Source organism: Cervus elaphus, chromosome 1 (assembly GCF_910594005.1).
Source record: "Cervus elaphus chromosome 1, mCerEla1.1, whole genome shotgun sequence".
In the NCBI taxonomy this organism is placed as follows: domain Eukaryota; kingdom Metazoa; phylum Chordata; class Mammalia; order Artiodactyla; family Cervidae; genus Cervus; species Cervus elaphus.
Genome location: NC_057815.1, coordinates 44,178,926 through 44,250,599, shown reverse-complemented (window position 1 = coordinate 44,250,599; position 71,674 = coordinate 44,178,926). Strand labels below are relative to the sequence as shown.

General features: G+C 48.5%; 1 long non-coding RNA gene across 1 annotated transcript; it reads left to right on the top strand.

Annotated features, from left to right (window-relative positions):
* The first annotated feature begins 36,290 nt into the window (after window positions 1–36,290).
* Window positions 36,291–68,275, top strand: LOC122686945. The gene is made up of 4 exons (XR_006339088.1): window positions 36,291–36,693; window positions 57,536–57,665; window positions 63,146–63,272; window positions 68,098–68,275. It is a non-coding gene; the product is annotated as an uncharacterized LOC122686945 (long non-coding RNA).
* Window positions 68,276–71,674: the final 3,399 nt, after the last annotated feature.

Sequence of the window (71,674 nt, the reverse complement as noted above, 5' to 3'; positions counted from 1 at the left end):
AGCCCACCTAGGCTATGGGCTGCAGTTGGTCATGCCCAGGTACCTTCACACACTGACCCCGGGTCTGCCTGGTAGACTGCTGTGCATCCTCTGGGACCTCCTGGGATGTCACTTCTCCTGAAAAGCCTTGCTTAGCCTTGCTCCGAGATCCCACGAGACTTTGTACATGCCTGGAATACTGTTCATCACCCCGTTTAGTTCATGTGTCTGTCTCCTGTCCAGCCTGCAAGTGCTTGAAGGGCACACATAGCTTCATTGTCTTTCGCTCCCCAGAGAAGGAGCAGTGTTTGGTACAAAGTAGATGGTCAATAGGGCTTCCTTGGCAGCTCAGCTGGTAAAGAATCCTCCTGCAATGCAGGAGACCCCAGTTCCATTCCTGGGTTGGGAAGATCCCTGGGGAAAGGATAGGCTACCCACTCCAGTATTCATGGACTTCCCTGGTAGCCCAGATGGTGAAGAATCCGCCTGCAATGCAGGAGGCCTGGGTTTGATCCCTGGGTTGGGAGGATGCCCTGGAGGAGGGCATGGCAACCCACTCCAGCATTCTTGCCTGGAGAATCCCCATGGATGGAAGAGCCTGGCGGGCTATAGTCCATGGGGTTACAAAGAGTCAAAGCAACTAAGCGACTAAGCACAGTACAGCGCAGATGGTCAATAAACAGTTTTTGAGGGACTGGAAGAGAAATACAAAGAAAGTAAAGGATATCTGGGCTTAAATTCTGATTTGTCGCTGAAATCAGGACATCTATTATACCACCTTATAATATGCCTCTGTGGCATATGGATTATTTAAGAGTTAAGATCCATTGAGAATCAGCAGGCATAGGAAAAACTCTAAAAACAGGGAACAAGTTTTTCCTTTTGCAAAGGAAATTTCCATTTGTAAAAGCATCTTCCTCACCTGTAGTAAGAGCTCTTTTCCATGGAGAAGGCGTTGACTTAAATCTGCATCGCTAACCTCACTAAACAGCTCTGCTTACCATATTTTGCTCATCACATTCCCATAACCTCCCTTCTTCACCCCTCAGAAGACCCCTTTCCCTTTGTCTAGCCTAAGATGGTGTGTAAGGCCAAGTTCTAATCACCCCGAGGGTTACTCATCATTGGGTGCTCCCCTGTGTACATGCATGTTGTACATATTAATACACTTTCGTTTTTCTCTTGTCACTCTGCTTCTGGTCAGCGTACTCATAGGGACCCAGCAATTAGAGAACTAATTAATAGAGGAAAATGTTTTTCCTACATATTGCTTTTGTGATCTTGGGCAAGTTATTTCACTCTTTGAGAGTCTCCTCATCTGTAAAATGGGGACGATGATTTCTCATATGACTATCCTATGTATGGTGATTGTAAAACCTGGCCCTTGAGAGTTTGCTCAATAAAGTTAGTTACATGTTTCTTGCCATTAGCTGCTCCCCTTCTTATCCCGCCAGGGCATCAGATCACAGGTCAGATAGTTTCTTTTTACTCGGGGGAGTTTAGTCCCTGAGGAAAGTAATCAGGGAAGAAGAATCTAGCAATCAGGAAATCAAAGACTTGTGGATAATAGAGCAGGGAAGGAGAGGAGAATGGTCTGGGAAAGGGGTGGGAAATGAGCCACAACCTCTGAAAGTCCTTTTTATTGTAAGGGCATCCCTGAGAAGCTGTAGGAAGCCCAAAGAAGCAGTGCCATGAGCATGGAGTCAGGGGCGGTAACCCTGGTCTGCTCTCTGCGCCAGTCAGCAAGCAGGAACTAGTGCCTGCTCCATGCCAGGCAGCCCCCCTACACCCAGTGGGGGAGATGAAGGAGGCAGTGAAGAGAACGCAGGCTGCCCTCAATTCACTGACAACCCAGGGACCCATGGCCAGGCTCCTGATTAGCAACTCTTTGAATTGCTTCTTTGGGACTCCGGGAGATCTAGGAAGCTGAAGACTTTATCCTGCAAATAAGAACCAGGGGACACAGAAAGATTTTGTGTCCAGAGGACTCCATAGGGTCCTGCTCAGTCACATGCTCATAGCCGTTCGCTGCCCAGATCTCTGGGAAGACCTTCTCGTCCACTCAGTGATGATGTTGCAGGAAGGAGAGCCTCTTCCAGGGCCTTAGAGTGGGCTGTTGTCTAACACTCGGAAATGAATTGTCAAGGCAGACACATGAGCTGACAAACAAGAGACTTTATTGGGAACGGGCATCTGGGTAGAGGGCAGTAGTAGAGTAAAGAAACCCAGGAGGACTGCTCTGCCACGGGACTTGCAATCTTGTTGGTTTTATGGTGATGGTATTAGTTCCCGCGTTTTTTTCTGGCCAATCATTCTAACTCAGGGTCCTTCCAGGTGACGCATACCCTGCTCAGTCAAGGTGGATTTCGGTGGTGAAGACTCTAAGAGGACATATGGACTAGCATCTCTTGTCTCCTTTTGACCTTTCTCAAATTCTTCTGGTTGGTGGTGGCTTGTTAGTTCCATGTTCCTTACCAGTGTCTCCTGTCATAGAATAACTCATGTGAATGGTTACCATGGTGCCTGGCCAGGGTGGGTGGTTTCAGTCAGTGTTTCCCCTAACAACTAGACCCACCATCCATCTTCCTGTTAGTTGTGCTGGAATCCTGGGAGACAGTTGCGGCTCCATCCTCTCCTTACCCCCATAATCAAGGGCTAGAGACCTCGGCTTCTCTGGAAGCCCCCACCCCACATCCCATAACCTGAGTCTATTCCTTTCCATTCTTACCTCTCAGCACAACCTCAACATTTCCTGGCTGGACCAAAGCCTTCTAAAACAAAGAGGCAGACCAGCCTGGCAATCTCTTTCTCTCTTTTTTTTGCCATAAAACACACAAATATTGTCAGTTCCTGCTGTGGGTATAAAAAGCCCAGGCCTGCAAGGTACAATGGCTTGGCTCTCCTGCTGGGGTGGGAGTGAGGAGGAAGAGAAGTGGAAATACCTGTCATTTTTTACCAAGGAGCCACAGTGGAGAAAGCAAGACCCAGCTAGTCTCTCAATAGGCTCTTCTGCCACGTTACATTCTTCACAAACCACCACGGTACATTTCTAAAAACAAATCTGCTCCTGTCTCCTCTCTGCTTAAAATCTCGCAGTGGCTCCCCATTGCCCTCTGGATAAAACCCCAGACTTCCCCAACACATAAGAACATCAAGATCAGCTAGAACTTATTTCTCCATTTGGGACTATACCTCTCCTCCCCACTCAGCTGTGGCCAGATCTAGATTTTGATCTAGAGTTTGACTGTGTGTTTGAAATTGTCAGCCATTTAGGGTGATTTCTCTCACGTGACTCCTTGGACCTGCTGTCCCTTCAGGCTGGAATACCTTCCCCATCTTCCTTTATTCCTCCTTATTTTCCAAGATTCAGAGAGTGGGCCTGGTGCAGTGTGAATGCTCATTAAGTACTAAGTGAATCTCAGCCTCTGAGATGTCCCCCAAATTCAGGATTGGCCCCACACATTTATCCAAGGTATCATATGGCTATTTTATCCTTGACTTTTTTTAGTATATTTAGCCCAAATATCAGGACCTGCTCAACTCTTTTTTTTTTTTTTTTAAATTACAAGAGTCATGCTGCTGCTGCTGCTAAGTCGCTTCAGTCATGTCCAACTCTGTGCAACCCCATAGACGGCAGCCCGTAGTTTGATATTTAATCCTTAGAGTGACTTGATGGAGGATGTGTCAATTTAGAGGCAGCACGGTCCATAGCCTTTGTTCCTAGTGAAGGAGTGGGTGGATGCCCCCATCATTGTCTCTAGTGAGAACCACTATCCAAGCCCAGGGCCTGTCTTAACCCCGGAGGGAGGCCTCCCCAGCATCCACAGTCACACTGAAGGCCTCAGCTCTGGAGGGCACTGGGTCTAGCTTGAGGCCAGGCCCCGGACAGCTACTGGAGTGAGTGTTCTTGCCTCCTGAGGCCCAGCTTCATCCAGGTCCAAGGGAACAAATTCCCAAATTCCTTTCACCATCCTTGTCTTGCAATCCAATCCCATCCAGCCCACGAGGGGCCTGAGAGAGAAGCAGCCATGGAGCATCCCCAGGGAGGGCTCTGAGGGGTCATCCTGCTTCACTTAAGACAAGTGGACCAGAATCCCACAGGGAGACTCTTGGGGGTCGAGCCCATTGGAGGGTAATTCCTTAGTACCAGACACTTGCTGTTGAGATCAGCCTCCTCCTTCCTCAAGAGCTTATGGAAATCCATTACATCCCTTTCCTTTGACTAATTTCTTGATGCTGGGATGCGGGCCAGAGATGAAGGCCATGTCCATGGCTGAGGATGGTTCCAGCAAATGCTGACTGTCAGCTGTGTGTGTGGTTGCCTTGGAGATGAGCTACACTGTGGCCCTGCTGTGTCCTGCTTCAATGGCAGCTGACAGGGCCTTTGCTGCTGGCCACATCACGGAGCCTGACCCTGAATGGGAAGGAGCAGCTCACTGTGCTCTCAGTGACAACCTCATAGCCCCTGGGTACCACATTAAAGACAGCTTGGCGACCCTCCGACCAGGAGGGTCTCTAGGACACCATCCATCCAGTCATGAACACATCCTTGGTACTGCAGGGAACAGGAATGAGGCACTCTGGACTTGAGAGTCTGTATGCTTAGCTGTGTGGGAGGAGCCTAGGATAGAAGACCAGGCACTTTGAGACTGCCGTTCTCACAGCACCTTCTCCAGGACGAATTTCCGGATGACCCCACCAGACACACTTAACCCATCAGAATCTCTTCAACCAAGCAGTGGTCTCAATGGCAATTCTCTTCTCCCAGCTTACATGGCCTAAAATCTCAGTCAATTTTTTCTTCTTTTCCATGTCTCCATATTGAATTGGTCACTGGGTCATTTCTATTTCTCCTAAACAGTGTGTTCAAGGCCGCTGTTACTCTGGTCAACCTGCTCTGGGTTTCCATCCTAGCGAGTCTTCAGACTTTAGGCTTTAGCGCCTCTAATCCACCCTACATACAAATGTCCAAACCAATCTTCTTTGCATTCGGCTGTTATCCTATGACTCCCCTACTCATTAATCTTCCATGGCTCCCTCTTTTCTAGTACATAGACACCAGTAAGTTATCTAATTTTCTTCTCTCTTCAACCGATTACCCATGACCTTCCCTTATGCAAATCAATGGTCCTTTTTTAGTCCTCACTTTCTCTGAAACTCTCTTCACCCCAGACTTCCCTAGGATCACACCTACCTCCTCACAATTCCTGCCCAGGTTCTCAAATCATTCCTGCTTCTCCTCTTTCTGCCCAACTCTTAAATATTGATGTTTCCCAATCTTCTATCCTTGGTGCTTTCCTCTCCCTCCACATTCATAGGCTCCTCCTTGGGTGATTTTATTCAACTGCATAGCTTCAGCCACTACCTATTTGATGTCAATTTGTAAATCTACGTCTTTAGTCTAGACTGGTGGCCTCCCAGAAGCTATGTGCTACATGATCTCTTGAGGTATAAGAAGGAAACATTGTTTTTATTTTTATCTTAAAAGTAAGAAAGAAAATAAGATTTATAAATATGTAATAAACACACTGACATACATATTAATTATTCATGTAAATACATATTTTTTCAAGTGTTAGTAGCTCAGTCATGTCCGACTCTGCGATCACATGGACTGCAGCCTGTCGGGCTCTTCTGTCCATGGAATTCTCCAGGCAAGAATATCGGAGTGGGTAGCCATTCCCTTCTCCAGGGGATCCTCCCGACCATTATATACAAATGCACATATATTGAGGGAGTACCTACTCAAAAATTTACTGATGGGATGTAGAGCAGAGATTCCTAGACATCCCAGAATATCCACTCTCCATTATTCCATAGTAATGGAAATAAACTGCATACAACTGCATGGGATAATAATGATGTCACTCAGTCTCCCTTTCAACCTAATGGAGGCTTGTTACCAGCCTCTGGGATGTGAGCAGAAGTCATATGTGTGTCTCTCAGGGTTCTGACCCTAAAAGGAAGGGAGTTGCCCTCCCATCGCCCCATCTCGCTGGCTGGAATGCAGATGGGAGTGAGTCATCTTGGACAGCACGTGTGCCACAGGACGGGGGAGCCAGCCCTGACACCTTCGAGCGCCACATCGGCCCTGGGTTGCTCACCCTTATGAAAGACACTGAGACCTCATCATATTTAAGCCACTCTTATTTTGGGTTTTATAACAGTAGTTGACTCTGTATCCTATCAAATGTGAGATGTATGGAGTGCCCAGGTCTAGATTTCTCTTTTGAACTCCAAACCATACATGTGTCTGGTATCTATGGCACAGAGCAGTCAGATTTCTGAACTAGAATCTGGTAGATTACCTTCCGTCACCATCTGCTCCGCCCCATCCCTTTTTGGGTCCCTCACACCGCTGTCTCCTTGAGCAGGGCTCCTGGCAGCCACTGCTGGGTGAGGCCCAGAGCTCAGCTGCTGGCATGCTTGGAGGGCTGGGACCCCTGGGGGTATTAATTCTCAGGAAGTGGTATCCCCAATATTTTTATTTTTATGCTAATAGAGGAGGAGAGAAGTTCTTTTTTTTTTTTTTTAAATGAGTCTTCAGGGAAGTTGAGAGAACAAGTGGAAGGAGGTGACTGGAGGCAGTTGTGAGGGGATGGGACAGTGGGAGTTGGGGCTTGGATGGGGAGAAGGTTGAGGTCTGAGGCTGAGGGAGCCAGTTCTGTGGGCACAAGGTGAGAATTTGGGTTCAAGCTGAGCTGCTGCAGGCCTGGGTAACAGAATGCAGAACAGAGGTGCTGAGGGGCCCTCCTCCCTGCTCTTTAAAGGAGCCAATCCTGCTCGGGTACCTCAAAGATGGATGGTGGGGAGTGTCAGGTAGATCTTTGTGTGAGTGTCAGTGCTCTCATGATGGGGAACACTGGTAGGCTCAGCTAGGAAGGGACCTACGGCAGAAGCAATGTTATAGAGGCCCCTGGTGGGACTGCCTGTCCCAGCTTCCAGGCAGGTGGTACCATATTTATCAAAACGTGAACAGAAGTGGTGTACTCCACTCCTAGCCTCACCTCCCTCTCATTCCATTCAGTTTCTACACTCTCTCCTCTGCTGACTGGATGATGCTGGGGTGACCATGAGGCCACAGGATGGTGGCAGCATAGGCCCCCAGCACCACTAAGCGGAGAATCTCCCAGGAGAGCTGCCCACTTGGGAACATCCCAAATACATGTGGTAAGCACAAAGTAATTTTCATTATGTAAAGACACTGGGATTTGGAGGTTGTTTGTTCTAGCAGCAACCATTAATCATCCTAACTAACAGAGTTCTCTAGTGGCTTTGTGAGTGAAGGACAGTGACAAAGGGGAAGTGAAGCCCAAGAGAGGAAACAGCAACATTGTGTATGACTGGAGGTGGCAGACAGATGTTCAGTTGTGTGCGCGATGCCCTTTCTAGGGACGTCAGGGAGGTGAGATCTTATTAACTTCTCAAGTCTAGACAATCTTTCTCATAATCCTTTTCTACTTTCCTTTGATCTTCCAAAGAGCCTTGAACAAATGCTTACAAAAGCCAATGCATAATTCTCTCTCTGTGTATGCATGTGTGTGTGTATAATTATACATATAATATATATATACACACACACATATATATACATATATACATACATACATATAATTCACACTTTTTAAAAAGCTCATGTAATTTTTGGAGCTTGCACTAGGAAATTAAAAACAGCATGGGATTTTTAAAAATTAGCTTTTTTTATTTTGAGAATGGTACATTCATACACAGTAGTAAGAAACAACAGAGAGATTCTGGGTATCCTTGTCCTCTTTACCTGGGTTCCCCTGATGGTAACACTTTACGAAAATGTGGTACAATGTCACACTGGATGCTGACACTGATTCCATCCCCGCAAACTTCCCTTATGTTGTCACTCAGCATAATTATCCAGGTTGTCATGTGAACCCAGTTCGTTCTGCTTTAGTATTGAGTAGTAGTCCATGGTATGAATATGCCACCACTTTTAAAACTTTCACTTGTTGAAGGACATTTGTGGTGTTTAGTTTTGGACTATTATGAATTAAGTTGTTATAATATCTATGTACAAGTTTTTGTGAGGACTTAAATCTTTATTTCTCTGAGATAAATGCCCAGGAGTGCAACTGCTGGGTCAGGTAGTAATCATATGCTCACTTTTTTCTTTTTTAACAAAGCTGCCAAACTGTTTTCCAGAATGGCAATATTTTTTTCAATCCCACCAGCAATGTATAAGTGATCCAGTGTCTCTGTATTCTTGTAAACATCTGGTACTGTCACTATTTTTTATTTTAGCCATTCTAAAATAGCTGTGGTAAGTCGTATCTTATTGTTACTGGTTCTAATTTGCCTTTTCCTAAGGGCTAATGATGTTGATCATCTTTTCATGTGCTTATCTGCTATCTGTAGATCTTTTTTGGTGAAATATCTCTTAATATCTTTGTTGTTGTTTACTCAGTCGTGTCTGACTCTTTTGAGACCCCATGAACTGTAGCCCACCAGGCTTCATGGGAATTTCCAGGCAAGAATACTGAAGTGGGCTGCCATTTTCTTCTCCAGGGAAGCTTCCTGACCTAGGGATCTAACCCACATCTCCTGCACTGGCAGGCATATTCTTTACCACTGAACAATTGCCAGTGGAATTTGTTACAGAAATACAAGGTACATAGAATCAATGTATTTTGCCCAATTAACAGATTTAAAAAAAGAAGAAATCTTACTATGTTTCTTGAAAGATGAAGAAGAAAATAGTAATCTTTTAATGCTGAATAATATTCCATTGTATGAACATACCATAATTTATTGATCTATTCATCGGTTGCTAGACATTTGGGTTGTTTACACCTTTTGGTTGTTGTGATAATGCCACTAAACGTTTCTGTGTTTTGTTTGTTTGTTTTGGACCTATGCTTTCTCTTTTCTTGCATGTTTACCGGTGAGTGGTAAACAGGCTGGGTAAAAATTGCTGAATCATAAGTAACCGTGTTTAATCATTGAATGGTCAGACTGCTTTCCAAAGTGGATCACTATTTTCTATTCCTACCAGAAATGCATGATGGTTGCAATTTCTCCACATTCTTACTAATACTTCTTACCATCTGTCTTGTTGTTGTTGTTTTTTATTACTATAGCCATCCTAGTGCATGTGAACTTATATCACATAGTGGTTCTGAGTTGCATTTCCCTGATTACTAATCATGCTGAATATCTTTCTTGTGTTTATTGGCCATTTGTATAGCTTCTTTGGGAAACTATCTATTCACATTCTTTGCCAATTTTTCATTTGGATTGTCTTTTTTTTTTATTGAGTTATAATAGCTCTTTAGATATTCTAGATATGAGTCCCTTATTAGATACATAATAGGCAAAGATTTTCTTCTATTCTGTGGGCATCTTTGTATATTTTTGATGGTGCCCTTTGAAGCCCAAAAGTTTTAAATTTAGCTAATGTCCAATTTTTAGGCAAAGGAGAAAAGGAAAGATATACCCATTTGAATGCAGAGTTCCAGAGAATAACAAGGAGAGATAAGAAAGCCTTCCTAAGTGATCAATGCAAAGAAATAGAGGAAAACAATAGAATGGGAAAGACTAGAGATACCTTCTAGAAAATTAGAGATACCAAGGGAACATTTTATGCAAAGATGGGCACAATTAAGAACAGAAATTAGGTATGGACCTAACAGAAGCAGAAGATATTAAGAAGAGGTGGAAAGAATACACAGAAGAACTATACAAAAAAGGTCTTAATGACCCAGATAACCATGATGGTGTTATCACTCACCTAGAGCCAAATATCCTGGAATGTGAACTCAAGTGGACCTTAGGAAGCATCACTACAAACAAAGTTAGTAGAGGTGATGGAATTCCAGTTGAGCTATCTCAAATCCTAAAAGATGATGCTGTGAAAGTGTTGCACTCAATATGCCAGCAAATTTGGAAAACTCAGCAGTGGCCACAGCACTGGAAAATGTCAGTTTTCATTCTAATCCCAAAGAAAGGCAACGCTAAAGAACGTTCAAATTACCACACAATTGCACTCTTCTCACGCTCTAGCAAAGTAATGCTCAAAATTTCCAAGCAAGGCTTCAATAGTACATGAACTGAGAGCTTCCAGATGTTCAAGTTGGATGTAGAAAAAGGAGAGGAACCAGAGATCAAATTGCCAACATCCATTGGATCGTAGAAAAAGCAAGAGACTTCCAGAAAAACGTCTTCTTCTGCTTCATTGACTACTAAAGCCTTTGACTGTGTGGATCACAACAAACTGTGGAAAATTCTAGAGATGGGAATACTAGACCACCTTTCCTGCCTCCTGGGAAATTTGTATGCAGGTCAAGAAGCAACAGTTAGAACTGGACATGGAACAACAAACTGCTTCCAAATCAGGAAAGGAATATGTCAAGGCTGTATATTGTCACCCTGCTTATTTAACTTATATGCAGAGTAGTACATCATGCAAAATGCTGGGCTGGATGAAGCACAAGCTGGAATCAAGATTGCTGGGAGAAATGTCAATAACCTCAGATATGCAGATAACACCACCCTTATGGCAGAAAGTGAAGAGGAACTGAAGAGCCTCTTGATAAAAGTGAAGTGAAGATAAAAGGAGAGTGAAAAAGCTGGCTTAAAACTCAACATTCAAAAAACTAAGATCATGGCATCTGGTCCCATCACTTCATGCCAAATAGATGAGGAAATAATGGAAAGAGTGATAGACTTTCTCTTCTTGGGCTCCAAAATCACTGCAGATGGTGACTATAGCCATGAAATTTAAAGACGCTTGCTCCTTGGAGGAAAAGCTATGACCAGCCTAGACAGCATATTAAAAACCAGAGACATTACTTTGCTGACAAAGGTCCGTCTAGTCAAAGCTATGGTTTTTCCGGTAGTCATGTATGGACGTGAGAGTTGGACCATAAAGAAAGCTGAGAGTCAAAGAATCGATGCTTTTGAACTGTGCTGTTGCAGAAGACTGTTGAGAGTCCCTTGGACTGCAAGGAGATCAAATCAGTCAATCCTAAAGGAAATCAGTCTTGAATATTCATTGGAAGGACTGATGCTGAAGCTGAAGTTCCAATACTGTGAGGACCCGATGTGAAGAACTGACTCATTAGAAAAGACCCTGATGATGGGAAAGATTGAGGGCAGGAGGAGAAGGGGACAACAGAGGATGAGATGGTTGGATGGCATCACCAATTCAATGGACATGAGTTTGAGCAAACTCTGGGAGTTGGTGATGGACAGGGAAGCCTGGTGTGCTGCAGTCCATGGGGTCACAAAGAGTTGGACACGATTGAGCAACTGAACTAACTGAATGTCCAATTTATCTATTTTTTTCTTCCTGTACTATCTAAGAAGCCATTTTGTAAGCCAGGGTCTTGAAGATTTATGCCTATATTTTCTTCTAAGAGTTTTATAGTATTAGCTCTTTCATTTAGGTCTTTGATTCATTTTGAATTAATCTCCATAGATAGTACGAGGTAGTAATCTGACCTCATCCATTGTAGATATCCAGTTATTTCTGTACCATTTATTGAAATGACTTTTCTTTCTCATCAAACTGTCTTGTCACCCTTGTAGAAAATCAGTTGACTATAAATGTGAGGGTCTGTCTCCAGACTGTCAATTTTATTCCATTGATCTGTATGTTTTCTATTATATTTTGAGCTCTTTTAAGAGATGCCTTATTCATCTTCATATTCTTGGCATATGTTAGGGTCTGTTTGTAAATCTAAGTGCCGTCTGTTGAGCTGAATAGAAAGCAGGACTGCTTGCCTGGCATCTGGTGACAGATGAGAGGAGGGAAATGAGGCTGTCCCAGCTGAGCATCAGCTGCTCAAAATGCAATGGTACCGCGCCTGGCAAGCATGGACCAATCTGAGAAGTTAGCCGAACTTCCTCAGGTCAAGTGAGAGCCTGGAAAGGGGCAAGAGGACATGTGGGCTCTTTTCTTCCTGTGTAAGTGGTGTTTGTGAGAGGCAGAAATAGACATAAGAAGTTTCACCTGTGAGATGATGGAAAGTCGTGTGTTGGCTGTGCTTGAATGGAGAGTGGGTGCAGGGAATATTGCTCCCTATCACGAGAGAGAGAGCCAGGAGGAGTGATATCTGTTTTTCCAACAGTGATTTCTGCCTATTGTTGCTATATGGTTGCTAGGATTGTGGTTGTTTAGCTGCCAAGTCAGTCCGACTCTTTGTGATCCCACAGATTGTAGCCCGCCAGTCTCCTCTGTCCATGGAATTTCCCAGGCAAAAATACTGGAGTGGGTTGCCATTTCCTTCTCCAGGGGATCTTCCTGACTCAATGATCGAACCCACGTCTCCTTCATTGGCAGGCAGATTCTTTACCTCTGAGCCACCAGGGCAGCCCTAGTATAAGGATACTTGGCATTTTTCTCTGTTCTGGGTTTCTTTTAGGTGTTCAAACATTGTCTGTTCTCTGCTCTGCTGTGGGCATGGAGCAGTGGGGCGTTTGAGAAAGCCCCTCTCTGAGATACAGCTTCATTGTCTTTATAATAGAGATGTAATTACTTCCCCTCAACTGTTTAAGCCAAGGGCTTTTAGAAAACCAGTGTCAGTGGAACAGCAAAATGGATGGAGGAGGGGTATTGCTGGGGAGGAGGGTTAAGACCCAGCAGAAGGAGAAAAATGAGAGAGATCATGTTTAGGAGCCTCCAATGCCTTCCAAACTGGAACCAAGGTCTTGTTATTATTTCCGGTGGAGGCCCAGACAGTATTCTCACAATACAATAATATCAAAAGGCTCAGAAGTAAGCAGTTGTAATGGTTTTCATTGATCAGGTTTATAAGCTTGCTCATTGCCTTTCAAGAAGTTCAAGTCAGGGGTGGGAATAGATTCAGGCAGCAGGGGAGAAGGCTGGGAAGTGAACTCAAAACTCAGCACATTCTGAGTGGACAGAGGGCATGACCCAAGCACTGGGGGTTGTATGGACATCAAGCCAGTCTTTCTTCTGCACAATTCAGATGTGCTGGTTAATTTCATGCCCTCTGGGTATAGAGACTGGCTGCAGGCCAGGAATCTCAGAGTCCCAGAGGCTGGAATGGATCAGAGGAACCTGAATTTACCATCTCCTTGACTCCTTGGGGGAAGGCTGGGAGCCTTTTCAGCTCAATTTCTTCCTCCCTCCCAGGCTGCAACTGAGGCTTGTAGTGGGTTGGCCAAAAAGTTAGCTTGGGATTTTCAATCCTTGAACGAACTTTTTGGCCAACCCAATATAACTTTCTCCCAATGAACACCCCTCAGCTGTGAAGATATTTCAAATCCCAGGTTCCTTCTCCCATTCCCTGTTTTCCTGGGGGCCCGTGGTTTCTGGGGCACAGGACCTATTGACGCAGTCTTACATGTCTCTAGGGCTCTCTGCTTTCCACTGCCCCTGCCTATGCCTGGTGGCTAACTCGAGTGCCCAGGTGCAGAGAAGGAGGCCACTGGTGTTTATGAAACAGAGCAAACTGCAAGGCCAGTGGGACCAGGACTCAGGGATCTGGATGACTCATTTCCACTTCTTCTTCTCATTTCCCCGCCTATTTCATTTCACTGTTCTTTTCCTTCACTGCCCTCCTCATCCATGGTGTCTGGCAAGGATTTCTAAGGGTGGTGGGTAGACTGCTGAAAACAGCCCCCTCTGAAAACATTTCCTTAAGGACCTGGAATTCAGCTAGGAAGGGTTCTAGCTGGCAAATTCTGGGCCAAGCTGAGTCTTGAAAAGAATAATGAGTACAACTGATTGTAAAACACTGAACAAGTAGATATCCATCAGACCATGGTAGATAGATAGATAAGCAAATGAATAACTAAATAACTGTCAGAGTTGAGAAATAGAGAGAAACTCATTTACCACCATTGAAGGTGACTATTGAACCAATTCTTTATTCAGGAAATTCATAATTAAAAAGAAAGAATTAAGCATTTACCTGCCTTTTCGGGAGGAATTGTTCTTAATCTGTTGATGAGGGGAAAAAATGCTTCTTTGGGAAGAACATGAGCTGGTGAATATGAAAAGAATTATAGACTTGTAAAAAATCATCATTTTGCAATATTTAAAGAAATAATTAATTCAGGAAAGGATCATCAATAAAGGTTAAATGAAGAACAAGATATTCCAAGAGGTCAAGGTATTGTCCTGCAGATAACTTGCTGATTATAGAAAGGGAAAATAAGCCTTTTCAATGGTTAGATCTGGCAGGGGCCACCTTAACCAAGTGATGAAAATTAGTAGGACAGCTTGGCAGTACATGCCTTCTGATGTGATGTAATATGATGTTGATAGCATCCTCTACAAAGTAGTATTAAGTATCTATTGATTTATGTGTTAGTCTGCTCAGACTGCCATAACAAAATACCACAGACTGCGTGGCTTAAGCAATAGATATTTATTTCTCAGTTTTGGTGGTTGAAGTCCAAGATCAAGGTGTTTGTTGATTCAGTTTCTGGTGAGGGCTCTCTTCCCGGCCTGGAGACAGCCGCCGTCTTGCTGTGTCCTCACATGGTTGGGTTAGGAAGAGAGAGATCTCTCCTATTCTTATTATAAGGCCACAGTCCTATCAGATTAGAGTCCTACTTATGACCTCATTTAATCTTAAATTCTCCCTAAAGATCCTGTCTCTAGATACAGTCACATTAGGGGTTGGGGCTTCAACACATTAATTTGGAACAAGGGGACACCATCTAGTCCACAGCAGTGTATAGCAAAATACTGCCAAACTAAATAGCCTTAAACGGCAAATATTTATTATCTCATGGTTTCTGTGGGACAGGAATGCAGGCACAGCTTAGCTGGATGCCTCTGGTTCAAGGTTTCTCATGAGGTTGTAATCAAGCCGCCACCTGGGACTATGGTCTCATCTGAAGGCTTACTGGGGTGGGGTGAAGAGATCTACTTCCAAGCTCACTCATGCAGTGGTTGGCAGGCCTCATACCCTTACCATATGGACCCCTCCAAAGAGTGCCCCATGGCATGGTGACTGGCTTCCCCCAGCACGGGTGATCCAAGAGAGGGTGAGAAACAACAGTCATGACAGAAGCTACGGTTTTGTTTTGTTTTGTTTTTTTTAAATAATCTAATCTCCAAAGTGACATCTCATTGTTTCTGCCATATTCAATTTATTAGAATCAAGTTACAAAGTGAAGCCGATGCTCAAACAGAGGGGACCGCACATGCAGGGATCAGTGGGGGCCATCTCAGAAGCTTCCACCATGGATATTCTCTTACATGAAATCTTAAACTTGAATCCAATCTATTGACAGAAAATACGGGGAAATAAAGTGACAGGTTGAATAGCACCATAAGGAAATAACCAGACAAGCTCAAAAAGTGGGACATTTTGTAAGACTATCAGCTCAATCACTTCAAAATGTTGATGTCATGACAGAAAAAAAAAAAAAAAAAACAGCTAGTGCGGTGGGGAAGTGGGGTGGGCTATTTTAGATAGAAGACTGAACAGACATGATAACCAAATGCAATGTCTGACCTTTAGAGTCTGCTGTTAAAACACAGCTAATAAATGACATTTCTGGGACAACTGAAAATTTGAATATGGTCTGGATATTGAATGGTAAGAAACTGTTAATTTTTCTCAGGTGTGATAATGACATCTTGGTTTTGTAGGAGAAGGTCCTTTTTAAGAGATATAGGCTGAGCATTTAGGAGTGTGTTATCTTGATGTCGGCAACTTATACTCAAACAGCCCAGAGAAACACACAGATAAAGCAAATTTGACAAAATTTTAATTGGAGAATGTAAATATAGTGGGTATATGGCTGTTATTGTCTTATTCCTTGAGATTTGTGGTATGTATGAAATCTTTTTGTAATAAAAAATTGAGAGGAAAAATATCCAGTCTTCTGACAAAAACTATTCAACCCACAGAGACGAGCCCTGTGACATCCCTCAGGCCTCATGAAAAATGCCTCAGTTTTTTCTCCCTGAGACACTTAGAGCTTGCTTGGTTCATGCCCCGTCTTGCTCTGGACGAGAGTCATAGTGACTTCTGGCCCTCCTCCAGCCCTTGCCTGGTTTCCTGGAGAAGGAAGCCTAAGATGCTGGTCCAGAGTTGGTTGTGTCCGGGTCTCTAGGCACACGGAGGCAGGTGGCTGGGCAGTCTTGGAGCAGATTCCTAGGCAAGTTTCTTTTTTTAAAAAGCTAACTTGCACTGGAGTATAGGTATTTACAGTATAAATGGATAACTCATACTGTACAGAACAGGGAACTCTACTCTGTACCCTGTGGTGACGTAAATGGGAAGGAAATCCAAAAAAGAGGGGATGTATGTGTGTGTGTACCTGATTCACTTTGCTATATGGCAAAAACTAACACAGCACTGTAACGCAACTGTGTGTGTGTTAGTGGCTCAGTCATATCCAACTCTGCGACCCCAGGGACTGTAGCCCACCAGGCTCCTCTGTCCATGGAATTCTCCAGGCAAGTATACTGGAGTGGGTAACTATTCCCTTTTCCAGAGGATCTTCCCGATCCGGGGATCGAACCCGGGTCTCCTGCACTGCAGGCAGATTCTTTACCGTCCAGCTCAGGTAAGGCTCGTTGACGAAGGAGAAGATGAAGGAGATGGAGGGTCCTGTTTTTAGGTCCTGGCATCCCGAATGCTGTCAATGGGATGTCAGGTGGGGCAGGGAGACCCTCAAGCCCCTGAGCAGCAGAGAAGGGAGGGGACCAGAGAGCCCGTCTCAGGTACACTGCGAGTGTGGGGATGATCGGTGTTTGACAAGCAGGAGCTCTGGGCCCTGTGCCATTATGTATGTGTGACCCACAAGGCAGACCCTGGGCTAGGAGATGGCTCTTCTTTCCCCTCGCTCACCAGCAGCTTTCCTTGGGATCATCTTGGGAAATCTGGAAAACATTTCCATGGCCCTTTCCACTCGGGGTGGCTGGGGATCACAGCAAACCTCTCCCATTCATCGCTCATCTGCCCCTCTCTTTCTCACAAGTCCAGCTCCTGCTGGGAGGGGACTTGGCTGGGTTACCAACATCAGCTGCCCGCCCACCCGTGTTTCTGGAACAAAGCCTCCCTCTTATCACAGGAGGCTCAATGGCCTGAGAGATTATCTATAGAAAGAAAGAGCGGATGAGATGCACCAGTACGCACATCAGTTCAAAACCCCAGAAGTGAACTTGCTTCCCTCCACCCCGGAAGTCTCTTGGAAACCCCAGCCAGAGGGGTCCACTGGCCTGGCAAGGACCCCGGAGAGGCTGCTGAATGAGGCTGTTGGGTTCCCTAGTCTTACCCGTTATCTAGAAATCCATAAGCTGCAGTCACTGAGTGGAGCCTGGGCTTGTGGGCAGCTGACAGGTGGGGGTAAGGCGCTGAGGGAGGCGAGCAGATCCTCTGTCGAGGAGAAGCACTTGAACCACAAGGAAGCAGATGGGAGGCTGGTGGACCCTCAGAGGGGGTGAGGTCTCAGGGTCCATCCTGATGATGTGGTCAGGAAGGGAGGACCAGGAACCCCTGCTGGAACAGGTGGAGCCCTGAGCACTTGAGAAGAGTCAAAGTGTCCCCCTTTACGTCATATGATTTTGGGTTAAATCTTGCCCTTAAAAATGGAGAATAGTCTTAAAAGAGTATGGAATGGGGACTTTCCTGGCGGTCCAGTGGTTAAGACTTTGCCGTCCAGTGCAGGGGGTGAGGGTTCGATCCCTGGCAGGGAGTTAAGATCCCACATGCTTCGGGGCCAAAAAACTAAAACATAAAACAGAAGCAATCTTGTAACAGGTTCAATAAAGACTTTAAAAATGGTCCACATCAAAAAACATAAAAAAAAAAAAAAAGAGTAAGGAATGAAGTCACCGACCCCGCCCCTCAATAGACTACATCAACAGACTGCCAGCTCTTGGCACCCACAGGTTTTCCGTCAGGCTGCAGCTGGGAGCCAGTATTTAGTCTGTCCTGTGGTCATCTGAGCCTGAGGCCCTGCGGGGAGAAGGTGCCCAACGGGGAGGGGGAAGGGGGCAGGCAGGGGTGCCCAGGGACCACCTGTGTCATGGGACCTCTGTGCTGGGGGCCGACAGGACCAAGCTGGTGTGGAGAAGACGAGCTTCACCGTGGAAGGCTAAGGAAGTGCTGGGCAAGAAGCCAGAGGGCTGGTCTCTAGGCCAGCCTCCTCACCAGGGGGCCTGGGGCCATCCCTCTCCTCTGATTCTTGGGGCCTCATCTGTGCCTTGGTGGTTTTCTAGGACCCACCATAACAGAGATGCCTGGCCAACCCCAGACTCACCCAACCCCATCAATAGGGGCAGGAACTGAGCCTCTCATCACCCAAACGTCTCCCCAGATGACTGCCTCCAGCCGTGCTAGCCGAGGCCCAGGAAGGCAGCAGGGGATGGGCAGTGAGGAGGGGATGCCGGGGGAGACAGAAGGTTTCTCCAAACCTCTGAAATCCCAGGACTTCCTTTGTGACAACCTCCAGGGTCAGAGGGGTGACCTGAGGGCATTCAGACCTCCTAGTGATGGGTTAGATGATGGGCTAGATGACGCTGTTAGGCCTGCGGCATTAGTCTGAGCTCAGTCAATGCGTGCATTCCCTGCCCTCACTTCATTGTGTGCCTACTTGCGTGGCTGGGGCAGAAGAGTTCATCTGAGAGCTGAGAAATATGGCAAAACATGGTGAAGGAAGTGGGAGGTTGTGGAAGGGTTCCACATGAAATCCCCATGAAGTTCTAGGTTTCTCTTCTTTGAGGCCAGTGTTGAGAATTGCTTTGCCTGATCTGGAGTAAAGAGGCCTTCAATGCAGTAAACTCCCTCACCCCCTACTGGCATCAAAGGAGACTCCAGAATGACCCTGGAGGTCTCAGGAGGATCAGGGGCCAGGACAGGACTTCCAGCCTCCCCTGAACTTGGAAAGACAAGGTAAGGAGGCAGATTCCCAGTGGGATTCCTGGCCAGGGCCATCCCATTGCTATCTAGAGAAGGACAGGCTATCAACCCATGAGCTTGCTCCAGCAAGTAGAGCTCAGGCTGCCTCGAAAAACCTCCCAGAATCAGTTCTGACCTGCACCAACTTGATCAACTCCCCTTCAGGAACCTTCAGGCAGGGATCAAGACAGCAGCCCCAGGAAAGATGTGGGGTGGGAGAGGCAGGAGCCAAGTGGCAGATGGAAGAGGGGGCAGACGGAGGAAGAGGGGGTGTGCAGGTCAGGGAACGGAAGGTGGGGTGTTAGGGGGGCATGACTCTCCTCTGTTCTCCCTGGACCCTGGCCCTCTCATCGGGTCAGGGGTCTCATTGTTCACAGAACTGCCTTGTCCCTGCTCACACCCCCTCCCATCCCCCTGTCTTTGCCCTTATGTCCCCTTTGAGCACCTTCCCTTTCCTAGTTTAACGTGCTCAAGTCTTTCCCCTATTTAAGCTCCATATTTTCAGTGAAGCTCTCCCAGACAACTTCAGCCTTTATTTAGTCAGTCATTCATTTTACAAAGTTTTTTCTTTTTTTTCCCCAAGCCACAAGGGGCCAGAATATAGAGATGAATGAGCCAAGATCTTTGCTTCAAGGAACTCTGTTAGACTGATATGTAAATAAGCCAACTAAACTAAGACACAAAGGTGGGCCCCCAAGGGGCCCAACGGATTGAGCAGCTGTTAGGGGGGCCAGGAAAAGCTTCTTCCCAGAGCAAAGTGACTCTCAAGGCATCCTGGGATGTGAGGGATGCTCAGAAGGTAGTCCTGGCAGAACACCTGGCTCGTGGCGGAAGGTCATCTGCTGGAGGGATGATGAAGGGCACTGAGCAAGGATCTGAGGTCCATGCAGGGACCTGGACTCGGGGAAGTGTGAGCTGCTGCGTGTGGGACGGAGGGGGCCACTCTGGGTCCCCACCGTGACTCAGGCAGCTCCTGGGATGTCCACCACACAGGGTCTGACCTGATCTACCTCCTCATCAGAGGACAGGGACTAGGTTTTACCTCCTTCCTCTTTTCCCTGCTTCCCTGGAGGCTCAGACAGTAAAATCATCTGATTGCAATGCTGGAGACCCGGGTTCAATCCCTGGGTCAGGGAACATCCCCTGGAAAAGAAAATGGCAACCCACTCCAGTACTCTTGCCTGGACAATTCCATGGATGGAAGAGCCTCGTAGGCTACAGTCCATGGGGTCACAAAGAATCGGACACGACTGAGCGACTTCACTTTTTTTTTTTCCTTTCCCCACACTGCCCCACACAGTCACACAGCATTGGCCTGAGCACGTAGATGGGATTTGACAGATTATTATTGATAGATTATCCCTAATCTCCTTTCTAGACCTTTGTCTATCAACTCTATGGCCTTGAGACAGAGCAAATGAATCTCCCTGTTTGTGTAAGATGTGCCAATCGTGGGACCTGCCTGGCTCCCCCCATCCACTTCTGTAGCCCCTGCTCAAGGGGCAGCCGTAGGTGGCCAGGTTGTATATCATGACTCCTCCTCCCTGGCCACAGCTATCTGAGTGGCTTATAGAGGGCAGACTTAAAAAGACTCTGCCCAAACTGGAAGGGCTGGGCCAATCAGATTCTTGTTCTCAAGAAGCTGAACTAGGAAATTCTGGAATCATCACAACCCGGAAGCAGAAACTGAAGCCTGCACAGAAAGCAAGAGGCCCTGATGTATGTTCTGGGCCAGCAGGGCTCAGAAGCCCCCACTACCAATGAGAAGAAGAGGCTGGCAGGTAGAAAAAAGGCCAGGCAGAGTGTGAGGATGTGAGCAAGTGATGGGGGTGAGGGTGGAAATCAGAGAGAGATCCAAGTGTTCTGAGGGCCACAAAGCCACAGAGATGGAGGGAATCCTCACAACTAGGTGCTACTCTCCCATTTGACAGATGAAGAAACTGAGGTGCAGAGAGGTTTAATGACTTTCCCACGCTCACACAGTCAGTTAGTGGTAGAGCCAAGATTTGAATCCCGAACACTAAGCTCTGCTGTGTCTGGGTATCTGGTTGGAACAGTCTTAGCTTCTGAATAGCCCCTTGGTTCTCCTACCTGGGGGGCTTGGCCCCACTGTTAGGATTTCCTGGGGATTCTGGGTTCTTTATTTACTATTTTGTATGTCTCCTCACATATACTCCCCCTCCCACACACATGCATTCTTCAGCTAAGGGAGTCTGTCCCTTGTGTACCTGGTTTGTTGAGCCTCAATTCAGTTCAACACAAACATGAAATATTTACTTAAAAAATTTTCTTGAGTCAATGTTTTCAACCATACTCTGTTGAATCTCCCTTTTCCGTCCCTTGACAATGTCTTAGGTAGATTCTATAACTTCTTTCTGATTATAAAATATATCAAATTAAAAAAAAATATATCAAATTTAAGACCCCCAAATCTCATGTCTGATTGAACCTCACAATTCCTCACTGCCTGTGACCCTGGGGTCTGGGGTGGCGTGAGAGGTGTCTACTCTTTACTCTTCCTCCCAGGAGTGAAGACCATGGGGGTGGGGGTGAAAGTAGGGTGGATGATGATGCCAACATGATGATGAGGTCCTGTCTTCAAACTGGATGGTCTGTTCCAGCTAACTTTTCCAAACCACTTTAAGCCCTTGGCCCCTCTTAGCAGGGGTCTCCTTGCCTGACAGATTGCCTGCCATCTTTGGGGGGTTACCAGCAAGGTAGCTTAAGCTGTATTACCTTCCATTACTTTCTGCAGTGTTCTTGACCGATTGAAAACTCATGCATCCTTGCCACGTCACACGTGGAAATGCAGACTCCACCCTGCAGTCTCCAATCTCCTTTTCCCTGCCCAGTAGCTGCGTGGGGCTCAGCGAGACTGCTACCTGAACTCTTGCCAGAGTGAGGCGCCAGAGTCCCCTTCTCGCAGGCTCTTGCAGGCTCTCCCAGTCTCTGATTGCTTTAGAATGTGGGGTCTGGATGCCTCTTTTTTTTCCCCCAAATTTGAGTCCTAGTTTCTCCTCTGGGGTCTCAGCCAGAGTCCCACTCCATGTTCTTTAAACTTGCAGCCAGATATTGGAGACCACAGGAATGGCCCGGCTCACTCCCTGCCTGGACTCAGCTCTCTCGCTGCCCATAGTGAACAACAAAGGGGTCCCTGATTTCCCACCCGCCTTGGATGAAGGCCTGGGGAGATCAGGGGTTTCTGGAAAGCCAGATGCTGCCAGCATCGTCGGTGTGTCTGTCACCCCTGCTGCCCTGGCCTGGGCTTCTCTTTCTCTTGCCCCAGCCCCTGTGATCCTCTTGGGGATCCTTCCCTGACTTTTCTACCACCCTCTGTTCTTGGCCTCCAAGACCTCCCTCCCACTCTTTAATCACACACCCCTTATGTTCCAGAACTCCTTGCTTCCACTCCCTCCCTCAGCTGCCCCTCTTTCCCCCCAAGACCTGAGTTCCCATCCCCTGGTGAACCCAGGCTTGGTCAATCCACTTCCAAGGGACCAAGGTGGGGGCGGGGAGAGGCTGCTTTGTGGGGCTGTGGCTCCTTCCCATGGAGCACACTCTCAGCCCCTCCGGGTGATGGCCCCCCCATCTGATGGACCAGAGGAGCTCGCCCAGCCTGGCTGCATGCTGCATGGAGCTCAACAGGCTGTTCTCTCCCTCTCTATGACACACACACACACACACACACACACACACACACACACAGAAGACAACGTGGGGATGGTGTAGACAGGGGAAAATTACAAGGTTCATTTAGAAAGCAGTAAAGAGGGGATTTCAATTTCCTTTGAAAGTCACAGCACAATTCTCCCGTGGTGGCTTTTGCAGAAGCAGCGGGATTCTGCTCTAGGAGCCAGAGGCCCAGGACACGCGGAGTCAGGGAGGGTGTTCAGGAGGGTCATGTGGAGCTTTGGGCATTAGTGCGGCTGCTTCCTGGGGGCGGGAGGGGTTGGAGGGAGGACTGGAAGGCTCCATGTGGGAGGGGCCAGGAGAGGGGGTCAGTAGGGGGAGGACTTGAGGGATGGCAAGATGATGGGGCCATGCTCACGCGTCATCCCACGGGCCTGGACAACGTGAAGCCAGTGAGGCGTCTCAGAGTCAGAAGGTAAGAGGCATCCCTCTCAGGTCTGTGCAAGTGGATCCTGATTTGCACAGGGTGCTGGCTGTGTTCTGCACCAAGGGGGCGCCGTACACCGAGGGCCTGCTTGCAGTCCCCCAACCGACAAGAGATGGAGGGATGATGTGCAAATAGGCAGCAGAGCAGAACAAGCGTGTTTAGTAACACGTGCCGTGCCGTGCCCAGCCACTTCAGTTCAAGTCCGACTTTTTGCAATCCCATGGACTGTATCCCACCAGGCTCCTCTGTTCATGGTATTCTCCAGGCAAGAGTACTGGAGTGGGTTGCCATGCCTTCCTCCAGGGGATGGCAGTGTCCTATTTGGGAAGGTAAGGTTCAGGAGGAGATGACTTTATTTCTCTGGGAGGGCTTCCTGGAGAAGGAGGTAGGGATGGTTGAGCAGTATTTGAGTTTTGGCAGAAGAGGAGGGTGTGGCCTGTGTGTGTGTGTGTGTGAGAGAGAGAGAGAGAGAGAGAACTCTTCTTGTGGACCACAGCACGCATCTACTGCCAGACCCCATGGATGCAGAAGACTGCAAGGTCAAGCTCAGCTGATGGGGGTCAGGGCTCCTGGGAGCTGGTTCTCAGGGAACTTGGGGCAACATTTGGGGAGCTTTCCCTACTCTCTTTTGCTTCAGGCTCCTACATCCACAAACAGCTCTGTGCAGGCTGGTGAAATAGAATGGTAAGTGTAGAGAGCACTGAAGGGTTAATTAAGCCTTCAAGGTGGGGCCTGGCTCTCCTGCCTGCTAAACATGTGGCCCTGAGAAATTTTAACCTTTTGGGCTGTCTTTCTCTGACAATAGCTTACATTTTTATAGCTCTTTAGGTGACACGTAGTCTTGTATTTACTTCTCACAAACTCCTGAGAGGAAGCCATCGATAAACCCATTTTACAGACATAGACACTGAGGTTAGAGGAATTGTCACTATTACAATTCACTCCTACATAAAATGAGAAAGTGGGGCTGGGTAAGCTCCAAGGATTCCTTTTAGAACCCAGATTTTATGATCCTGGGGAAATCTACCACCAGAGTGCAGTCCTAAATGTTTGGGCAATGTCCTTGTTTTATCTCATGCATTCGCTTCCTCTCGATACTCTAGTGAATGACCACAAGGTGAGTGACTTAAAATGATAGATTTATTCTCTTACGGTTTCTTAGGTCAGAAGGTCAAAACCAGTCTCCCTGGGCTCAAGTCAAGGTGTCAGCAGAGTGGATTGCTTCCTTTTTTTGTTGTTGGTCAACAAAAATTTGCTTTACAATGTTGTGTCTGTCTCTGTGGTATGATGGAGTGTATCAGCTGTATATATGTACATATTAATACAGCCCCTCCCTCTCGGACCTCCTTGCTACTCCCTGCTATCCCACCAGGTCACCACAGAGCCCTGAGCTAAGCTCCCTATGCGTTACAGCAGGTCCCCATTAGCCATCTGTTTTACATGTAGTGTTAGCGTTAGTCGCTCAGCTGTGTCTGACTCTTCGTGGCCCCATGGACTGGAACCCGCCAGGCTCCTCTGTCCATGGGATTTTCCAGGCAAGAATATCGGAACGGGTTGCCACTTCCTCCTCCAGCGTTTTACACATAGTAGTGTTTCTATGTCAATGCCACGCTCCTAATTCATCCTGCCCTTGCCAGCTCCACCCGTGCCCACATGCCCATTCTCTATGTCTGTGTCTGTATATCTGCCCTGAATCTAGGTTCACTTGTACTATTTTTCTAGATTCCACAAACATGCGTTAATATACGATATCTGTTTTTCTGCTTCTGACTTGCTTCACTGAGGTTGTGGAGAAAAGGGGACCCTTTTTGCGCTGTTGGTAAGAATGTAAATTGATACAATCACTATGGACAATAGTATGGAGGTTCCTTAAAAAATTACAGATAGAACTATCACATGACCCAGAAGGGATTTCCCAGGTGGCACAGTGGTAAAGAGTCTGCCTGCTAATGCTGAGACTCAGGAGATTTAAGTTTGATCCCTGGGTCAGGAAGATCCCCTGGAAAAGGAAATGGCAACCTACTCCAGTATTCTTGTCTGGAGAATCCCATGGATAGAGGAGCCTGGTGGGCTATAGTCCATGGGGTCACAAAGAGTCGGACACGACTGAGTGAGCACACACTCACAAACGTGACCTAGAAATCCCACTAGTAGGCGTATACCCTAAGAAAACCATAATTTAAAGACACCTGTACCCCAGTGTTCACTGCAGCACTATTTGCAGTAGCTAGGACTTGGAAACAACCCATGTGTGTCGACATGTCCATCGACAGATGGATGATGAAGATGTGGTACATGTAAACAATGGAGTACTACTACCCAGCAGTAAAGAGCTGCACTCCTACAGGCTAAGACCAGAAAATCCACTTTCTGGCTTTTTCCGACTTTCAGAGACTGCTGTCATTCCCAGCTTGTGGCCTTTTCCTCTGTCTTCAAAGCCAGCAATGGAGCATCTTCAGATCTCTCTCTGACCTCTTGTGTCTCCTCACACTCCTGCTTCCCTCTGCTAAGGACCCTTGTTAACCCTTATAATAACCCTTATTATTATTCAGTTCAGTTCAGTTCAGTTGCTCAGTCGTGTCTGACTCTTTGCGACCCCATGAATCGTAGCACGCCAGGCCTCCCTGTCCATCACCAACTCCCGAAGTTTACTCAAACTCATGTCCATCAAGTTGGTGATGCCATCCAGCCATCTCATCCTCTGTCGGCCCCTTCTCCTCCTGCCCCCAATCCCTCCCAGCATCAGGGGCTTTTCCAATGAGTCAGCTCTTTGCATGAGGTAGCCAAAGTACTGGAGTTTCAGCTTCAGCATCAGTCCTTCCAATGAACACCCAGGACTGATCTCCTTTAGGACTGACTGGTTGGATCTCCTTGCAGTCCAAGGGACTCTCAAGAGTCTTCTCCAACACCACAGTTCAAAAGCATCAATTCTTCGGTGCTAAGTTTTTTTCACAGTCCAACTCTCACATCCATACATGACCACTGAAAAAACCATAGCCTTGACCAGATGGACCTTTGTTGGCAAAGTAATGTCTCTGCTTTTTAATATGCTATCTAGGTTGGTCATAACTTTCCTTCCAAGGACTAAGCATCTTTTAATTTCATGGCTGCAGTCACCATCTGCAGTGATTTTGGAGTCCCAAAAAATAAAGTCTGACACTAATAATTCAAGATGATCAAGATCCTTAATTCAACCACTTTTGCCAAGTCCCCTTTACCTTGTAAGGTAATAATTCACAGGTTTTGAGACTAGGAGGGGAACATTTCTAAGAGGGGGTGTTATTCTGTCTACCACGTAATCCTCTTCCCATCCTTCTTCCCCCACATGTACTAAAACCAACATTAAAAGTGTGTCTGGAAAATTCTGTGGGCTGAGCAAACCTCTGTCCACTAGTGAATGAAGCTTATTGTAAAGGTGTACTCCATGAGGGAGAGAAGTGGGTTTCAGTTACAAATCAAGGGAATGAATATAGATGTCAGAAAGCACTTATTCAGAGGACTGTCTAACAGAATTACAGAGGGGGAGCCTCAGCTGAAAGGCAAAGAATGCAGCTTGATGGTTAATGTCATTGACCATTAAGCCAGGCAGAGAGGAATTTGAAACAAGCCCTGCTACTTTTTAACTGTGTGACCTTGCACTTCTGTACTGTAATGTAATGTGCATGCTCAGTCTTGTCCAACTCTTTGCGACCCCATGGACTGTAGCCTGCCAGGCTCCTCTGTCCATGGAATTCTCCAGGCAAGAATACTGGAGTGGGTTGCCATTTCCTTCTCCAGGGGATCTTCCTGACCCAGGGATCAAACCCGTGTCTCCTGCATTGGCTGGAGGATTCTTTACCACTGTGCCACTTGGGAAGCCCATAGGATACCATTAAAGATATGAAATGTGTGTGGACTTCCCTGGTGGTCCAGTGTTTGAGACTCTATGCTTCTACTGCAGGGAGCATGGTTCGATTCCTGGTTGGGGAATTAAGATCCCTCATGCTATGCAGCATGGCCAAAAAAAAAAGCAAACAAATTTTTTGTGGGAATTGTGAGGTAGCATCAGGAAGTTCTGAGACTCTCATGACATCAGAATGTGTGGTCCTGCCCAGAGGAAAGGTTTGGAAGAGATGACCTTGGAGGAAATTTGGGGTTCCTTGAAGGTAGGGCCCCATCTATGTGTGTTGAGGCCCTGAGTATATATTCAACCAACTCTTGGGTGAATTCAGAGCTGACTGCCCTTTGGCAGGCCCCCATACCTCCTGATGACCAGCAGAGCAAAGCTGCGACCTGTAGTAGGGCCCTACAGGGATGCAGATTAATCACCTGCTGACCCTGAGGACCTAAGGAGCAGGGTGGGACCCGGGCTCCTGGAGGGGCCAGGACTCCTGATGACTGAGAGCAGGGCAGCAGGCCCTTCTCTCTCAGCAGTGGAAAAACAGCCACCCCAGCACGCGCCGGCCGCACTCTGTGTCAATATGCTTAATGATTTGTGACGTGATTGATACAGAAAGCGAACTCGCTATAATCCATCTGTTGAAGAGGAAGTGGGCGTTCAGGGGAAATCAGGACGACGTGCGCCCTGCTCGTTGCTGGGGCTAGGCGTGCGGGAGGGGCCATTTCTGACACATCTCCCGGTCTCCAGCCCAGGGTTGCCTGGGAAGAAGGAGCCTAGGAAAGACCACACATCAGGTAGTGAGGGGACAGAGCTGGAGGGAAGCAGCTCAAAGTTATGGACCTGGGAGCTGGAAACCCTCGCTGCTCTGTGCCTGCGCCCGTGAGCTAACTGGACAGCTCCGTCCTCCTGTGCCTGCCCGGGTCCCCTCGTGTCCCTCTCAGGAGCCTATGTGTGTGCTTCCCTGCTCCCGGCTCACGAGGACAGCCTTCAGAGGATTGCTCAGGGGCTCCTGGAGCCACCTGACCTGGCCGTCCCCGGAGGGTGACAACCTATTCAACCCCACCCTCCACTTCTGGGACAAGGGATACAAAAGCCTTTGCTTCAAGATGAAAAAAAAAAAACCTCCTTCAGTGTCTTCGACATTCCAGAAGTTTCAATGTGATCAGACTGAGGCTGAGACGTCACGTGAAATCACACCCTTCCTTGGCTTCCTCCCCTTCCCTGTTCAAACGGGCTCACTACCTGATTCATTTCTCCAGGTGGCACTTCCCTAAGAAATAAGTAAGGACCCTGCTCAGACTTCTTTTTCTCAGGATCTATCTGCTTCTAGGGAACCCAAGCTCGGACAGCCCCTAAGCAAAGCTGAAAGAGGCTCATAGGTAGCTGCAGGCAATCCACAGGCTCTTTCATTTCTATCAAGTGCTATGGTGTGATGGCCCCGCCAGGACTGTCAGGTCCCGAGGACCCATGCCAGTGGCCAGAGGCTGCAAGCCAGATCATCGCAGAGCCTGTACGAGGCGTTGGACTCATGCGTGTGGGTGTGCACATCCAAGCACCCAGGTCTGGTGCTGGGCGGTTTGTCCGATCTCCCACCCCAGCCCCGCTCCCTGCCTACTCCTGCCAAAAGTGAATTTGCTTTCCTCTGTCTGCTGTGCTTGGACAGATGTTAAATTTGTCATTTAACTCACATGCCCTGAGTACATACACTGGGATGACTGTGTCAGCTCAGGCTACCCTAGCTAAATACCATGGATGGGGTGGCTTCAACAACTGACATACATTTCTCACAGTTCTGCAGGCTGGGCAAGTCCAAGATCAAGGTGGTTACAGGGTTTGCTTCATGGTGAGAATGCTATTCTGGCCTGTGGATGGCTGCCTTCCTGCTGTATGCTTGCGTGGTCTTCCCTCGGTGTGTGTGTGTGTGGAAACTGTGAACTCCAGTCTCTCTTCTTATAAGGACACAAATTCTATGGCATCAGGGCCCTAACCTTTTGATTCCACCTAACCTTAATTATATCCATAAAGGTCCTAGATCCACATACAGTCACAGTAGGGGCTGAAGCTCCATCATGTGAATTTTGGGAGGACACAATTCAGTGCGACAAAGCCTTTTTGAATGAAGGGAACTTGAAAGTAACTTAGTTTGGTCTCTGGGTTTTGCTTAGAATCCTGTAGTGCCAAGGGCTCTAGCCTAGGTATAAATCTGTGACCTGCATAACCCATAAAGAATTGCCACAAGTCAACAATTGGGAATTCACTGTTAATGTGGATAGTTTCTCAAGACACACTCTTTTACTGTTCAGATTTCCTTGAGTAAGGGAGAGGAAAAAATGTGTGTTCTTTCTTTCCAGAATACTTTCCCACACCTGTTCAGAGGGGTCAGTCCCTCATTTGTTCATTCACAAGGTGAATACCTACTGAGCATCAGTTGTATGGACCTCTGTTGTCTTGGTTGCCCAGGCATGCAATCAGGCCTGGCCAATCAGAGCACTGCATCACCATGGCTATATAATTAGCTCAGAGGTGGACAGGTGATCGATCTGGTCCAATGATAGTGAACCTCAGGGTTTCTGTTTGACTGTTGGAGAAGTAAAACTCTAACCTGCTGGAGACAAATTGGTGAAGCTATAGGTCTGGAACTGTGGGCAACCATGTTGCTAACCACAGGGAACCTGAGACAAAACTAATACATGGATGAAAGCAGATCTAAGAAACAGAGACCACATCCTAGTGATGTTGTTTAAGGCCCCAAGTCCATCTGTGCCTGGAGCCAGACCCTGGACTTTCAGACCTATGCGCCCACATGTTTCTTTTCACTGAGGATAGCTATGCTTCTTTTGTTACTTTTAAACAAAACTGATGTTCTAATAGTGGGGATGTGTGCATGACAGGCCACACTGAGCGGTGAGAAGGTGTAAGGGCAGTGAGGATGCATGTTCCCTGGGCTGAAAGGTCGGAGTCCTTGTTACACTGAAGAGACTGGCAGCAAACTCCTATTAGAAAGTAGCAAACTTGGGTTGAAACTGACTTGCTTGAAAGCAGAAGACTGAAAGTCCTATAGAGCCTCTCAGGCTTGACTAAGAGAGCTACTTTCTGCCCATGACCTGAACTCCAAACAGCTGAGAAGCCAAAAATACTGAGGCCTGCAGGATTGAAAAGCTAAATTATCATTTCCAACTTAAAATTAATGTGAGTAAAGACAGGAAGGTGGGAAATTGCAGAAATCAGATCGGGACCTGGGAATACACGTGTCCCCTAGGCTCTTCGCTGGTACCTCCAGTGACGAGATCCCACTCAATGAAAAGGATGCAACTGGGGCCAAATAAACCCCTCCCACCCCCAAGCAATTGTTTCACACGACCTTAAGGATGTGCACTCCAGGATGGAGGCCAGGAAACTGCTGGCCTGGAGGATGGGCAGAGAACTCATCAGACAATACAGTCACAGGCTATGCCTTAGCGAGATTTCTGGTTTCAGGTACTAACCACGGAGCAGACCAGAAGCAAACACCCACAGCCTACTAAGGACCCAAGAGAATGACTCTTCAAAAGAAACACCCAGTCTGTCCAAAGACCTGCATAAGATGCAATTGTCTACGGCAGTCCTCAGGTTCCCCAGTTCCTCACTGAGCAGAAGAGCTCCCTTTTGGAGGGTGCATCTTCCTCAGGGTCCATCTCAAACGTGGCTGTGGAAGGCAGTGGGCAAGGGGGACCTCTCAGAAAACACACGGAAGGACAAAGAACCTCGCTGTCTGTGGGCATAGAGAGGGCCGTGGGGTGAGGTCTGGTCTGGTACCCTCTGTGCATGCTACCTCCCAATCTCTTCTCCACTGTGCTCATTCTGTTCCCTCCCCACCATCATATACTGCTGATGCCGTAGGGGGCAGCAAGGGGATGCTATTGTGTCATTTAGGCCAAGACCATAAGAGGCCACATCTGAAATGACCAAGAGAAAAGCACGTCTTGAGGGGCAGAATTCTGTAACGTCCAATGCCTGGGCTCTGGTGACAGACTGCTTCCTTTGTTTCCTCACTTCTTCACTTCACAGCCACATGATCATGGTAAGTTAATTAACATCTTCGTCTCTCAGTTTCCTCATCCATACGGGGTGATGACAGTGATGGGTTACACATCTTGGGTCATCTCTCTGTGGCTGCCATCTTGCTACCACATGCGTGCTGAGACAGAGGCCACCGTGAAGAAGGCAGTGGGGCTGGGAGGTGGCATGAGATCAGCTGTGGTGATGTTGGGTTAACCCTTGCTCCACTCTTGTGCCTTCCTGGTTGCTTAAATGGAGAATATATTTCCTTTATACTGAGCTAAGCAAATGGATTATTGTCACTTGCAATCAAAAAAAGGCTAGCTGATAGACCTACTGTGTGTGTTAATTATTAGATGTACAACCCTCACCACTGTGCCCACTCTCAGGAACTTGAGATATGTAATGCTGCGTGGAAGGCATTGGGATAGGGAGGCCTACATGAAGCATAGCAGGTCTGAGGGATCAGGGGAAGTGTCCTTGGGTAGGTGACTCTTGGCCAAGTCCTGAAGGAATGGTCAGAGCCAAGATGCAGGGAGGAGAGGAAGAGAATGTACCATCCCGTAATAAAATTGTTCATCCCTCACTCACTGGAGGTTGGAAGGATGGGCTAGCAAACAGCTCGCTGGAAAAAGAGGATTTGTGCCTTGACTGGGAGATTGAAATCCGACCCTTGCGGTGGGGAATATGCCCTCAGACACCACCATCGTAGTCCCTAGAACAGTATCACCAACTGATGGCTCTTCAGTGCTTTGGTTTGAGCTTGGGTCTTGTCTGGCCTGAACCATGTTTAAAATTTTTAAAAATGTGTTGCCAATATTTAAAACCAAGACTGTTCATAGAAAAGTTTAAATTGGGGGCTTCTCTTGAAGGCTTGACAGCACTGGTCCTGCATTCCCACTTGTCAACTCTGGGCTGGCTCTGAAATATAGTGCTGAAATATAGTGCTCCGTTCATGTAGGACTCATGTGTTCCTGGGCCCACGGCATCCTGCCTATTTCTTTCCCTTACAGGTAGGTCCCTATAGGTATTTGAGTTTGCACACCCCATTATAGAGTAAGGGTGTACTGAACATGGATTAGGCTGCATGAGCCACTGGGTGATGCCCAGGACAGCGGTCCCCACCTTTTTGGCACCAGGACTGGTTTTGTGGAAGACAATTTTTCCACGAATGGAGAGGAGGGTTTCAGGATGATTCAAGTGCATTACATTTGTTGTGCACTTTATTTCTACTGTTATCACGTCAGCTGTACCTCAGACCATCAGGCACTAGATTCCAGAGGTTGAGTGCACCCATCCTAGGGAATGAAACAGACCTGAATGGGTGGAGGCCCCTTTCTGTGTCCTTTCTTCTGGGTGCTGGTTGGGGCTGTGTCCAGCTGAAGAGTAGATTTGGAGACTCTGGGTTTGAGCACATAGGGTTGAGTTGGACAGAGGGAGTTATTTGATTTTATACCATTCAAGGCCCCCTGGGCCAGCAAATGGAACCTACCACATGCTCCAGTTTAGCCTCCCAGGCTTCTGCAGTGGAGATTGGAGACAAAGCCATGGCTGATTAAAAAAAAAACAAAAAACAAGACCTTATTTATTTGTCTTGCTTTCCTCCTTTGTATTTGTTCTATCTACTAAGGGCAGCTTTCAGGTATTCCTGGGTCCCCAGGTCAGAGTCCATCATAACAGCATCATTGTGCATGCATGCACATGTGTGTGTGCATAGGCCTATTTGTACGTATGTGGGTGTATGTGTGTTGTTTGAATGTTTACTTGACATTTGTTCTTTTTATTTTAAATTTGGGTTAGATTTCAATGCTATTAACTTAAAAGTGTCATTTAAATCCAAAGTTAAGGTTGTTCATAATAGTCTTGTACACAGCCTTTCCCCTAATTTTATTGAGGTGTAATTTACAGCCCTATTTTGAGTGTGTAGAGCTCTGTGAGTTTTGACAAATGTTTAGCCTCATGTAACCAGCACCACAATCACAATATAAACATTTCCAAAATCCCAGAGTTCCCTGTGCTCCTTCCTAGTCAATCTCCCACCACTCCTGACCCCAGTCAATTATTGTTTTGCTTTCATATCATTTTAGATTAAATTTCTTTTCCCCCCCAGAGTTTTGTATAAATAGAATTAATACTACTTCCTCTTTTGTATCTATTTCACTCAGCATGATGTTTTTTTGAGATTCATCCATTTGGTTGTGGAATATTACTTTTCTTTTTCCTGAGTATTATTCCATTGACTGTATAGTGACACTGTCATTTACTGATCTAGTCACCTATTGATGGACATACTGTTTCCAGTTTTTTATATTACTGATACAAGTAAATCTACTATGAACATATGTATATGGATCTTTGTGTAGACACACATTTTAATTTCTTTTGAGCAATACCTAAGAGTGGAATGGGGTGGGGTCTGTGGTAATTGTATGTTTAGCTTCTTAAGAATTTGCCTATTTTTCTAGCATAGTTATTGTACATTTTTATTCTCCTACCAGGAGTGGATGAGTCCACCATGTGAAGCGATACATAGAGTTCCGCATCCTTCCAGCCTTTGGAGTTTCCTTCTTTTAGAGTTTAGCCATTCTAATGGGTGTGTAGTGGTATCTAATTGTGGTTATTAATTTGCATTTCCACAATGACTAATAATGTTGAACATCTTTTCACGTACTTATTGGCCATATGTAAATCTTTTTGCACATAATAACATCTTAATACTGCTCAACCTCTAATAGAGGCCATAGAAGATTATACAGAAAATTAGTTCACAGCATGGCATATCAGTTCATGATGTAATGAAGAGGACAGATAAAAAGATGTAGGTGTGAGAAGGAGGAGAGGTAACATCTGATCTCTGAGCTGAAACGGTGAGGTTGAGGTTTTTATCATTTTCTCAGAACTAAGCAGCTGGGGCAAGTGACTGGAAGGGATCTCAGACCTGTTTCTGTGACGGGAATGCTTCAGTGCTTGGCTAGTGGCTGCCTCTCTGTTGGGCTCCCCGGGGAGGGGGGGTGGGGGGCAGGTAACTGCAGAGTGGAGCGTTGACAGACACTGTGGCAGACTCATGGCATTGCTTCCTTTTGATGAGTTAGCTTGTTCCTGGACATATGTTCTGAGCCTGCCCCATCTCCAAGTCCATTGAGGCCACCTCTGCCCTTGGTGGGAGAGTCAACCTAAACAGGACCTGGCCCTCAGTCTCCCCCTTGTGGTGGAGGCAGGAGTGAGCTCGGTCTGCTGGTCATGCCCACAGGCCATTGAGTGGCAGGTGATTTGGTCTGTGCTCACAGGTGGCTGGACTCAGTCCTGTGAGATTTCCACTTCGAGGCGGGCAGATCTAATCCTGCCATCACTCAGAGCTTTAACTCAGCCTGGATGAACTGTTGGACCTCAACGCATCAGGCCCATCCACTGACCAGTCTGTTCAGTGTAAAAACAGCTTAGATTGATTTTTTTTTTTTTTTCAGTGACTAGGTCTGCTGTCTGCACCAATCAAAATGAGATTTGGCTCCAGGAAGACTGAGCTTAAGGAAGGAATGTCTTGTTCTTTGTCAGTTTGGCTTATCTTCTGTTCCAAGAGCTCATGGGTTTGTCATCTGCATCAAAGTGCTCGTGTCTTCTGCCACTAATTGGCTGTGTTATCAACATGGCACAGTGAAAAAGTCAGTGGTTTTGGAATGTACTGGGACTTGGGTGTAGTCACAGCTCTGTCACTTACAAGCAGTGTGACCTCGGGCAAGTCTCTCTAAGACCCCATTTCCTCTGTAACATGGGGATAGTAAAATTTACCTCATTGTATGGTTTCAATAATTAAATTTGCCAATGGACTTGGTGCTGAGCTATTTTGCTGTTTGTGCTGGCTCTGAGCTTCATGCTTCTGCCTCTGCAAAATATGTAAGTTGGATCAGGTGACCTTCCAGGGCCATCCTGTTCTGATATATGACTCTGAGAAAGAGATCGATGCTCTCATCCAGATCACCAAGTAATTTTTCCTGGCAGCATATTATGTCTTAAGAGGGATGGACACAGTAAGACATGTAAACAGAAAATTTTGGTTTCTATAAATAGGAGGAACTTTTAACCTTAATGACAGCCAGTTTAATACCTACAAAGTATTCAGTACTACTCCTGGGCTAAACTCCTTTCTTCTTCCTGCCCACTCTCCAGGCAGCAGCACCATCCCACAGGTCCATACATTTGAGTGAACAATCCACCAAGACAAAACCATGTCTCAGATTCAGTGGTCCCCTCTGTCTGATTCAGAAGAGTGACCTTGTTGTACCTCCTGTTTCTCTTTCATCCCAGGCATTCTACAGGCCTTACTCCTTTCCTCCTGGTGTCAAAACTGTGACTTATCCTCTCAAATGCCCTCCGGGGTCCTCCAATAGGAGTTGGCAGGATGAGTAGCAAGAATTATTATTAATTAGTGAAAATATGTATCATCACATAATTGGAGTGCATAATTGATGCTTCACTGCTGCAGGCAGAAATAGAGGGAGAGATAGATGAAAGCCAGGGAAGAAGGAGGCCACCATAGATCCCAGCCACTGTCTAGAATGAGAAATAGGGAGGATTTGGAGCTCCTGATACCTGCAAAATGTGGACTGACCAAAGGTCATGAGCTGGGGGGCCTAACAATCAAAAAAGCAGGGGACAAACAAGCCCTCAGTGTTAGCAGGCGATGTAAATAGAGCTGCTTCCCCAAGGAGGTCATTTTAAGCCCACATTCTGAGCCTGCTGGGGTGAGTGTGTGTGTGTGTGTGTGTGTGTGTGTGTGATAGCAGCATCAGATTTCTAATGAAAGAGCTCAGCTGATTTCTGCAGTAGCCCAGGAAGAGATGATAGCACATTCCTCGTGGCTGGCTTCCGGACTGTCCCCTGATCTCTTGTACTTTGGAGTCTTTGTCGCTCTGTCAGCATCCAGGCAGAGCTTGCATCCCCCTCCTGGTCCCAAGGGCTGGATTATTATAAATGAGTCGTGATGTCTAGGATCTATTTGTTTCAGGGCTCATTTGTTGGAAGAGGAGGAATAAGGTAGCCAAGAAGAGTGTCTTCTCAGTATATTGCACTCAAATTTTCCTCTGCTCCACTGAAGGTGTGGAAGGAGGTGTGTGTGTGCAGTGGGTGGCTAGGGGCTGGGGGACTGGGGCAGGATGGGACAGGAAGCAGGTGTGGGTCATTCTCGGAAGGGGGAAACAAAACAATAGAGTAGGCACCATGTGTTGAATGCTTCTAGTGTGTGAGGCACTGTTGTTTTTGTTTAGTCACTAAGTTGTGTCCAATTCTTTTGCAACCCCATGGACTGTAGCCCTCCAGGCTCCTTTTCTATGGGATTTCCCAGGCAAGAATACTGGAATGAGTTGCCATTTCCTTCTCCAGGGGTTCTTCCCAACCCAAGGATTGAACCCGTGTCTCCTGCTTGACGGGTGGCTTCTCTACTGCTAAGCCACCGGGGAAGCCGTGTCAGGCCTTGTGCTGGAGATGTGATACCTGCATGAGTTCATGTCATTGTCATGCCCTTCTGTGACGTGGGTGCTGTAATTATCCCCAGGCGTTGGAAGGGAAACAGAAGCCAAGGGAAGAGAAATCACCCGCCGAAGGACATCCAGCTGAGAAGTGATGGAGCCAGGACTCCAGTCCAGGTCCTGCTCCAAGCCCACACCTGCATCCGCCAGCTCATCCTCCGGGTGCACAACATCGTCAGCTCTGCAGCCGCTGCCTCCGCCACCCGTGTTTCACCCTGAGCGAGCCCCCACCAGCACCATAGGCTCGTCATCAGGATCAAATGAGCTCTTGCTTATTAAGTACTCAGATCAACGGTAGGTCCTTATTATTATTATTTTTCTAAATGCTGTTTTTCTTTCTCTGTGCCAGACACGCTGCTGAATGCTGCAGGGCTACAGAGGTAAAACATACTTCCTGCCCTCCGGGGAGCTCCCATTAGAGTTGGGAGGTAGGACAGAAACACGCAGATAATAAAAGGCGATGTGTGATGTGCCAAACACGGCTCATGGAGTCAAAGCAATTGAAGTCCAGGATGAGGAGGGATGCTGCTTGGGGAAAAAAGGGAGGGTTTCATGGAGGAGGACCTACAGCTGAAGGCAGGGCTGGGTTTTTAAAGTTTAAGTTGGAGTGGGTGAGGTCAAAGCCTTCTGGTAGAAATAATGATACCAAAATATCAGCTTCTCCCCCCCAAAAAATGAGAGTGGGATTTTTTTTTTTAATTTTAAAAAATGTAATGCAATTTTAAAGGTTACTCTTTATTTACAGCTATTACAAAATATCGGCTATATTCCCCATGTTGTACAATACATCCTTGAGTCTATCTTACACCTGATAGTTTGTACCTCCCGTTCTTCCACCCTTATGTTCCCCCTCCACCCCACTGGCAACCACTAGTTTGTCCATTATCTGTGAGTCTGCTTCTTTGTTGTTACATTCACTAGTTTGTTGTATTTTTTAGGTTCCACATAGAAGTGATATCATACAGTGTTTGTCTTTCTCCGACTTATTTCACTTGGTACAATAAGGCAGAGGTTTTTGTCTTTTTGTATACTGCTGTGTCCTCAGTGCCCACAAGAGTGCCTGGCACGGAGTAGATTCTCAAAAGATGTAGGTTAAAAGAGTGGATGAGAAAAGGGAACGTTCAGAGGAAGCTGCAAGGTCTGTTTGGGTAAGACCGGCAGACTGATTTGGCCAGAACGGAGAGTGGGCGGTGACGGTTAGAGGAGAGAGGCTGGAAGCAGCATTTAAATGGATCTTGAAGAATGAATCTGATTTTGATAGATGGAGAGAAAGGAAGTCTCTATAATAAAGCCTGGCGTGCCTTCACATGAAAGCCCAGGAGAATAAGTGAAAAGCTTCACCGCGTACAAACCAGAAATTTTTTTCCCACCTGGACACCTGGAACAGAGGCGGTAAAACCGAGAGTAGGGAACAGAAGAATGCAAACCCCAGGCTGGGCTGCGGCACAGAAATAGCAAATGCAGCCCACAGGCGCCGGTCCCATTATCCTGCCCCCCTTCATCACTCACGTCCCCATCACAATTTGCAGCCCACAGTATTCATCTGCTCTAGTTTATGGTAGTGACTTCACTGTGCCAAAGGCTGGTCTCAGATGACTCCTTAAACTGACTGCTTGGCATCTTTAATCTAAGCCATTGCTCAGGGGACTCGGTGTTCCTACTTTCCAACAGCCCGCCCAGGGGTGCTGCAAGAGTGGACTGAGCATTTCTTAGGAAGTGCCGGAACTGCTCACGTGTCTACCCAGCTGCCAGGTTAGACCTTCTGTTCTTAGAGAAGGATGTGTTTTCTATTTTCTTTGCTCCCAGGTGCCTGAAGTAAGCCTGAATTGAGTGATACTAAGAAATTAAACATTTTAGAAAAAGTTCTGTGGTCACAGTAGGCCGAAGTTAATGCTTTCAAATCGAGAATGGGTAAACTTAGAAAGTGTGGGGTGAGATTTGGAGAAGGGCAATCTATTAGTTGATCCCAGTGACACAGGTAAAGGAGTAAATGTTGGGGTGTGCGTGTGTGTGTGCTAAGTCGTGTCGGTAGTGTCTGACTCTTTGTGACCCTGTGGACCGTAGCCTGCCAGGCACTTCTGTCCATGGGATTCTCCAGGCAAGAATAGTGGAGTGGGTTGCCATGCCCTCTTCCAGGGGATCTTTCTGACCCTAGGATTGAACCTGTATCTCTTATGTCTCCTGCATTGGCAGGTGGGTTCTTTACCACCAGCGCCACCTGGGAAGCCCCAGATGTTTGGACAGGGAATGATAAAAACAGAAAAAATATATGGCATCTCTCATTATTTTCCCATAGGACTCTGTTTTAGGAAGTTGCATGGGGGCAAGAGAAATAATGTGTTTTGAAGCTGCCAGATCTGAGTTTAGTCTCTGCTATTTAGTAGTTGAGTGTCTCTGGGAAGTCCCCCAACCTAGTGGTGACACTGGTCAGGAGACATTTTTGGTTGTCACAGTTGGGAGAGTGGGTTTGCTACAGGTTGATGAGAGGGTAGAAGTCAGAGATTCTGCCAAACATCCTCCAGGCACACAGGTCAGTCACCACAGCAAAGAGTTATCTGGCCCCAAATGTTGATAGTGCCTAGATTGAGAAATCCTGTCAACCATAATATGAGCCTCTGTTTCCTCATCTATAAAATGGGGGTGAAGAACAGCTACCTCGTGGGTTGCTAGGAAGATCAAATGCAGTGTGGTGCATTTGTGGTGGGGGTGGAGAGTTAGTCCCTGGCACACAGTAGGTCCTCAATTTGGGTCCTGTCATCTGCTCTCAAGTGCCTTCTTCATTCTGGATGGGAAGAAATTAGAATTCAGAAGCGTTGCCAAGGTAATTACAGGGCAGGGCATAACATTTTGAAGGAACATGAAAAGAGGTGGGATTATTTAGGCTGAAGAAGAAAGGTGGCTCAAAGGTGACTTAATAACAGTCTTAAAGTGTAAGAAGAGTTATTATTTAGGGAAAGATAATCCACTGCTTTCCATCTCCACTGAGGAATGAAAATGAACCATAAGTAGGGTAGAAATAGGCTAGACAGAAGGCAGAACTTCCTGTCTACAAAGGTCAGCTGAAGAAAGAAACTTCTGCAGCGTCTTAAACCCAAGGACTGCTCCACATCAGAATCCATCAGCTAAGATTGAAGAACAGCTTCCTGTGTGTTGGGAGAGCTATGGGAATGGTTGGAGCCAGGTGGGCGTAGGGGAGGTGCGACAGTGGGGATGGAAGGGTCTCTGCCCTCCCATTTGGGGAGCGTGTGGTCGTGGATGCCCTGGGATGCCAGGCCAAGGGGAATGTCCTCAGTTCCACAGGGGCAGAGGTGTGGGCAGGGAGAGTCCCTGGCCCGAGCTATGCTTGGGAAGGTTGATAGTAAAGGTCTGTCGTTTGGGCTAGAGGCATCCCTGGGGGGCAGAGCGGTCAGTGAAGGACCCGAAGATGAGGACTAAGGTTGGGTGGGAGGTAATGAGGGTGGTGGCAGCTGGGAGGAGTCAGAAAATCCTCTCTTGAGCCCTGTTTCCTGGGTGAGCCTCTGATTTCTCCATCAGGGTAGACAGGTTGGCTCCAAGCTGGGCCACCTGCTGATCTCAGCACCCTGGAATCCACCCCGAGTGAGTGCTGGATCCTCTCCTTTCCACTCTGGAAACTTGGAGCATGGCCGGACGCTCTGCCAACCATGGGCTCAGCCGCTGCTGGGGCTCTGCTGGAGGGAATGCAGGTGGCCCACTGAGGCAGGCCGGGATCCCTGCCCCTCATCAGTGGTTTCCTGGGACTGGTCTTACTTCTGGATGGTGATGCTGTGTGGAAAGGGAGTGCAGAAGGAGGCAGGAGCTGGAGGGGTGGGGCCGGGGACTGAGCGCCATCCAGGCCCAGGAGGAGAGCTGCTGACGGAGGCCTCCATCCTGCCTGCTGCTTGGCAGCTCTAAGTTGGTGCAGAGTCCTGGTAGCGCCAGGCCGTTCCCCGGGGCCGCCCCTGCAGCCTGTGGCAATAGGTAAAACAGACGCTCCCCCGGGGGTTGGCTGGAGGAGAAGGAGACGACAGAGGACGACATGGATGGATGGCATCACTGACTCAAAGGACCTGAGTTTGAGCAAACCCCGGGAAACAGCGAAAGACAGGAAAGCCTGGCGTGCTGCAGTCCATGGGGTCACAAAGAGTCGGACGCAACCGAGCAACTGAACAGCAACCCTGGGGTCCCGCCTGAGTAGCACAACTTAGAAGCCTGGACAGCTCCAGGCAGGAAGATCGTGCAGAGGGTCTCTGCTGACGCCTGGGTGTGAAGGGAGGGGTTTGGGTTACAGGCCTGAGTCAGGGCCGACCTGAGGGGGGACTTCCTGACCCAGAGCACTGAGATGCTGCCAGGTGCTGAGACGGGGGCATCAAGAGGAGCGGGGGGGCCTCACCCCCAGGAGGGGCCTCGGAGTCACCTGGGGAAAGTGGGGAGCAGAGAGCTCCTCAGGCCCCAGGCAGACCTAGGGGGGCCTGGCGGAGCAGCACCGGCCCTCTTCAGAGTGGTGAGGTGGCTCTCCCCTCAGGTGAGCCGGGCCTCTACAGCGAGCTCCCCTCAGAGCTGGGACCGCAAAGAGCAAAGAGCTAGAACTTCAGCGTTAGGAGGACCTGCGCTGTGAGTTCTGCCTTGGTTAATAGTTCTGGAACCTTCCGAAAGGCAAGAAGCTCAGCTTCTTCCTGTTTCAAAGGAGGGTGTCAGTACCTCTTTTATAGAGTCGCTCTGAGGAATAGATGAAATAATGCACTGCCTCTGTATGGTTGGTTCTCGACAATTAACATTCTTTCCTTTTCCGTTGCCTCAGGGCCAGGAGTGGAGTGAGCCCAGCCAGGTGGCTTGAGGCGTCCTCTGGAGGCATTCATTCTCAGGTGAATGAATGGGCCCCAGAGTGGGCACCTCCTTCGATTTTGCACCCTGGGGGCATCACTTGCTCATCCTAGTCCCAGCCTGCCCTGCTTTTGAGCAATTTGTCATCTCAGGCACAGGCTCGTTCAGTTCAACAAATTCTGGAGAGGGACCCTCAAAGTCTGCAGAATCTCACAGGTGAGGTGAAGAAGTGAACATGGAATGTGCATGTGATAATCAGAGATAAACCCCGGGGAGACGAGGACCCAAAGGCTGCATCTGACCCAGACTAGAGGGGCAGGGGAAGGGGGCCAAGGAGTAGAGTTGGAAGGAGTAACCAGCGGGAGTTAACCAGCATCACCAACTCTCCTGCAGTGGGATCCCAGCCCAGTTAATCTTGTTCTACCACCAGGAGGACAATTTGGCCCAGGCCTACTCTGAGATCCTAAGGCTGTGCCCACAGGACACCGGCCACCTGTACGGAAAGTGTAAACAGCTCACCAGATGCTTCTAGAGCTCAGAGGGTTGGCATCGCTGAGGTCTGGCCCCCATCAGCCGGCACAAGGCAGCTGCAGAGGAGTGTGGGAATATCCCTGTGGGGAGGAGGATCTCACCCGCCACTCAGCAACAAGGCCACTAGCGGCTCACTCCTCCGGAGTGAAGGCGCTGCAGTCGTGAATCACGCCACTCCCCAACTATTTTGAAAGGAAGCTTCCGCGATGAAGGAGGAGAATTACAGAGAGCAGTGCCAGCGTTGGGAAAACATGCCCAGCTTCCATCGGCAGCCATCACTTCCTTTCTCTTTGCTCAAGGTGCATATGACAGGAGCTTCCGAACAGCGCATAAACGCAGGAAACTCTGTGAGTGTGTGTGTTTGTCTCTGAGCGACTTTCATCCCGCCAGAGGTTCAGTCTGTCTGTAAAATCTGCTTCCTTGTCAGCAGCTGGCGAGGCAGCTCAACAATGGAACAAACTCAGCTGTCTCACTGCCTCCACCTAAGCAAAGCTCACTCCCATCTCTCCCTGCAGCACCGGAGCTTACATTGGTACACCGTTATAGACACACGGCGGAGGGTGGGATCCTTACTAAAGTTTCCCCAGGTTGAGGGCCAGCCAAGAGAGCTCCTCTTCACTCCACCTGCCACCACAGAGCCATCCCCCACCTCCAGCTGCAGCCCTGTAGAAATCCCAGCAAGCTCCAGTGAAAATTCCTATGTGGGTGATGAGCTCTCTCCTGGACAGGGCCATCTAAGGACAGGGAAGTTGTAGAAAAAGACCCCTGGAATTTGCTGCAGACTTTATGATGCCATGATCAGGAGAAATGTTCCCAGAGGCCTTTGACGTCCCTCGCTGTTTGAAGCCATTGTCTGTCTGTGGTAATGACCAGATTCTCTGGGACTGGAAAGACTTTAGAAGTCAGCTGGTTCCCTCTCCTCGTCTCCCCTTCCCTGCCTCCTTTTCCCCTCTTTCCATTCTCAAATCTCCTTTGCAAGTTGGTCATCACCCCACTTGTATCCTTCTAGCAACAGGGAACTCTGTATGTATCAAGGCTCAGGGCCACCTGGATGGTTCTATGGCTTTTCTTCCAATGAACTGAAATTTGTCCACATTGAGTTGATTGCCACCCCTGAGGAGCACAAAAATGGAATCTAATCTATCAGCTACATCACCCTGGATGTCTCATGCAAACCTGAGCCTTCTCTCCTTAGGGAGGACAGCCCTGCTTCCTTAAACTGCTCCTCTTGTGCATTGTTTTATGTTCCTTTGATTGGAAATGAATATCTGAAGGCTATTCTGATTCAGAATTTTTTCTTTCAGGGAATTTAGTGAGCAACGTGGCCAACTTTGAGCCTCGTATGTTGGTTTTTTAAAGCGGCATCATAACTACTACTCCCAGAGTAATTGAGCCCTGCAAACCTTGTCTGCCTGATGACGTCCTGACCAGGGGGAGCCAGTCAGTCCACTGGCAAAACACTCATTCTGCCCAGAACCCGGGCTTAGGGAGTTAATTTTCAAATTGCTGAAGCCCCACGGGCTTCCGGGTGGCTCAGTCAGGAGAGAATCCACCTGCAATGTAGGAGACTTGGTTTTGATCCTTGGGTTGGAAGATACCCTGGAGAAAGGAATGGCAAATCACTCCAGTATTCTTGCTTGGAAAATGCCACGGACAGAGGAGCCTGGCGGGCTACATACAGTCCATGGGGTGGCAAAGAGCTGAAGATGATTGAGCAACTAACCCTTCAGGGGATTCTCAAAGGACAGTGGACATCCTTTAGATGTGAGACTCAGCAGAGCTGACACCTGCACACTGCCTTTGGACTTGTATACAGATCAGTCTGACTTCTTGCACTTTCGCTGAAGTTAAGAAATATTTTTGAGGGTACCCAGGAGGCCCTTCACCTTATTAGGAAATCATTGTTTACAAGAGAATAAACCAGTCTTTGAAGTTGGTGACTAGATCAGAATTCCAGGACAGGAGAGGCCTACCCTTGGCCACCTCTTTGCTGGAGCAAAAACAGTACAGGGGGTCCCCCTTCTCTCCAAGGAAATGCAGTTCAGATCTGCTGGATCTGAACCAGAAAGACTAGCCCTTTGAGGAGCTGTCTCCCTGCTTGAGAGCATCCAATCCCTTCCACCACCTCAGTGCTTGATTTCCAATTTGTTGGTGTTTTCCATTTCACTTCCCTCCCCCTCACCTTTCCTCCCTGCGGAATCATTTGGGGCTTTGATTTTCCTTTGTTGGAATGAGAATTTCCTTCCTATCACAAGTGCACCTCCCTCCTCCCACCCTCATGACATTGTTTAATTCAGCTGTTTCCTGCACCTGGCTTTGCCTCACACCAGCCAGGGGGTGGGCAGAATCACGGCCCGCAGCCCCTGCTTTACCTCCCTCCATGTGAGACCTGGGCCTCTCCAGTTATCCTCCCTTCTGCTGGTGTCAGGATGGAGTGAACTTTAATTACTGACGCTGCTGTGCCTGGAATAGCGGCTTGGCGAAGCCTCCGCTCCGTCCCTGGTGGTCTGCCCGGTATCCTGGCAATAGGAACCTAGAATATTCCCATAATCCTCTGGCTGGTGGAGATCCCAGTCTCTTTCCCTGGACTTCCAGGCAGGACTGTCCCACAATCACTGTGCCAAGTTTGAGGAGGGATGGTGGTGTGGGAGAAGAGGAAGCCTCTTTTAAGAACTGCAGAAAATGAAATTCTATTATCTATCTCCCATGCTCTCCCACTCATGGGGTCTTCCTGTGGCAATGGATTGCGTGCATGCATGCTAAGCTACTTCAGTCGTGTCCAACTCTTTGCAACAACTTGGACTGTAGCCCACCAGGCTCCTCTGTCCATGAGATTCTCCAAGCAAGGATATTGGAGAGGGTTGCTATTTCCTTTTCCAGGGGTGGGAATGGATTGCTCTAACCTAAATCCTAACCGCTGTCATTTTATTTACGGTTAGCAATTATTCTTTCAAAAAATTTTATTTCTTTGGCTGTGTCAGGCCTTAGTGGTGGCACACGGGATATTTCTTTGAGGCTCATGGGCTTCCCTCTAGTTGTGACACATGGACTTCGTTGCCCTGCGGCATGTGGGATCTTAGTTCCCTGACCAGGGATTGGACCCGTGTCCCCTGCATTGAAGGCAATTCTTAACCACTGGACCACCTGGAGGAAGACCTCCAGTAGATTTTTGCCTTTATTAAAGCCAATCTGGCTTTGTTCTCTCACTGTCCTGATCTCCAAGGTTAGTCAGGTGGGCAAGGTGTGGGGATCAGGGTGTTCCTGTCTCCTTCATGGCTTTAATTCATCTCTCTCCATCTTATTTCCATCTTTGGCTCAGGCTCCACAAATGGCTATTTTCCTATTAGCATCTCCTTTGCATCACAATTCCCAGTGGTGATGGAATTGAGATGGCTCCTCAAAGAAAGCACAGCTCTGTGGATCAACTGTTTATTGGGTGTTGAGATCATCATACCAATTTCACTATGCCGAGATTTTGATGTTCTCCAACCTGTAATCCATGGTCAAAAGGATTTCGAAGTGATGAAAGGCCCTGGTCTGCATAAGTAGCCCATCTGTCCATTCACTGAATTATTCATTTGACAAATATTTTCGACTCTCTAGCCCCAGCCAGTCACTGGGCAGAGCATGAGGAAAATGAGCTAAGAAAACATGATTCTTCTTCCCAAGTCACTGTTACAGGCTTGGAGAAGCCATATGTACCCATGTACATGTTATAGTGCCAGGTGGTGGGTACTTTACATGTACAGTGGGAACGGGGCAGCTGTGCCTGGGGCCTCAGGGAAGGCATCATGCAAGAGATGACTTTTGAACCATGCCTTTGAAGGAAACATAGGAGCTCTATGGACAGCTGAGAAGGTGGAGGGAAGACTTGATGTTACATTGTTCAGACCAGCAAGGCACTTTCAATTGCTTTCCCTGGTGTTTGCCTCAAACTTAGAAATTATGAACTATATCGTTGATTCTTTTAATCTAGTACAGTATCTATACAGGGGCTTCCCTGGTGGCTCAGAAGGTAAAGCATCTGCCTGCAATGCGAGAAACCTGGGTTCGGTCCCTGGATCGGGAAGATCCCCTGGCAAAGGGAATGATGACCCACTCCAGTACTCTTGCCTGGAAAATCCCATTGACGGAGGAGCCTGGTAGGCTACAATCCATGGGGTCGCAAAGAGTCAGACAGGACTGAGCGACTTCACTTTCTTGCAGTATCTTCGGTGTGTTCAGCTCTGTGCTCTGGGGCACCTTACAAGTGGCATCAGCTGCTATTCATAAAGATGAGGAACACCAGGCCACACAGAAGGTGCAGGCGGTAGGGCCTGAAATCAGGTCTAGCCTTCTACCCCTCACTGAGGCTAATGCAAGCATCTTCCAGCAAAAGTGTACAGGGCTCTGCTTATTGTCTGAGTTCTGAGTTCCTAAGGGTGCCAAGTGTGCACTAGTCAAAATTTAAACATAAGGAGAGCATAAATCTGTCCAGGGGAGTTCTGATTTTGGTGTCTGCTCTTTAATCAATAGCATTAGGCATTCCAATTGAAAGGTCTTAGTCTGATGGTCTCCCAGAAGTGTCGTTGGTTCTGACATGGACATATTACATGGCTTCCTGACTACCAGAAAGACAGGGCCGGCTTCCCAAAGGAACAGAGATGCTGCTCTCTTTGCATTGTCTTTGGATCAAGGGCCAAAAATGAGCTTGTTTTCATCACAACTTCAAAGCTTAGTGCTGGAACAGACCTTGGTTAGTTCAACGCTTCTGCCCCTAAAAAGACCACATGAAGTCCTTGGAGGGCCACCCTAGCCAGGTGAAAATAGATCCTACTGCCAAAGAGAATCCATGATTTCCTTTCCAGAGGACTCTGAAAGAGCGCCCTTAGTTACATTTAAATAATTCAAGCTGAAGTTTAAATGTTTTTCACTTTGTTCTGGTTTCCTCCACATTTCAGACTTGGCAGGCTCATCATCAAGGAGTTAGAGAGGGAGCTCTCAGTGGAAGGTGTTCTGGGTGGGTTGGTGGCTGTGGGCATCATTCCTGGGGAGCAAAGGAGGTCGGGAGGATCCCCCTGGAGAAGGGGATGGCTACTCACTCCAGTATTCTTGCCTGGAGAATTCCATGGTCATAGGAGCCTGGCAGGCTACAGTCCATGGGGTCGCAAAGAGTTGGACATGACTGAGCGACTAACAGGCAACAACAAAGGAGTTAATGTGCTCAGGCTGCAGCTGGAAGGGGAGTGGCCCGTGGAGTGGCTTCAGCTCAGTGCCCTTGACCTCTCCCCGGAGAGGCCTCCCCGGTCACTGCGCACAAAGCGCCTCTTCCCACTGGCCTGTTCATGTTCTTCTTAGTACTGCTAGCTGCACTTCCGCTTATTTATTACCCATTTCCCCTTGGAACGCAAGCACCACAAGTACAACGCTGTTACTGCTGTGTCTCCTGGTGTCTTATAGGGGCTCAATTAATATGTGATTAAGTAGTTGATTAAAGAATATGAAACGTTTTTGTCTGTACTCTGAAATACAAGCTAGGTACATATTTTTCTGGACTTACAGTGAAAAGGCCAAGTCTGTGAAGCCCTAGGTCACAGAGTCACTGTGAAGACTACCTGAGATAATGTATGTTCTAAACTTGAAAACATTTTATAGACAAGGGCTTCCCTGGTGGTCCAGTGGTTGAGACTTTGCACTCCCAATGCAGGGGGCATGGGTTCGATCCCTGGTCAGGGTGCTTTCGGAGAGGCAGCAGTGAACAGTGACATGAAGCGAGATCTTCACTCCCTCCCCAGGAATTGGACCTGGGTAACTTGGATGAGAACCAGAAATCCTAACCACCAGACCAGGACTCATGTCTGACTCTTTGTGATCCCATGGACTGTAGCATACCAGGCTCCTCCATCCATGGAATTTTCCAGGCAAGAGTACTGGAGTGGGCTGCCATTTCCTTCTCCAGGTGATCTTCCCAACCCAGGGATTGAACCCGGGTCTCCTGGATTGCAGGCAGACACTTTACCATCTGAGCCACCAGGGAAGCCACCTTGGATGGGAACCAGAAATCCTAACCACCAGACCAGCAAGGGCTAGAGGCTAGAAGCTGTTTTTTCCTGGATCTTTGCCCCCATTGAAAAACGCATTTTTCACGGAGGCAGAAACTGTGAATACAGGTTCAGAGTTTATTATTAGACGCAGCACAGCAACAAGTGGGAGAGCACGTGGAGAAATGGTCTGTCAGTTAGGGTAGAAGCAAGACAGAGGTGCGCACCTGGAGAGAAATGAGGTGGTGCTCCCCCGGAGGGGCGCCTTCTAATGGGCCTTCCTGATGAGGAGGAGCACAGCAAAGCAGAGGTTTAATCGTATATAGGGCAGTTCTTCTGGGTCTTTGTTTACCTTTAGCCAATAATCTGGTTTCTTTTTCCACACCTTACCTACCCTGGGGACCTCCCAAGCCTGTGTGTGCAACTTTTCCCGAGATGGATTCCAGTTCAGAGGCTTATGGGGCAACCTTGGCCCATCCCATAATAGGGGAACCAAGATCCTGCATGCTGTACACTGTGGCCAAAGAAATAAAAAAATAAATAAACAATTATATAGATATAAAATGTAGTAGATACACAATGTTTATCTCTACATCCTCTTGTCTTTTGTGGCCCCCATGGTTCTAACTGGCCTGTCAATCACAACAGGCCATAAGGCTAAGCATGTGACCCAGACAATCATCTCTTCCCTTAGGACAGTGATTGGCCCAAGAGTTGATCACATGATCCAAATAGAGCCAATTAGAGTTCTTTCCTGGAATTTATCTATTTGTGCTAAGGGGTGGGGGGCGGGGAAGCTATGAATCAGGGCATTTGAAAGCTATCTTCTCTGTCACAAGGGCATAAAAGCTGTTTTGCAGATGACACAGACAAACAGATGAGATATGGATGGTGAGAGGCTGGTGTCTGATGGCACTGATTCCCAGCTTTGGCTTCTGATTGTTGGATCCCTGGAGCTCTTCATTCTTTGAACTCTCTTAGTTATTTTCCACTTTACAAGCCAACATTTTGCTTAATTAGTTTGAGATGGTTTTCATTTGTATGTAACTGAAAAGATTTATTACTGGTCATTCATTTATTGGTGTTTTCATTTATAAATTTAGTCATTAATATATTTAACAAAGATTTATTGACTATAAAACACCATTGTTGTATAACAAAGAATTTGATTAATCTTTGTTCTTGGTTTCCAGGAGGGAGCTTCTAAACCCTTGGAAGTAGTAGTGTCTTTGCTATTCACAATGGGCCCCTGGGGACCACACCTGAGTTTGTACTAAGGACTTGATTCTGGATGGAGGTTGGTCCTTCCAGAGAAACAAACTCTGTGATTATAGAGTTGGGCTTTGAGTGAAGTGATGTTGGCCTGACCTCCTCTAGAGAGGGAGGGGATTGCATCACCTCGCCAGTGATGCAATCAATCATATCTACATAATGAAACCCCAAATAAAAACTCAGAGCACCAAAGCTCAGTGGAACCTTTTGGCTGGTGAACATACTGACGTCCCAGGAGAACCAAACGTTCTGATTCCAGGAAAAGAGGCTATGGACGCTCTGCATTTGGGCACCCCCCAGACCTTGACTGTGGGTCTTTTCATTTGGCTGGCCCTGATTTGTATCTTTTATCATAAACACATTGAAAGTATAGTACATTCCAGAGTTCTGTGGGTTGCTATGTTTAGTCGCTAAGTTGTGTCCAACCCTTTGTGACCCCATGGACTGTAGCCACCAGTCTCCTCTGTCCATGGGATTTCCCAGGCAAGAATACTGGAGTGGGTTGCCATTTCCTTCTTCTGGGGATCTTCCTGATCCAGGGATCAAGCCCGAATCTCCTGCACTGGCAGGCAGATTCTTTACTGCTGAGCTGCCAGGGAAGCTGTATTAAACTATAAAACCCAAGGAAGGTGTAGAAACTTCTGAATTTGCTGCCAATTTTTCCAAAGAATAGGTGGCCTGAGGATCCCCAAACTTGTGACTGGCTTCTGAAGTGAGAGCAGTCTTCTTGGGGACTACCTCCTTAATCTGCAGCGTCTGTATTAATTCAGAGGGTTTGTGCAGAATTTTACTGCAGTATTATAATCACACATATGACCCAATCACTCCATTGTAGGTATTTACTCAAGAAAAAAGGAAATAAGTAATTTTTCACCAGATGAAAGCTTCATATACAAATGTTTGTAACAACTTTCTTTGTAATAGTCCCAAACTGGAAACAACCCAAATATCCATCAATAAGTGAATAGATAAACAAGCTGTAGAACATCCGATCAATGGAATACCACTCAGTGATAAAAAGGAACAACTTAGCGAAACAAGCAATAACATGGAGAGTCTTAAAATCATGATGCTGAATGAAAGAAATCACACAAAAAAGAGTATACAGTGTGTGCTTTCATTTATATAAACCTCTAGAGAAGACCAACTAACCTACAGTGGCAAGGTGGCCTGAGAGGAGAGGTGGGGAGGGCTGGCAGGGAAAGGTTACGAAGGGCAGGAGGATACTTCTTGGGTGGTGGGTATGTTCACTATTTTGACTGTGGTGATGGATTCTGAGGTGTAGATCCCTGCCAAAACTCATCAAACTGGGGAAAAGAATCTTTAAAAAGAAAGAAAAAAAAGACTGGCTATATATATAACTGATTCACTTTGCTGTACATCTGAAACTAACTCAACATTGTAAATCAACTTTTTCTGTTGTTCAGGCACTAAGTCACGTTTGACTCTTTGCAATCTCATGGACTGCAGCACACCAGGCTTCCCTGTACTTCACTATCTTCCAGAGTTTGCTCTAATTCATGTCCACTGAGTCAGTGATGCTATCCAACCTTCTCATCCTCTGTCATCCCCTTCTCCTTTTGCCCTCAATCTTTCCCAGCATCAGGGTCTTTTCCAATGAGTTGGCTCTTGGCATCAGGTGGCCAAAGTATTGGAGTTTCAGCTTCAGCATCAGTCCTTCCAATGAATATTCAGGGTGGATTTCCTTTAGGATTGACTGGTTTGATCTCCTTGCAGTCCAATTAATACTTCACTAATTTTTTTAATTACAAAATATTAAAAAAGGAAAAAAACCTCATCCAATTGTACATTTGAAATGTAAGTAGTTTATTGTATGTCAATTAAACCTCAGTAAAGCTATTACAAATATCATCATGGTAGGTCCAGTAAAAGGCTGGATGTCCTTATAACATCTCCTGTACCTCTAACTCAGTAAATCCCAGGAGGACTCCTGACTTAACCTCCAATGTGCTGCTGCTCCTGACATGCCCTCTCCCAGTTAAGGACACTACCCTCCACCCAGAACCCAGAAACCCAAGAGCCTTTCTGGACTTTATCCTTTTCTGTCACCATCAGCCCACTGGAAATTAAATTCCAGTGATTCTTTTTCCACTTTAATGTCTCTTAAATTCAACTCCTCCTCGCCAACAGAGTTCAGATCATTATTACCTTACATGTGAGTAGTTATAACAGACTCCTAACTGGGTTTCCAGCTTCCAGTCTTGCTGTCATGCCCACAGTCCCACCTACCCCTGCTTTTGTAAGCCTCCTATGGTATCCATCTTCTACACTGCTTCCAATGAGACATTTCTAGAACCTACGTGTGACTCTGAAGGACCTTAATACATGTTGCTTCTTCCAGATAAAAGGTAGAAAATAAATGTCATTCTCCCTTCTTTGCCTAGATAACACTTGCCTTAAACCATGGCTTTATTATAGAGACCTTCCCATACCCCCAGTCTAGTGATGTATCTCTATGAGCACCTCCTCCTTAGTAGGAGTCTGTGTGCTCACAAATGCTACATTCATGTTAATTTACTGTCTGTCATCAGACTATACTGCTCATGAAAGAATTATGTCTGTTTCATTTACTGCTACTTCCCAGCGCCTTGCTCAGTGTCTGGTCCAGACAGGAGTTCCATAAATATCGTTTGCCAACTCAAGGAGGGTTCAGTCTACTGGGATCGTAGCATCACAGGGACCCAAATATATACATTAAGCAAATTCTATATACCTTAAAGCATGACCTAAACAAAACACTATAGTGGATCACAGAAGGGGAAGGGATCTGGTTGTGGAATAAGGAAGGGCTGGAAGAAGGAAGGGGCAAAGGGAGCCGGGTCAGGCCTTTCAAGGAGAATGAACTTGACAAAGGAGAAGAGGCAAGAATGTCTGCAATGAATGAGGAGACTAGACTAGTCCACTTTCTCTGGATTATACATTTACAGAGTGAAAATAGAAGGGAGAAGGAAGGCTGGAAATGCCTTGAGGCCAGTGCTTGGAGAGTGTTAAGTATCCAATTATTTGGTGGCCTAGGGGGACCATGGAGGGTTTCTGAACAGGTGAATGACTTAGTTAGCTGTGCTGCTGCCAGTTTTCTCTCCTCTCCTCCCCTTCTGCTTCACTTCACCTCCCTGCCCTCACCTTTTTGGTGGGAGGAATCGTGGTAACAATGGGCCATAACATCGATTAAGAGATAGACTGTTGCCCAAATACTCGGGTGTTCGCCTTGAAAATAAAGGACTCGGGCCAGATGTGAGAGGAGTGGTAGAAACAGACTTTGAAGGTCTTGGCACTTGATTACTCAAGAGGATGAAAGAAAGAGAAGGTTCAAAGAGGAATCAGTGGTTTCAACCCCTGTTACCTGGAGGATGATGGTATCTTTATTAACTATCACCAAAGAGTTGGTTTGGTGGGGAATCCGACTGCGGCAGGGAGTGGGAAAGAATTGGGAATGAATTTGGCCTGTACATCCAGATGAATGCAATTCCTGGCAGTCTTTGATCAAGAAATTCCACAGGCTTCCTTCCCACTGTGCTCAGTTCTTTGGGAACCTCTGCCAGTCAAGTGGATGGGAGATCCATCTTCATGGAGAGATTTTTTTTTCCCCTTAATAAATAACAATGCTAAATTGCGAGCGTGTGTGGGAGTATCAGGACAGGGCTCCTCAATCCTGCTATTGTGTTCGAGCTCTGGGTAATTAGTGTCTGATAGTTTTAAACAGATGGGTCTCTCTGGCAGCAGGGATTACAGCTTGAAATCAATCCTGAACAAATATTATATTAATTTCCCAACTCCCTCTCTCTGTGGACAAAACCCGTTCTTTTCCTCTGAACACTGTAATGACGAGAACATTAATATTAGATCATTTAGAGATGAAACGGAAGTGGTGGAGGAGGAAGAAGGGACTGAACTTAGGAGCTGAGGAGGAGGCAGATGCTAAAAGTTTCATGTGGCAGGATGCAGACAGGAGGCAGGAAAAGGAAATTCTGAGAGCACATTGGGCGGGGGTGGGGGGGTCTGTTCAGGGTTCCAGCGATCCCGAAATGTTCCGCATGAGCTTGACATTGGCACCTGCTCTGACAACAGCCTGGGTAGTCTCAGATGTTTATGCAGTCTCAGAGAGGAGATGGGTTCTACATAAATAGGTCTGCAGGGGGCCTGGCTAGACTTCTGACTTTCCAATCAAACTGGGCCATCTACAATTCAAAAACAAACGGGGCTACCTGGAGTGAGCCTGCAGCCTCTGCCCCCACCACCTGGGAAGCACAGCCTCTTCTCCTGGACTGTTAAAAAGGAAAAACCTACCACCACATCCTCCTGTAGTGGCAGGTGATGAGACCCACGCTCCTGTTCCCAGCCTTGGGTAAAAACTAGGCCTGGAAATGTTTAAATCTATAGGCTGTCAGCCCTCGATTATTAATGCTAATATAATTCCTGAACCATTTTTCTTTGGCTTTGTAAGCTTTGGGTTTTTTTTTTTTTTTGTACTTCCATCCGGCCTTACGCTACCTAATCATGCTCAGCTCAGGTTGACGTTAAAGCATGAGGCTCAGCAGCAACTGTAAAGTTGGGAAGAGAGCAGGGAGTTGGGGCTGGCCCTGTCTTGCTAATGAGGAGTCTCGAGGTCAGAGCCCCCTCACCATGCTCCCTTCCAGGAGCATGAACTCCCGGAGCTGACATAACGTGTCCAATGTCTGTCTTGTCACTCTTTTTATCCCTGGCCCAAAGTAAGTACTCACTTGGTACTTGTTGACTAGTTAATTATTTCACTTAATTCCAGGCCGTAAAGGATGCCAGCTTGGGACTAGAGGGACCAGCTGAGAACCATGACCCTTCTGCTCAGAGGCTTGACCTTGTGACAACGTTCCTATGAAACTTGAAGGAGCTTGCCCCACCTCTTCTACTATAACCCAGGGGCTTCTCTTGGGGACAGAGCAAGATCCTTCAGCTCCCATCCTATAGATGCTTGGGGACACACATCCTACACTGGTCCAAGTCTGCATGGCTTTCAGAGATGAACAGCAGTGATCCTGCCTGCTGGAGACATCATTTCAATTCTAGGAAAAGACTAGGAGGAGGAAAGGGAGGTGTGGAAAACACCTTTTGCTAAGCTCTTAGTGTGAGCTCGGGTACCTTAGACACATTAGCTCATTTATCATTTACCTAGCAGCCTCCTTTGACCATTACTAGCATCTCCATCTTTTTTATCTAATGCAAACAGTCACAGGTAGACTGCTTTTTTAAAGATCTATTTATTTATTTAGCTGTGCCGGGTCTTCATTTCTACACAGGCTTTCTCTAGGTGCGGTGAGCGGGGGCTTCTCTTCAGTTGCGGTATACAGTCTTCTCGTGGCGGTGGCTTTGGGAATCACAGGCTCGAGGGGACATGGGCTCAGTGCTGTGGATCAAGGCTTAGCTACCTTGTGGCCTGCGGGATCTTCCCGGACCAGGGATCAAATCCACGCCCCCTACATTGGCAGGCAGATTCTTAACCACTGGACCACCAGGGAAGTCCCTAGTTTCCCCATCTTAAAGATGAGTGGAAGCTCAGAGAGTCTGAGAGGGTCTTCAAGGTCACAGAGAATCTATATGGCAGGGCCAAGATTCAAGAATAGATCTGTTCACCTGGGGGCTACCACAGCTCCTCTCCTCTTTGTCCTGGTGAATGTATTCAGGAAGAGGTTGCCAGAAGCCAAAAGATTTTGCTGTCTTAGACCACTACTTTCAGTGGCAGAGCTGGAAGTCCCATAGAACCAGAAACCCCAAGAGAGGCATTATTGTATAACAGCACAGGGCCCAGGACTAAGACAAGTGTTCAGTGACCCTAGTTAGATTACACCCCAGTCTCCTCTGTGTCTTCATATGTAAAATTGGAGGTAGTCAACTATGTGACTTCCTACACCCCTCCCATATCTGACATGATCCCAGACGCCAGCAGGCTGTTTCTATAACCTGCAAATCCTAACTCAGACCATTCCAAGGTCGGGCTTACCACACCTGCGGGAAGGAAACAGTGATAGTCTTGACTTTGACCTTCATTGCTGGGCATCCCTCCAGCTCCCCACCCCCATCCCATTTCAGGTCTAAATTAGAGGGTAGAGGTGAAGGCAGCAGTGGAAGAATCTTGAGAAATACAAGTGCCCTCGAACCCTCAGCCTCCATGTGTTTGTTGTTTAGGTCTGGCCAATTAGGACAGGGGAGTGCCTCGAAATCTCTGATTTCATTGGTCTCAGATGTGGTCTGGACATTGGGATTTTAAAATGCTTCCTGGGTAATTCTAATGTGTAAACTGAGAACCACTGAATTAGAATAAGATTAGTACTTCCCTTACTAAGAAGTACTGTTACTAGGGACTTCCCTGGTGGTCCAGTGGTTAAGAAGTTAAGTACTCCCCTCATGGCAATATTTTGAGAAAGTGATGGCCTAGACTGTTGATCGGAACAGCTACACTTGCATTGATCACCTTAAAGGGGGGGCTGCAGAATGGCTGTGTGCTCCTGGTCACTCCAGGTTCCATGGTATCCTTGGTGTTGGGTCAAAGTCCTCCCCAAATGTCTATTTTGGCCTTTCCATCTTACTAGGTACCATGTTTGCTCTGCAAGGTCGCAGCCAAGGAAGATATAGGTATGTGAGGAGGTAGCGTCCAGGTAGGCAACACCCCTTCTTGGTTAACTTACCCCGTCTCCCACCTGGTCTGGGGAAACTGGGCCTTGGTCTGCAGGAGCAGCACAGGCAGACCTGGCTCAGCTGGCCCTAAAGAAATGCCGCCAACCTTGACCTGGGTAATCACTGGGGCAGCTGTTGGGCTGTGCCAGGGCTCAGTGTTGGAGTGCTGAGCCCTGCACTTGGCGCAGGGGGTAGTGGTGGAGAGGCAAGGGAGCGGCTGTCTTAGCTCAGGGGCTCCACTCCGGCTCATCGTCCACTCGAATCCATGCGACAGGAACACAAAAGATTTAAAATCTCAGTCCTCAGCCTCCCAAAGTGTGTTGGTAGGTGAGGACAAACTAAATCCCTGCTTTCATTCCTTCCCCCAAATGGAGCTCACATAAAGCCTTTAAACCATCGGCTTTTATCTGTTTTTAGTGTCCAATTTAGGGCTTTGTGAGGGGCTCCCTCCAGGGCTTTCTCAATGGATTTATATCCCAGTCAGATAGCGTCTCCGAAAGCTTGTCTGAGCTGGAAAGGAGAGAAACATCCTTCTCCAATGTCAAGTGACAAGTGATGGCACCCAGGCAGCCGGTTTGAGAGCTCAGGGGACCCACTCTGGATGCCGGAGCCAGGCTGGGCCCTGCCTGGAGAGGGCTCTGTATTGCCTTTCCTCTTCTGAGTGCAGAGACTCTGACTCTGAAAACCTTTCAACAAAGCACTGGTTGTCCTCTCGGCCTGTCACCTGCGGGCATGAGGATGTCAGCTCCCTGGCCAACCACCAGGTGCCATTTGCAGAGCTGTGTGTGCGGGGGTTGGAGGGGGAGAGCGCAGAAGCCTGCTCTGGCTTGCCTGGGAGGAAACAGCAGCCCTCTTCTTGATGGCTAAGCCGACTCTTCCAGCTTCGACCAGGAGCTGCATTAACCCCCTGCTCTCTGCCTACATTCCTGCTCTTAACTGGGAAGTCATTGTTCTTTCTTGTGATACACATTTCTTGTGCCTGTATGCACAGTCGTGTCTGGCTGTTTGTGACCCCATGGATTGTAGCCCACCAGACTCCTCTGTCCATGGGCTCTTCCAGGCAAGAATACTGGACTGGGTTGCCATTTCCTCCTCCAGGGTGTCTTCCCAACCCAGGGATGTAACCCATGACCCCTGCGTCTCCTGCATTGCAGGTGGATTCTTTACCAATGAGCCATCGGGAAAGTCTTGAGCATCTTCTATCTGCCAGGCAGAAATCAGCATGGGGGTTTCCGTGCCTAAGTGGCTCGTGGTGAATGTGAGGCAGAGAGGCAAGTAGGTGATCAAAGCAGAGTTAATTGTGAAGAGAAAAGAAAACACGAGGAACTGAGATGTTCAGAGAAGGAGCAGTGAGCCTGCCTGGGGGCTCAGGAGATGTCCTAGAGCAGAGACCCACAGAGCAGTGAGCATCCCCAGCAGGGGATGGTGGCAGGAGTCTTCTTTATCTTAGGAGATCATGGCCCCAGTGGGTATTCATAGGATTTCTGGGCATTCCTGGTTTATACCTGTTGTCCTGGCAACACTTTCATTCTAAAAATGTCACTGTTCAGATGACAAACAGTCATAAATCAGAACTGTTTCTGAAAAATCTATGAATACCATATTCACAGAGCATATGTAACTCAGGATTGAAATCCTATTTTGTGACAGAGTCAGCGTGCCCCGTGTGGCCTGTGTGTGTGTGTATGGCAAAGGGCCCTCATGCAGAGTGTGTGTGCTGGCTCCATCGAGCCACTAGAAATTTCAAAAAATGACCTGGGGGTTGGAAAAGGTGGTCGTAAGATGTAATAAAAACCATTTTAATTTACTTCTGCCTCTTACAGTTCTGGAGACTGAAGTCCAGAGAGGGAAGGGGAGGAGCAAAGAGGAAAGGTGAGGAGTGCTTGGGCATCTGCTGTGAGGTACACACCCAGCTGCACACCCATCTGTGGGCACCCTTTCAGCGAATCAGAGGTAGGTATATGCCCATTTTCCAGACGAGCATGGAGCTTTGAGAGATTCTACAACTTGCAGCTACAAGGTCGTGCAGCTTCAAGCAGCAGGTTGTTTCCTGACTTGCGGCCCAGAGCCCACCTCTGTGATATCACCACCAATGGGAGAGTGGCTTGGACAGCCCTGCTTGGGGCTGTGGTGACTCCAGCTGGCCTCTTTCCAGTCTTGTCACTATTGCCAGTCCCTAAGGGTCCTCTCACTCTCTGAGAGGCATGTCTCCTGGGATGCATTGGATGGAGGGTGTCTTAGCCCCTGATTGCTCAGCCCCTGCACTTGGCAAGGACCCTGGGGGACATGTAGGAAGAGGGGCCTCAGGCTGGAAGGAGCTGAAGACAGGCTGGGCTCCTGGTGGGATGGGCCCTGTGTCCACCAGCGGTGTGCTCCTGGGCATCTCTGCCCCTCTGGTCTACGAAGTGAGGGATGTGCAATGAAGGACTGGAAAGCTTTGATGTGGCTGTGATTCCAGGGTCTACAGCCTCGATTTTGCCACAGGCCCATCCTGATTCTGTGGTTAAACCCTGGGAGAACAGCGTCTTCGGAAACCTTTCTGCCTTCTCATAGCCAACTGGAAAAGCACATTTGCTGACTGTGGTGATGCTTGAGGGCCCCAGAAGCCCAGAGATGAGGCTGAAGAGGGCCCAAGGCCAGATGGAGGCCACTGAGGGGACAGCTGATGTGGGAGTGTGCAGTGTGGGGTGGGCCATTGTTTGGTCCTGGGTCCCTACAAGGGGCGTGGGGCTTGGGTGGGAACCCCAAGCAAGCTCTTTCCGGGGGCAGAGCTAGGGAGGCGGGGACTGCTTTTCCAGGAGGTTGAGCAAATAGCCCTGCCCAGACTTGCCCCCAGTAAGCCCCGTTGGCACGAACCCCCTCGTCTGACATCCTTTCCTACATCAGACCCCTGCCCTGCCCCCCCTGAGAACAGGTCGCTGGCTCCAGGCCTCAGACACCTGCCCCTCCCCTCCTCCATGTGGGCGCAGTGGTTCCCGCGGACGAGCAAGGGCCCCAGGGGCGGCTGTAAAGGGGAGGGCGCCGTTAAGGATGGAGATCATTTGCACACCCAGACTTGTTCTGCCAAGCTCTTGTCAGAGTGCCCAGAACACTGAGCTCCCGCCTTGCCGCTCCCAGGTGTGAGAGCCGGCGGCCGGCGAAGCCCAGGTGGGGCCCCGGCCCAGTGCTACAGGTGGGCATGCAGGGCACCCACAGATCATCGGGAAGTCCACCCCTACCCCACAAGGGATGGAGGGGCCCGGTCCTTTGACTGCAACCTCCCTACCTCCTACCAATGCGGCTAAGGACTCTGAGCTTACCTTCAGCACACCCTGGCTGGGTCACTGATCTCCCACCAAGGTCCAGGGTGTCAGCTGGGGCTGTGAAACTAACCACCCTCGCAAGATCTCAGGGAGCCACAGAGCTCTTTTTTCTAAGATTTTATTTCTTGGCTGTGGTGGGTCTTCGTAGTTGCGGCTAGAGCGGCTACACTATCATGGTGCTCAGGCTTCTCATTTGTGGTGACTTCTCTCTCGTTGGAAGCACAGGCTCTAGGCGCATGGGCTTCAGTAGCTACAGCACGTAGGCTTAGTCATAGGCTCTAGAGCACGGGCTCAGCAGTTGTGGCGCGTGGGCTTAATTGTTCCAAGGCATGTAGGATCTTCCCAGACGAGGGATTGAACCGCTGTCCCCTGCATTGCAAGGTGACTCCTTGTAGTCCATGGGGTCGCAGAGTTGGACTCGACTGAACGACTTTCACTTTCTTAACCATTGGACCACCAGGGAAGCCCCTCAGAGCTCTTCGGTGCATTTCTGTGTATGTCTGTGATGTTTCCTCCTATGACTCCACACTGACCCTGCCCTGCTCTTTACCCTGACCGTGAATGCCCTCAGGGATAAGGATGCCTCTCTCAGAGTGCCCAGGGTCATCCTGGCTCCTAGGAAGGAGCTCCTGTGTGGAGGAAGGGGCCGGGCCAAGTGTGTGCACATGCCTTTTATAGTTGCATCTATCTAGCACCTTAGGTGGTATTTTCACATCTGTTTTCTCACTTGAGGGTTCTGCTGAGCCCTATGAGGTGGCAAGGTGAGTGTTACCACCCTGCACCTTGTAAGTGGGGAGTCCCAGGATCTGCAAGGAGCTGGGACTTGTCTGAAATCAGGTCCAGAGCAGCTCAGGGTGCAGGCCATGCCTTCCTGCAGCCATAACTGGCTCACTCTCCTTGAGGGTTCTGCGTCTAACTGGGGAGCCAGCTGTGCCCTGAGGCCATGGGGAGCGCGGGGTGCTGAGCCGCCTGTGCTGTGCTGGCCTTGGCCTTCTAGGAGCCTGGAGCAGTGGGAGACCCTGGAACCCCGATGGTTTGCAGTCAGAGGGCCCGGTGGGGGGAGGCTGGCTCAGCAGATAGGCGGCCACCAAGTGAAAAGTGTGAACAAGGAGGCTTGATGAATGAGCACTAGGGTGGAGGGAACAGGGAGGTAGGAACACTGTGCTTGGCAAAACCAGCCAGTCGGTGCCCTTGCAACTGTTGACTGAGTCCTGCCCTGGTCCTGCCTTCAGGTGAGGGACTTGGATGTGACTGGATGCATCAGCTGAACAAGGAGTGGGAGAATGGGCACTGGCAGGGTGAGCGAGACAGGACCATACAGTGGGTCACTCTACATGGCTCCCTTCTCCCAGCTCTGCTCCCCCAGATCCCAAGGTGCCCTTGCTGGGATCCACCCCTCTAGACTTCCCACTGGCGTCATTGTTCGTCTGCTTGGAGTCTGCTGAAGCCAGGCCATCTGGCCCACGGATGTGTTCCCTCTCAGGCATCTTACCCATCCTGTCCCCTGGGCTTTTGCATGCCAGCGTTCTCCTCTAATTCTTGCTGCCCACCGGTCCCTTCCGCCCTCCTCTCTTCTGCCCCCTCCCCTCCCCAGCACACCTTCGCTGTGCTGCTCTTCCTGGGGTTCTCTCTTCTAGCTTTTCTGCACTTTCTTAGGGTGTCACCCTCATTCCGGACCTTCACCCAGTCCTGCCCTGCAAGGCCCCTGGGGCCTGACTGTCCTCTCAGCTCCCCTGCAGGGCTCATTCCTTGCTGTGTCCTTCCCTCTCCACCCCCAGCAGGTGGGCAAGCAGTCACATGGCCACCAAGTCCCTCCCAGATCTCCACATCACAGTCCAGATTTTCTCCATTAATGGTATTGATTTCCTCGGCCACACCGCGGGGACCAAAGGCAGCCTCGGCAACTCGGCAGTTCATTAAGTCCTGGTGGCCCCAGGGGCCTGGCCTCGGGTGAATATGTGAGCAGGAGGCCAGGCCAGGGTCAAGGGGCACGTGGGGCAGGGAGTGCAGGGCTGAGCAAGGCGTCCGGCCAGGTGTGACCTGGACAGGAAGAACGTGAGGCCCCAGACAGGCCATGTGGTGGCTGCAGTGGGAGCCCGGCTTCAGGCACCTCCCAGGGCCAGCAGGGACCCTGTTCCACCTGATGCAGCTCCTGGCTCCCACCTACCCTCCCTGCCCATCTTCCTGACTGTCCTTCCACCAAATCCCTGGCAGTCCTTGTGCTGGGCATCCAAGATGAGAGCTTCTCAAGTTTATCTCTGCCCTCAAGGAGATCCCATTCCACTAGAAAGGTAGGCGTGCGTGCTAAGTCACTTCAGTCGTGTCTGACTCTGTGTGACCCTGTGGACTGCAGCCCTCCAGGCTCCTCTGTTTATGGGATTCTCCAGGCTAGAATACTAGAGTGAGTTTTGTGCCCTCCTCCAGGGGATCTTCCCTGCCCAGGGATCAAACCTGTGTCTCTTAGGTCTACCTACATTGGCAGACAGGTTCTTTACCACTAGTGCCACTTGGGAAGCCCTCCACTAGGAATACAGACCTCCAAAAAGATGATTAAGACTCAGGAGACAGCCTCAGACAGGGCAGGCTGGCTGTGTTCATTTCTGAGTGACCCCCGAGCCCAGGTCTCAGACAGACTTGGAGCTGGGGCTGGGCTGGGTGGGTGCTGGAAAAGGGTGTTTTGAGAAGTTCCCACAATGCACCGTAAGAGTCACTTCCCTTGTTCCAAAACGTTGTCACTGGCTGCGGTCAGAGTCTGCGCTGATGCTGACACTCACCCTCCTCTTCTGGGATCACTCACTCAGTCATCCTGTCAGCAGGTGTTTATGGAGCGCCTACTGTGTGCCAGGCACCATGCTTGGCCCCAGGGCCACAGTGGTGGACATACAGACATGGCCTCTTCCTGCTCGTGGACTCTGAGTCTGGAAGTGAACTTTCACTTGTCAGCCTGGGCCCGCACCAGAGCTCTGGGAGGGGGCCAGCTGGCCCAGAGAAGAAAAGAAGTTTGTGGGAACCTAAACTGAACCTCTCTTCCTTCACTGGGCAAAGGTTGACCAGGCATCCCCAAGGGGGACTTCAGGGTCTCAGGATAGAGGACAAACATTTTTTCAGTTCCCGGGTGTCTCAGTCTTTTCCGGCTGCTGTATCAAAAATACCCATCAACTGGGTGACTTAAAAAACAATTTCTCACAGTTCTAGAAGCTTGGACGTCTAGGATCAATATGCTGGCAGATTTGGTGTCTGGTGAGAGCCTGCTTTCTGAATCATGGACAGCTGTTTTCTTGCTGTGTCCTCACATGACAGAGGCGTGAAGGAGCTCCCTGGGGCCTCTTTTATAAGAACACGTGTCCCAGTCCTGGAGGGTCTCACCCTCACGTCCTAATCACCTTCCCAAAGGCCCCACTTCCTAATACCATCATCTTGGGTGTTGGGTGTCAGAATTGCAACATAGGAATTGGGAGGGAGTCATAAACATTCCGTCTATACCCAGTGGTTCACTGTTCCTTTTCTTAAGCCTCATCAAAATCCGAAGAGATACATACCATAATCCCAATTTACAGACCAGGAAACTGAGGCTCGAGGGAGCAAATGCTCTCATTCAAAGTTCCCAGGGGAAACAGAAAACCAAACCTGACTCCAGAGCCCATGCTTTCCTCTCTGGGAAACAGGAAACACCTCCACCGTCTGCTCCCGTCTGAACACTGCAGACACACGTACACCCTGACCCCTGGGAAGATTGCTCCCACTCAAGGCTTTGAAGAAAATTATAGGGAAAGTGTGAGAGTGAACTCCCATTTCCCTTCCTTAACTTCTGCCTCCCCGCTCCCAGCATCTTCCTAGGCCTGGCAACTCCAGTCTCCCCTCTCTATCCCCCTCTCGCCCCAGAAAATCCCAAGAAGGCTTCACGTGACTCTATATAAATCCCTGCTTTCAGCACTCAGAACCGGCTCCGCTTTCCTGGTGAGCTCTGGGTCTCCATCTGGTTTGGAGGCTATTTTGATTCGCCGGATGTAGATTAGCTGCCGTGATCTGGGGCTGAGCCGCTGGAGAGATGCCTTTATCTACAGAAGGACAATTTAAAAACTAACTCAAAGCATAGAGAACAAATAAATAAATTCCTCTTTCTCTCCCCAGCACTCTCCATCTCGTTTTTACAGGTAATTGCTGAAGGATTTTTGCTTCAAACAGACTCTGGCTTGTTTGGGGTGTGCGGTACTGTAACATGGACCAAGGACAGGCAGCCTCAATCCAGAAATGCCAGGTGAGGGAGAGGGTGGCTCCAGCAGGGTAGGAGAGGACATGTCCCAGCTCCGAGTAACGGGGCAAGTGGTATGCTCTTTGAGGGTACCCCATCATCATCCACATGCTCTAATATAAGTGTTCCTGGGATAGGAATCTCCTTCCCCCTTCTCCTGTCATTGAGAAAGGGGCCTTCAGGTCTGCCTGGGTGGAGCCCAGAGAAGGGCTAGTTAATAACATGGCCAATGTCCTAATGTTTTGGGAGTTCACAATGCCTGAAATCTGCATCTGCCTCGGCATCACCCAAGGTCGTGGTGGTGAGTGTGTCTGTCTTGGGAGGCAAAGAGTGGCCTAGAGGTGGGGGTGGGGGGGATGGAGGCTTAGGAGGCCAAGAGGCACCCAGAGGTTGGGGTGGGGTGATGGGGTGATAATCTGGCAGCTCCTGAAAAGCTGTGGATTCAAAGAAGAGGAAGGGAAGAAAAAGAAGAAAAGTCTGTGCCTTTGCCAGTTTCTCATCTACTCCTCCCAGTGACCTTTGGAGAACTTCCCAAAGAACTTCCCAAAGTATTCCCCTTTATTGTTGTTCAGTTGCTCAGTCGTGTCCGACTCTGTGACCCCATGGACTGCAGCACGCCAAGCTTTCCTGTCCTTCACTATCTCTTGGAGTTTGCTCAAACTCATGTCCATTGAATCGGTGATGCCATCCAACCATCTCATCCTCTGTTGTCCCCTTCTCGTCCTGCCTTCAATCTTTTCCAGCATCAGGGTCTTTTCTAATGAGTCGACTCTTTGCATCAGGTGGCCAAAGCATTCGCCTTTATAGATAGAGGCAACTCTGAGCAGGGGCATCCAGCTTCACGTGGCAATGGCAGAAACAAAATTCAAACACATCTTCCGCTAGAATTTCTGAGTCTCTCCTCTGTACCACTGCTGCCACTTGAAGAGTTTCACGGAGCTGGTGAGGGTTTTGATGAGCAGGGAGGGGACGCAGAGAGAGAGAGGGAGAAGGGAGGGCATCTTTTCCTCTCTCTTCCTCCTTTTCTCTCCTCCACTCTGCCCTCCACCCTCACCTCACCTGGAGCAGCTGCCCCCTCCTCTCCGGACTGGACAGGCCCCTTGTCATGATCAGCAGCCACGTCGTCCAAACTGGTGGCCAGCCTTGATCCAGAGCTGTGGAGGTGGAGTCTGTCCTTTCAGTCTCAGGATGACAGTGAAAGTGACCACCCAAAAAAGAAAAAGCATCTCAGAGGGGTCACTCTGGGTTGAGTATAGGGCAGTGTAGATGGGGAGGGGTGCTGACAGGTGAGCCTTTAACTTGCCCTATCCACAACTGCCCTCTGCCATCCGGGCATGCAGCCTCCCCTTACCCATGGCAGTGGTTCAAGATGGGCAGCATTCAAGACCCTGCTTTGATATCCTTGCCTGAGAGGTCACTATCACCCATCTTTATGGATGAGAAGCGAGGCTCTGAGGTCGTACGCATAGCAAGGAGTAGATCACACATTTGAACCAGGCCTGCCCCATCCCCAAAACACAATATGAAAAAAACAATATGAACTACACCTAATGTTTCTGGAGGGCTGACTCTCTCATCCTCTCTGCTGAGTGCCACGCAGACACCATGTCACGTAATCCTTCGAAGGTCCCTATTTCGCAGATAAAGAAACCGGGGCTGAGAAAGGTTAATACTTGACTGTGAGTGACACAGATCTTAAGTTGGGGCCTCAGAGCCCATGCCCTTCACCTCTAGGCCAACTGCCAGTCACGAGTGGACCCCAAATAGACAAGGCGAAGGGCTCACATTTGCTCACATTTTATGCAGGGCCGGTAGAGGCACTGTTTGGGTTGAGGGGTGAGAGGAGGGAGTTTGCAGAGGGAAACTGCTGAGTGGCCCCCTCCCTGCCCTGGGACCACCCATCAGAGCTGGCACTGAGCACTGCGTAGTGTGCACCCTCGTCACGAGTCTGCCCCATGGCTGGAATGGAGTTCCAGGAGGGGAGGGCGGGGTCATAATCCTTTTAGCATCTAGCTGAGGTTTACCAAAAGCTTTCCTGGTGGCCCAGCAGTAAAAAAAAAAAAAAAAAAGGTCTACTTGCAATGCAGGAGCTGCAGGAGATACAGTTTTGATCCCTGGGTTGGAAAGATCCCCTGGAGGAGGGCATGGCCACCCACTCCAGTATTCTTGCCTGGAGAATCCCATGGGTAGAGGAGACCAGCAGGCTACAGTCCACGGGTCGAACACGACTGAAATGACTTAGCAGGAGGTTTTCCAAGTGTTTACAGGTGAGGAAATGGGGCCCAAGTGGTCTAAATGGGCTGGAAACCCAGAACTCTAATTACTAGTGTGGCAGATCAGGTGTCTCATGCAAGTTTGGAGAGGTTGATGCTTTGAAGTCCAGGGACTTTCTTTCTAAAGTCCCTCCAATCACCACACAACCATTCTTCTTTTCTTCCTCTCCGTAAGTCAGTTCTGCCCCTGCCCTTGTGATGATAAGAGCCGGGGAGGGAGGGGGAGCCAGCTAGTAACACCGTGAAGCCCAAGTCGTGACTCATCTCATGATCAGCCTTCCCTGGTGGCTCAGAAGGTAAAGAATCTACCAGGAATGCAGGAGACCAGGGTTCAATCCCTGGGTTGGGAAGATCCTCTGGAGAAAGAAATGGCAACCCACTCCAGTACTCTTGCCTGGAGAATTCACTACTCAGAGAAGCCTGGCCGGCTACAGTCCGTGGGGTCACACAGAGTTGGACACGAATGAGCGACTCTCACACACACACACACACACACACCCATTCTGCTGGTGTCAGGACTGAGGTTCAGAGAAGGGCGATGCTGCAGATTCAGTCCACTGAAAGGGCATGATTCCTAAACAATAAGACCTGAAAAGACAGTTCCATCTTCCAAGACTTAGACCCTCCCTGGGTTCTTTGTTGTAAGAATAAGTGGTGAGGTTCTGCAGTTTGACTGGTGCCACAGGTGAGATGTCAGGATCACGCCTAAGGAAAGGAGGAACTGCCTGGGAGAGAAGATTGGAGCCAGTGTGGTCTGCACGCTGCTGAGGATACAGGAGATGAATTTAGATGGCCAAATTATTATTGTTGCCTTCGATTCTTGGCAGTGGCTATTGCTGTCCATATATGGTAATGATATAAGCTTTAGTTTTAAAAAACATTTAACTTAATGAAGTGAGTTGATTTAAAGGCAAATACAAAGCAGTGTGATTTGATTTTTGAGAAATTGACTTAAGGGGTCCTGAAAAGTTTCCCTTGGCCCTGAATTCCCTCCCCGACAAGCTTGTGACAATTCGTGGACTTGGGACAAGGTGTTGCCCATTCTGGGAAACCTCTGTCAGAGCTGCAGGCAGCCAGAGCAAGCAGGCATCTAAAAAAGCACCGCTGGGCCCAACACTTCGTATCAGAGATGAGGAAATGGAAGCCAGGGCTGAGGTCATGGAAGGGGAGTCAGCACACACATTCTCAGAAAGAGCCTTGCCCAGATTCACTTTCCCTCTGAAACTCATGGGGTGCAGGGTGGAGCCACTGGTCCAGATTGGAGTCCCCACCAGCAAGGGGCGAGCTTTTCAGCAAGTGCTTGCGTCCGTGCATCACTTCAGTCGCGTCGGACTCTGTGCGACCCCAGGGACTGTAGCCCTCCAGGCTCCTCTGTCCATGGGATTCTTCAGGCAAGAATACTGGAATGGGCAGCCATTCCCTTTTCCAGAGAAATTTTCCTGACCCAGGGATTCAACAAAAGTTTCTTAGGTCTCCTGCATTGGCAGGCAGGTTCTTTACCACTAGTACCACCTGGGAAGCCTGGTTTTGAGCACAATGGCTTTAAATTTACCAAAGGAGCCTTGAAAACTTACAGATGCCTGGGCTCCATTCCCAGAGATTTTGGTTAGGTGCTTTGATTTGGGGGTAGCATTCAGGGAAACTGTTCTTTAAGTCTCCCCAGTTTAACTCAGTGCTCTGTGATGACCTCGAGGGGTGGGATGGAGGGGGTGGAAGGGATGTTCAAGAAGGAGGGGATATACGTGTACATATATATGAATATGGCTGATTCAATTTTGTGTATGGCAGAAACTACCACAACATTGTAAAGCGATTATACAATAAAAATATAAATATAAAAGGAGCTCTATTAAAAAAAATCTCCACAGTTGTCTACCGTAAACTGGACACCAAAGCCCCGACATGAGGTGCATAGGGAGGACAGTCCTTGGGTTACCCTATCCTTCTTCTGAATTTTCTAGGCTGTGCAATACCTAATGCAGAAGGGGTGGGAGAAAAGAGAGAAGGAGCAAGAGAGAGAGAGAGAGGAGGAAGGGAGGGGAGAAGAGAGAGACTGTAAGTGAGGCAAACAGTTGTGGGCTTTGGACCCAGGCAGATTTGGCTTACATTTCTGACTGCACCACTAATATTTACAAGATGTGTTACCCAAAGCATTTTTCTCAACTTTGAGGTTCAGTGACCTCATAGGCGAGGGCTTCCCAGGTGGCACTAGTGGTAAAGGACCCAGTGAAGGAGATGCTCAAGGGACGAGGGTTCGATCCCTGGGTTGGAAAGATCCCTGGGTTGGAGGAGGGCATGGCAATCCACTCCAGTATTCTTGCCTGGAAAATCCCCAGGACAGAGGAGCCTGGTGGGGTACAGTCCATAGGGCCGCAAAGAGTCGGACATGACTGAAGCGACGTAGCACACATACACGTAAAACCTCATGGGTAAAATGATGGTAATGGTAATCAGTGTCTCAATAAACAACAGTGAGTTTTCAATGAGATTCACCATATAAAGGGCGAGGCACATGTCCCGACCTCGTTGGATGCTAATTTTCATCTTTATCATTACAGCTGGAGGCCAGAATGATCCTGTTGTTAAGAGGAACCAGGGACTCAGTTGGAACATTCTTCAGGGCAGAGAAGGAGTTCATTAAGTGGCTCAGAATTAAGATGGGCAGGACTAAGGAAGAGTGGGACTTAATTCCCTTGCATACCCAGGGGAAGGGGTCTCTTTTGGAAGAGATTTGCATTGGCTTTAGTTGATTGCAATTACGCTATCCTTCGCTGTGCTGAAAATAAAATGAAAACCTAACAAAGTTCCAGGTTTAATTGAAATTTCCTGGGATCTGTTATTACATCGCCGTGATTGTTCTGTGCCACTAATGAGCCTGTGCTAGCTGATTATCCAAGTGTCTCTCCAGTCACTATTCCATTATTGCATTATTAATGATCAGATATGATTGTCACAGCCGATGGTTTGAACATCAAAGAGCAGAGACAAGTCAGAGAGTCTAACAGATGGACAGATGGCCATGGTTGGATGGAGTGGGGCCAGTGGGCAGGGTGTGCTGGCCAACAACTTGGTACCCAGAGTAGGAGGGAGCAGGCATATGGATGCTAGTGTGGGGAGGAGCCACACTGGGGAACAGGGGCTATGCTGGAGGAGGTGGTGGGCTGCGTGGTGACCAGGGAGAGGCAGACTCTAGGAACTGATGCGAGGAACTGTTGCCTCTAACTTGGTTTATTGCTGCTGTTGCTAAGTCGCTTCAGTCGTGTCCGACTCTGTGTGACCCCATAGACGGCAGCCCCCCAGGCTCCGCCGTCCCTGGGATTCTCCAGGCAAGAACACTGGAGTGGGTTGCCATTTCCTTCTCCAATGCATGAAAGTGAAAAGCAAAAGTGAAGTCGCTCAGTCATGTCTGACTCTTCGCGACCGCATGGACTGCAGCCCACCAGGCTCCTCCGTCCATGGGATTGTCCAGGCAAGAGTACTGGAGTGGGGTGCCATCGCCTTCTCCTTGGTCAATGGCTCTTAATTCTCCGCCTGCTTGGAGTAAAAGCCAATGACTCATGATAAACATAAGCAAAAACCATTTCCAGATGAACGAAGTCTTAGGGGACTGGGAAATGGGGAAAGACTAGTGTAAAGGGCAGGGATGAGGAGAAGGCTGCAAGAGCCAGTCTTCCTCCACAAGCCTGGGCATTCCTACTGAGAGGTTGGTGAGTGCCTTTCTCCTAGAGTGAGGCTTACCTTGCGATGAGAGGGTTGGTGGACCCTGGAAAGGGGCAGGGGAGACCTGGACCTGGATGCTGCTGGGGAGATCTATCTAGAGAAATGGGGGCTGAGCAGGATCAACTCTACAGAACCCTCCCAGCCCAGTTTTCAACCAGTCACCTTTCGGTACTCCCAAAGGGAGCTAGTTAGAAGGGAACCTGCATGTTAGTGCTATGAGAGAATGTTGGAAGAGTTTTCTGCAAACTGGCAGAGCTGGCCCATACTAATGGTCTTCTCTGGAGATGGTGATGAGTGGGCTCCAAAGGTTTCACTGAGCCCCATGTCCCACCCTGCACCCCGGACCCCCACGTGCAGGTGGTAGCCCATTTAAATCTGGAGAACCCCCGTGCCCACAGCTTGGTTTCCTGGGCTCTGACCCTGTGCAGCCCACCACCGCTCCCTACGCCCCGCCTTTCAGGAAGCAGCCTTTCCCGAAAACACCAGACAGGATGAGGTCACTTCAGGCACCCGGTTGCTGACAAATTTCATTCTTCAAAGATCACGCTCGCGCTAACATGAAATGTAAGCCAGGAACAGGAGAGAGGAGGGGGACGGACTGACAAAACAGAGGGAGAGAGAAACCCATGAGCAGGAGAGAAGGAACTGACATTTGAACATGGTTGTGTAATTGGAAAATTGATCCTCTGGCCGCCCCCTCCCCCAGTAATAGGCATGGGGGCTGCTGTTTCCCCGAAGCTCCTGGTGGAGGCCACCTGTTCTGCTACCCTCGCTGCCTCCGTCTCGCCGTCTCCATGGCAAAGAGGCGAATGGCTGGGGGCTCCTGCAGCCATGGTTTCCTGGGCAACCCTCAGGCAGCAGCCCACCCTAGGCTGTGCCTACTGGTTTTTCCCCGCCACCGCTGTGTGGCCGAGTTATTTCTGAGCAATGGGGGACTCTGCCCACATAGCCACCCATAGTCCCACCAACATGCACACAGGTGCCCCTCCATGTGCCCCTGCCCCCTGTCCACCCACGGTACCCATTCTGAACCTGTCCAGCTCGTAGCGGGCTAGGCTGACTGACCAATCATGGAGACACTTGCTTGGGATGGCTGGCATGAGGAAGGCAAGGACCCTCAGGGTAGGCAGAACCTGAACACCTTCTCAGTCTTCGAGGAGGACTTTTTAAAAATTGAGGCAAAAAAAAAAAATCTAACTAGGAGAATGCTTTCCCCTTCTACTCCCCACATGACCCTAGACCAGTCAGTCATAAAGATGATATTGAACATAATTGTAATAATCCCACCTTGCAGGACATTTTTGTCCTTAAGGAAGCAGAACAGCTATTATTAGCATATCCTACTTACAGAAGTGGAAGCTGAGCCCCAGAGAGGTGATGGGCCTGGGGCTTCCCCAGCGCCTCCTGGACAGGTGATGGGAGGGGGTGAACATCCAGGGGGCAGCTTCTGGCAGGAAATGTGCCCACCCTACAGACACATCACAGCCCAGCACCGACTCCAGAGCAGGGACTGTGTGACCAACCCAGGGGCTTCCCGGAGGCTGCACTTCCCGACCCTGCCTCGGAGATGGACCTCCCACACCTCTCCTTAGAGAGGAGCATCTGTCTTGTTCTTAGTCTTCTTCCAGGAAGGAAATTTCATTCTGGCAGCTGCTTTCCACATCTCCCAATCTTTGTTAGGAAGTTTAGATCGAACTGATTTTCCAGAGTCTGCTCTGTGCCAGGTAAAGCAATTTACGTATACATTGTCTCAGGTGAGCCTCACCACTGCCCTGCAGGGTGGGGAGGGCAGGACTAGCTCCATTTCCCCGGGAAACGGAGGCTCAGCGCTTAGGCTAAGTCAGTTCCCCACAAGTACCAGCTCCCAAGAGTCAGAGTCGGGCTTTGAACCATTGATTTCAAGCCGTGCATCCGGTTTCCCTGATATTGGCCACATCTCGGACAGTAGTGAAGCCATTGTCCTGTATGGGGAAGTAAACAGCTCTACGGTCGGCTAGAAAACTCTGCAGCCACCATCCCAGGCCAGGACCAGCCAGAAGTTCAACAGAGGAGGCCTGGGACCACTCCACTTGTGACCCATCAAGCCACCTACAGACCTCAGCCAGTCACTCAGCTCAGAATAAAAGAAGAGCTGGAAAATTCCTCCATCCTTGTCATCCGCCTGTCCCCACCCCTTCTGCTCTGGTCTGAAAAATGTTGAGTTGATTATATTCTGTGCTCAATCACCAGAAATAATCAATCTGTAATTAAGAGCATCCTCCAGCCCTTTGCAAACCTTCCTCAGACCTCCCGCTCCTCCAGCCTCCCCCTATCCCCACCCCCACCACCACCACAACCCCCCCTCACCTCCCCCTCCCACCTGCCTTTCCAGCATGGAATTGTTTTAATGAGATTTCTCTGTTACAAATGACCAGT